Source organism: Aotus nancymaae, unplaced genomic scaffold (genome assembly GCF_030222135.1).
Source record: "Aotus nancymaae isolate 86718 unplaced genomic scaffold, 86718_ANA_hifiasm-v0.15.2.pri h1tg000039l, whole genome shotgun sequence".
Lineage (NCBI taxonomy): Eukaryota > Metazoa > Chordata > Mammalia > Primates > Aotidae > Aotus > Aotus nancymaae.
In genome coordinates this window covers 8,688,688-8,749,635 of record NW_026988453.1, presented here as the reverse complement: position 1 = coordinate 8,749,635, position 60,948 = coordinate 8,688,688, and the positions used below count along the sequence as shown (strand labels likewise).

General features: G+C 54.2%; 1 protein-coding gene across 3 annotated transcripts; it reads right to left on the bottom strand.

Moving 5' to 3' along the window:
* Nucleotides 1-5,405: 5,405 nt before the first annotated feature.
* On the bottom strand, nt 5,406-33,653 carry CDK18 (cyclin dependent kinase 18). 3 transcript variants are annotated; one of them, XM_012459334.3, is made up of 16 exons: nt 33,631-33,653; nt 15,405-15,555; nt 15,075-15,217; nt 13,934-14,059; nt 13,150-13,206; nt 12,187-12,301; nt 11,875-11,969; nt 11,547-11,609; nt 10,481-10,604; nt 10,223-10,343; nt 9,325-9,422; nt 8,992-9,097; nt 8,818-8,860; nt 8,045-8,135; nt 7,636-7,713; nt 5,406-7,001 (listed from the first exon to the last, which is right to left on the bottom strand). In XM_012459334.3, exons 2-16 carry the CDS (start codon nt 15,532-15,534, stop codon nt 6,967-6,969), a joined length of 1,425 nt encoding a protein of 474 aa, XP_012314757.2. In that variant the 5' UTR covers nt 15,535-15,555; nt 33,631-33,653; the 3' UTR covers nt 5,406-6,966. The 3 variants fall into 3 exon arrangements, with proteins under 3 accessions (XP_012314757.2, XP_012314756.3, XP_012314758.2); XM_012459333.3 differs by lacking the exon at nt 33,631-33,653 and adding an exon at nt 25,841-26,101; XM_012459335.3 differs by lacking the exon at nt 33,631-33,653 and adding an exon at nt 25,826-25,841.
* Nucleotides 33,654-60,948: the final 27,295 nt, after the last annotated feature.

The following is a 60,948-nucleotide window of genomic DNA, read 5'->3' as shown; positions in this document are numbered from 1 at the left end:
CTCTTTCCATGTTTACTTCCCCAGCTACATTTAAAGCTGCCATAGAAACAAAACTCTGGGCTGAGGTCATCTTTTTAAAAGTCTCACAAACTCTTTTAAGTAGGATGTTCTTTATACATTCTTGCTGATTGAGATCTTGTCAAGAGTGAAGAATGCCAAAAAAAAAAAAAAAAGCATATGATCTTCCATTTTACTTCCAGGACTGTGATCCCTGGGGAGGGAGGGAGCTGGAATTCCTGCTGATGGAGAAGTGGGTGGGAGTGTGCAGAGTGAGGATGTGAAGCTCCACTAGGCCAGCACTCTGGGTCTTTTTTAAATTTCTTTTTATTTATTTATTTTTTAGATAAGGTCTCATTCTGTCGCCTAGGCTGGCGTGATCTTGCCTCACTGCAACCTCCACCTCCTGGATTCAAATGATTCTCTTGTCTCAGCCTCCCAAGTAGCTGGGATTACAGGCATGCACCACCACGCCTGGATAATTTTTGTATTTTTAGTAAAGACGGGACTTCACCATGTTGGCCAGGCTAGTCTCAAACTCCCGGCCTCAAGTGATCCACCCGCCTCGGCCTCCCAAAGTGCTGGGATTACAGGCATGAACCACGAGGCCTGGACTAAATATTCATTCTTAAATCCTCACAACCTTGTGAAATAGGTGTTATCACTATCTCCATTTTACAGAGAGGAAAACTGAGGCATGGAACAGTTAAGGAACATTCCCGAGCATTCTCTACAGCTTGCAAGCCATAGAGCTGGGATTTGAATCCAAGTGTGTGTGATTTTGGAGCCTCTGTTATTTCCCTGGTTGTGCAAGATTCCTTCTCCCCAGAAACCTAGGACTTCGTCAGTCCCTCCTCCAGGGAAAACACGAGGGCATTAAACATTTTTATTGTTCTTGAAATTAAAAAAAAAAAAAAAACCCTTGGCAAATTTTAATAGAATGACTAATGGACAACTGTCTTTCCCCCAAGTTGCTGAGATCTTAAGAAGCTGAGAGGAAGAAAAGATTACATCCTAGCCGCCTCTGAGACGCTGAGCTCCTGGGAGTGGAGTCTAAGTCAGGGTCAAGTTTGTATCCTGGGTACTGAAAACAGAGCCTGGCACAGAGTCTGAAACCATCTGATGGATAATGAGTAAATTAAGGAGGGAGGAGCTCTGGCGGAGATAGGAAGATGAGGAATTCTAGCCCAGAAAGGGGCAAGCTGGAGTGCTGACCTCATGCAGGAGGGCAGCGGTGATCCTCCCTGCCACGCCCTGTCCATGCCACAGCTCTCTGTGTTTGCATTACATCAATGGGAAGGACCTGGGGGTGCAGGAGCAAGGGTTGATGCTTGGCTTTGAGATCATGCCTCAGGGACTGGAGGCTTGGGTTGATTGAAGGGAGAGGCTGCAACATCTCCTTCTTCCTTAGAAAAGAGGCTGGGTCAGATTATTGTTACTCTGGGCACCCACTGAGTAATACCTAGTGCCCCAAGGGGCACTGAGAGAAGGAAAAAGAAGCAGGAGGAAGGGAGAGGAGAAAACAAGGGAGAAGTGGGAGTGGCCAAGTGGCATCTGCCATCTCATCAGAGCTGCCCTTGGCCCCGCCATCCTGTGTAGGAGAATTGGCACACACTCACCTAGAGTCTGGGCACTGACCATCAGCAATGATGCCAGCCACCCGGCTGCCACAGCTGGGGTGGGAGCAGAGCCCTGGTGCCCAATGATGCCTTTAGTTGGCAAATGGTGGGAAGTTCTGAGGGTCCAGAAGAGGGGCCGAGTGATGGCAGGGGGCACCTGGTGGGGTGGGGGATAGTGACTTTTGCCCAACCCCCAGGTGCTTACTGGCTGCCTGTCAGACAGTGCTTTTAGGTGACCAGAAGGCAAGGATTTCCTAGTCCCTGGAAACCAGACACCCATCCTCCATTCAAACGAGTGAGGTGGAGCGTCCATGTCAGAGGCTACACCTGCCAGGAAGCAGCTGTTCAGGTAGGCAGACCTGGGTTGGAATTCTAAGTCCACCTTACTCCCTGTGCGGCCACGCAGGTTACTTAATGCTAGAGCCTCTGTGGCCCTCCCTGGGGTTAGGGTGACAGTTCCTCTCACAGCAACACAGGAGAGCAGATACTTCCCTTCTCCCTTCCCAGGGCACCTGCTGCTGCTCTACCACTGCCTGGGGGATCCTTCCTCTCCCCGCCCCAGCACCCTCCTCATAGGGGCTGACACCTCCTACTTGACTCTCTGAGCCTTTAAAAACAGAGGCCAGTGGCTTCCCATCTCAGAATAAAATCCAGAACCCCTACCACAGCCCACATGAGTGAGCGGTTCTCAACCCTGGCTACATGTTAGGGGCACCTGGATCAATCTGAGCTGGGGCCGGATGGCAGTGTATCTTAAACACCTCCCCAGTGGATCTAATGGGCAGAGCCACCGTCCCACGTGATCCAGCCATCCTGCCACGCTGCCGGGCTCATTCTCAAGCATGGTCCCCTCAGGGCTTCTGTTGAAACACTCTGTCCCTGGCTGTCCACCTGGCCCCCTTACACAACATAGCTCACTTTTTTTTTTTGATACAGGGTCTCACTCCATTGCCCAGGCTGGATGGTAGTGGCATGATCACTGTTCACTGTGGCCTCGATCTGGGCTTAGGTGATCCTCCTACCTCAGCCTCCTGAGTAGCTGAGACTACAGGCATCAGTCACCACGCCCAGCTATTTTTTTTTTTTTTTTTTGTATTTATTATAGAGACGAGGTCTCACTATGTTGCCCAGGCTGATCTCAAACTCCTGGGCTCAAGCAATCTGCCTTCCTTGGCATCCCAAAGTGCCAGAATTACAGATGTGAGCTGCCACCCCCAGCCCATAGCTTACTTCTGATGGAGAGGTCCATCCCTGACCATTCAGTCCCCCACCCTATGCCATCACATTCCTCTCCCCCGCCACCACCCTGCCCCTGCCTTATTTTGTCTCATCACACTTATGACCCCTTGACATGCCTGTTTATTTGGATAACGTCTTATACCTTCCATTGGAACGTAAGCTCTATGAGAATAGGGGTTGGCCATCTTATTCATGGGTGTATCCTCAGTGCCTGGCACAGCAGCAGGTGGACAGTGGGTTCTCGATAAAACCTGTTGATATCAAGGCCATCTCTGCCAGCAGGTCTGAGCTTCTGGAGGGCAGGGGTGGAATGTCATGCATCTTGGTGTCCTGGTGTCCAGCACAGAGCCAGACATGGAGGAGGCTGTGGCCAATTCATGGGGCTGATGATTTGCTCTAGAGATATGGGGGCTCACGGGGGTTCTGTAAAGTGTCACAGCCAGAAGCAAGGGTCCAAGCAGAGATAGAGGTGGAGAGATGGCCCAAAGGAGGCTGGGATGTTTCAAGGAGGGAGGAAAGGGGCAGGCATGCAACAGCGCCTGACACTTGGCTGGTTCAGGGGGCCTAGCAGGGTAGAGGAGTGGTGGCCTATTATATATCAGCCCTGACCACTGGACCCAGACAGTAGGGCAGGGTGAGTGGGAGCCCACAGGAGGGCGGGCAGAGGAGAGCCAACTCCAGGTCCCACCGGGGTTCAGGATGATGTGGGCAGTGCCAAGCGTGGGAGCTGATATCACCCTCACCCTGTAGAAGTCATCAAATAGGACCTTTTGTCTGAAGCTGCAGGGCTGCTACAAATCTCAAATGCCCCTGCCATGTGGCCATAGTGGAGGGGAAGGCATCTGCACCCTGGATATTCCTGACCTGTCCCAGAAGCAGGCAGATGGCAAAAGTGAGGCCAGAGGGGGAAATGACTTGCAGAAGGCTGCTTTGGGTCAGGGATTCCAGCAGAATGGGGCTGGCTCCTGTTTTTGAGCCACTGCCATAAGGAAATGATTGCAGGGGTGCCCAGGAAACCGAGGGCTCCAGGACGTTGGGTTGCGTTGTAGTTCAGCCTGGTCCCTGGGAGCCCAGTGGCAGCTCATGACCAAAATCACTCAGCCCCTCTTCACACCCAGGTTCCTTCTCTGGAGTCATCACTTTTTGAGTACCAATCATATTCAAGGCCTGGTGTGAGCCTGTCCAGCTGAGTTCCACACCCCCAGGCTGGCCTGCACCCCCAGCCCTGACAGTTTTCTAGGGCAGAGGCTCAGAGGGCCCGATGTCAGAGCCCTAGGTGTGTGCCTCCCAGCAGGGCCAAGCTGCAGCAGCGACAGCTGCCCCCAGAGACTCCTCAAGATGCAGGAGCCCTGCCGGGCACCGCTGCCTGCCACAAGGGTGGCCTTGCAAGGTGCCCCTCAAAGCAGCATCTGCCCATGCCCTTCCTGGTGTGTTTTCCTCCCTCCAGGGCCTCTGCACTGTCTCCACCTCGCCCTCCCCACGCCTCCCACTCCTCGAAGACCACAGGACTTGGGGGCAGACACCTGCGATTCTAATTTGGTATGTGACCCCAGGCAACCCCTGGGAGGATCATGTCCTCATCTGCAAAGTGGGGAGAAAGGGGGTTGCTGTGATTCAGTGAGACAATGCCTGGGCACAGGGCTGCCTGGCATCCAGCACGGAGGTTAATAAATGTCTGGCTTCCAATTCCCACCAATGCATTTCCCAGCCCCTCTCCTCCCTTCAAGCACTAATTGTCTGAGTTACGATCCTGCTTTGGTATCTGGCTGCCTACAGGCAAAGTGAGGAGGTCTTGTTCGGTAGAACTGGTGATGGACTGAGAATGGAGCCCTGGCCCACCCCTTATTTCTAGAGCCGTGGGAGGCAGCATCAGCCTCAGCACTGGTCTCCTCCTCTGGAAGGCAGCCACCCTCTCCAGCAACTGCAAACCATGCCGGCAAACTGCAGAGTGCTTAAGGCCAGGCATGAGAATAGGTCGGGGGCAGGGTTTGGGACCTGGCATTCTCCGAGTGGTCTCGGGAGAAACAAGCCTGGATGCCAAACTGGACAACAGCAGGATTCTGAGCGCTTCGGGAGCTGTGTGTGATGGGGGGTTGTGTCTAGATCCAAGGCAGGGAGGTGGTCAGGGCAGCGGCAGGAGGTGGATTGGAGGTCTGCAGCAATTCTCGCAGGGCCTGAATTACAGCAAGGCCCACACCCTCATCCTGCTGTGCCGGCCTTGGCCATCTCCGTGTCAACCCCACCTTGATCTTGCCTCCCTCCCTCCCCAGAAGCCAGGGGGCCATTTGGTGCCCAGGCATCAGCTGCATGGCCAGACCCCAGACCCCCGCCCACGAGTCCCTCCTTGCTCTTTTGGCTAGCCCCACCCCACAGGCACCAACTTGGGCCAGTCCCAGGCCTGCGGCTCCTCTGCCCACCCACAAACACCATTGATGCTCCTCAGCAAGAGCCAACTTCTGGGTCCAAACATAAGTACCCAGGATACAGCAGGATGAATGTGGATACAGCCTGGGGTGCAAGGGAGGTCAGAGATGCACACAAACCAAACTCTCTTCTCACTAAATATATATATGTATATATACACACACACACATACACTCAAGCACGCCCCACCCACACTCATTAGGCCTGGAGAGGGGCCTTCGCTTCTCCATCTTTGGCATCAATCTATCAAAATCAGCTTTTCTGTACAAGACTGCTCATTCCTTTCTGTACAACATGAATTAAATATATTATCTGTCTCTGCGCTGAGTCACAGGACGTTCACAGTACCATGGGGAGGAGTGGAGGGTGGGGGCCTGAGGTGGGCAGGGTAGGGGGCCTAGATAGAAAGGCAACGCTGGCCTCCCCTTGGCCTGTGCCATTCAAGATCAGCCCAGTGTTGAGGAGACCCGGGGGACACAGAGGGGTGCCTTCTTCAGGAGCCATGGCACTCAGGCTGCCAGCCCCCGGAGGCAAGCCTCTCAGCGTCAGAGCCTGCTCCTGTTCCCTGTTCCTCTACCTCAGAGGGTGGCATCTTCACCTCTCCCTGTCGTGGCCGCCCTCTGGGGTGGCAGGGGATCGGGGAGGCTGGTATTGGGATCAGGTGGATAGAACCACAGGGCCAGGAATGAGGGATGGGGAGGCTGTGCCAGCCTCCGGGAGCTGAGGTCAGACTGGCACCAGCATGAGGGTGACTCTGCATATCTGGGTGCTGTGCCCAGGATCCTGACCAGGCCTGGCTAATCAGCACCCCAGGATGATAAGATAAGCAGGAGCCACCTCGGGAAGGAGTGGACAGGCAGGAGCCAGGTCACAGCTCCAAGGGCAGTGAGAGTGCTACCACCTGCCAATTTAAGGCAACTCCATTCAGACTGGGGAGCTGGGCGGGGGCTGGCTGAGGTGGCAGGCGTGCAACTGGCAGTCCCAAGCCACCTCTGGACACCGCTGGGCATCTAAGCATGCCAGCGCTGTTCAGCCTTGGTCAAGCTGGAGGGTGTCAGGGGAATTAGGGTAGGGTAGGGCTCATGCAAAGAGAGAGAACTACTATTCCTTCTGTCGCCGTGGGACACTTGCCAGGTGGGGCAGGCTCTGGCACACACATAGGCACCCAGGATTCCAGGGTCCCAGAGAGCATGCCATGTCTCTTCTTGCTGTCAGAGGGGAAAAAGATGAAATGCGTGTGGGCTCCAAGGGGCCAGAAAGGGGGACCACCAAACTGGCACTAGGCAGGCCCCTGGGGGAGGAAGGTAGAGCCTGTACCCAGGGCACAGTGCCCATCCTGGCACCTTGCTCTCCCATCCATGTGCATCCCACGCTGGTGCCCAAACACTTCAGGGTGGGAGAGGGTACGAGGTCCTCCCCCACACTCTCACGTCCTCTCAGGGAAGCAGTTCATGCCAGCCCCCAGGTGAGTGATGGAGGGGTTGGTATGCAGGTGAGGGCCACCGGGGAGGCATGTAGGAAGCAGAGAGAAGAAACAGCCATGGCCAGCAGGGCTGCCAAGCGGTCTTCCAGACTGTCTGTCAGCCCTCGTTCTTCAGTCCTCTGAGGGCCACACAGGCTCCGTCCTACCCGAATTTGTGCTCCATGTGACCTCTTGCCCCTCGGGACACAGCAGGGTAGGCGTGGCTCAGAAGATGCTCTGCCGCCTGTTCTTCCCTCGTCCTGGAGAATGGGGAAGAGGTGAGACTGCAGGGGGGAGGCTGGGCTGAGGGCGCCCCAGGTCAGCAGGGATAGTCGCTGTCCTCCAGAGCTGCTCTGACAGAGCAAGCAAGGGCACGCACGCAGGAGCCAGTCCGACCTGGTGTCAGATCCCATTTCTGCTACTTACTAGCTCCATGAACTTGTGACTTACCTCCCAGAGCCTCAGTTTCATTGACTATGAAATGGGGAATATTAATAGTACCAACTTCAAGGGGTGTTTTAACGATTAAAGGAGAGGATGCATGGAAAGCATTTGTCATGTCCAAGGCCATTAACGGTTCTAGGAACAAAGTACCGTTCTCCCTGGGTGGAATCTGATTAGAGAGCTCAGAGTTTGCAGAGAGAATGCACCACAGACAGCATGCCTCTTTGCCAGGGCTACTGTCAGATGCAATGCTCTGTCTGTGGTGGGGGTTGAGGAGGGAAGCACTGGATGCGGAAGCCTAGGCAGGAGAAACTAACCCCTCCTCTGCTCCCCAAAGACTCCAAAGGGAAGCCAGTGGCAGGGGGTCCATAGGAGTCCCCACTGGGGAAGAGTAGCCTGCACTGGCTTCTGCTAACAAAAGGAAGGGGCCAGGAGGGCACAAGCCCCTACCTGGCTGCTGGAAGGCCAAGCTGCGGTAGCCTGGGTCCTTCTGGAGCTGGATCTCCTTCAGGGAGAAGATGGAGGCAGCTGGGGGAGAGAAGGGTATGGTGGAGAGAGGGCTGGGTGGAGCCAGCCCTGCTCCGGGAGCCCGCTGCCCCCAATCCCATCGAGTGCCCAGCCCAGGAGGCCCTCCAGTGAGGACTGGCCCAGAAAGACCACCTGAGCCCTCGAGGCAGCATGTCATTTCCACTGTTGGCCCCTCAGTTTGGAATGAGAACCCAGGCAGGGGAGGCAGGTGCCCAGGGCTGCTCGGCTGGGCCTGGGGCCTCTGGCCTCTTCGTTCCGGTTCTTCTGCCCACACTAACCACCCCCTTTCCTTGGTTCCGGGTGGCCCTGCTCCCTGCCCCCCAGCACTCACTGTCTTCAAGCTGGTGCACACGCTCTCCCAGAGACCGGAAGTAGGGGTGACTCAGGGCAGCCTCTGCTGACATGCGACTCTTGGATTCATACTGAAAAGAACAGGGTGGGGCTGTTGGGCCCTGGCTGGGGGGCTGCAGGGAGCCCTCTGGGCAGCAGGACTCCTGAGCTGCCTTAGCTCACCAAGGTGGGTGGGGCTTGAGGCTCAAAGGAGATGCCCCAGGTCAGCCTCTACATAAACCCAACCCTAGGCCATCTCAAGACCCAGGCTCCCCGTCTCCAGCCACCAGGAAAAAATAGAAAAGAAACTTCAAGAGAGTGACCTTCTCTTGGGATAGAAACACAGATGCAAACCAACCATGATGAGAAGGCGAACGTCAGTAATAGGAAGCGTAGGGCCGATAAAGACCCTTCATCGTGTGGCTTATAAGACAAGCACCACACTCAGTGTGCCCCGCCATCTCAATGCATCCTCGCGGCCAGCTTGTAAAATAGGAATCTTTAATCCCATTTTGCAGCTGAGGAAGCTGAGGGATGGCAGAGCTCTGTAGCTTGCCCAGAGCTGCGCTGCTAGTAATGGGTTTGGGATCGCAGGGCACAGACTCCAGAAGCTGTGTATGGAAGCCAGCACTCCCGTTGGCCTTGGGGGTGGAGAGTACAGGGGAGATGTTGCAAAGACGTGTGAGCACAAGAGCCACAGAAGTTGGGGCGTAGGCCCGGCGTGGGGCATGGGGACTTGGGAGTCTTTGGCAGTCTCTCCGGGAGGACACTCACCAGGAGCAGGCTGCTCAGGAGGTGGATGCCATCCGTATCCAACCTGCAAGGAGAAGGCGGGGACACGGGCTGTGCCTGAGCGGGGGTGGGGGGTCGGGGATGGGGGGTGGGGGTGGGGGTGGGGGTGGGGAACCAGGGCCAGAGCAGGAGGGGCCCCGCGGGCGCCGGGGCTACCTGGGCGCGTGGTTGATGAGCGGCTGCGGGAGGTAGCGGGGGAAGCTGTAGGTGCGGAACTCGGAGAAGGAGGTCACGCCGGGCCACGTCTCTTCTGTGGGGGTCCCTGGGGAGACGAGAGAGGATGGGGAGGGCCTGCGTGAGGGCCAAGGCCAAGGCCGACTTGAAAGGGGTGCAATATAGGAGGCAGGAGCAAAGATGGCCGAGGCCACGGGGGTCCCTGCCCCGGAGGGAACCGGCCGCGCCGCTCTTCCCGGTCCCGCTCGGCGCCTGGGCTGGACGGAGCTCCGGCGCCCCCTGGTGGTGAGAGGGACGGAGCCGCGGGAGACTTACCGAGGAGGCGGAAGATGAGGTGCAGCTCCTCCTTGACTGTGGAGCCGGGAAAGAGGGGCCTCCCTGTGGCCATCTCGTAGTGGATGCAGCCCACGCCCCTGCAGGGAGCAAGGGACAGGGGCAGCGTCAGGCAGGGGCGGCCACCCTTCCTAGGGCTGCTTCACCAGGGCACCGACGACGACCTGCCACAGGCGGCTGCAGGGGTCATGGCTCTGGCAGCGGGTCTGGGGGCCCAGGGCAGTGCAGGCTCCTAAACTGCCCAGCCCCGACTGCAGCCCCTCACTGGGGGCTTCCCTGGACTTGGGAAAGCTGCGACCTCTCTCTGTGAGGTTTGGGTCTGTGCAGCCAGCGCTCATGTGGCAGTCCTTTCAGCAGTGTCGTCTGAAACTCTTTCCATTGTGCGCCCCACTGGAAGAGAGCAGTACATAAATCCATTCTCCTGGGGACCTTGGGGCACAGCCACAGCCATTCATCACCACCGGCAGCCTGGCTTTCAACTTGGGCTGATTCTTCATTTTACGCCAAATCATACCCTTGTTCGTTTTAACATAAAAATAGTATTTCTCTTTCAACATTTTCACTGGGACTGATGCCTGGGGAAGATTCATCCTATTTACTGTGGGGGCCGTCCTGGACCTTCTGGGTCTCTGGTAACCCCCAACAGGCCCCTGGAGGAGGATTTCACATGCACAGCCTTGGAGGATCTGTTTAAGCCAGGGAAACCCTAATCTATTATATTTCAGACTTAATTTTTTAACATCCAGTTCAGCAGGATGTCACATGGCTTTTAGGTGAAGGAAGTTAGGCAGTTCTTCCCGGAGGCGTTGGGGCAGCAGAAGAGAGTCTGGAGGTGCGGCCAGGCCTGTCCCCCACCTCGGTCCCCACAGTGCTCACTCACCACATATCGATGGGGGTGGAGTACTCTGTGGATCCCAGCAGCACATCGGGGGGCCGGTACCACAGGGTCACCACCTCATTGGAGTAGGTCTTTGTGGGCACTGACTTGGCCCTGGCCAGTCCTGGGGGCAGACATGTCACTGGACCTCTGCCCACAGGTGCTGGGGGGTTGACTGCTATGCCCTCCCCCACTGCGCCCACACCCTGAGGCCACTGTGCAGCCGGGGAGCATCAGACCCCACCCTAACCCCAGCCTCACCAAAGTCAGCCAGCTTCAGCTCCCCCTTCTCATTGATGAGCAGGTTCTGGGGCTTCAGGTCCCGGTGCAGGATCTTGCGGTGGTGACAGTAGGCGAGGCCCCGTAGCAGCTGGAACATGAAAATCTGGGGGAGGGGGAAGAGAAGTGTTGGGTGGACGGCGGCCCTGAGCCTCTGCTCCAAGGCTGGGACCGGGATGGGGCAGGGGCTTGGTGGTGAGGTCAGCACAAGCCCCTCGTTCTCCCGCCCACTCTGCAGCCCCCATCCTAGGCCCCACCCACACCAGGGAATCCCATCCAGAGGGGAGGACACCAGGGGTGCAGACAAGGCAGTGAGTATGGGGGAGGCCAGAGAAGTCTCAGGCAGGAGCACGGGGGTCAGGATGCCTGCCTATGTGGAGAAGTATGTGCTTGATCCTTTCATTTTCTTTTAGAGACAGGGTTTTACTGTCATCCACGCTGGAGTACAGTGGCGTGATCATGGCTCACTGCAGCCTCAACCTCCTGGGCTCAAGTGGTCCTCCCGCCTCAGCCTCTCAAGCAGCTGGGACTACGGGCACACACCACTGTGTCCGGCTAATTTTTCAATTTTTAGTAGAGATGAGGTCTTGCCATGTTGCCCAAGCTGGTCTCAAACTCCTGGGCTCAAGCCATTTTCCTGCCTTGGCCTCCCAGTGCTGGCATTACAGGCATGGCCCACCATGCTCAGCCTTGATTCTTTAACAAACACCAGGAGAGGTCATTCATAACCCTGAGCTTCCCCAGAAGCCTCCTTGCATCCTGGCAGGTAGCTTACACTCCCATTTGACAGATGGGGAAACTGATGTTCAGAGTTGGGAGCAGGTTTTACACCAATAGCTAGACAGTGGCAGAGAACATGTGTCTGTTCCCAGGGTGAAGTGCTCAGCCCAGTTCCTGGACGCACTGATGGCAGTGCCCTCTCCCTCCTTCCTATGTGGGAAGGTCTGAGCTTCCTATGTGGGAAGCTCTGGTGGTGAGAGTGGGTCCCCGTGCCGGGCTTCTGGACAGGTGGCTGCTAAGATGGGGGACCCTGCCCAGGAAGCCTCACCTTGACATTGTGCATGCTCATGAGATTCCCGCAGTGGTCCAGATACTGCTTCAGGTCACTGTCCTGGAACACAGAGCCTGGCTCAGGAGAGGAAGCCCTGGCCTGGGAAGGGCCCATGCCCACTAGTGGGACAGGTCCCTGGCTCCAGCCACCCCGAAGCCTGAGCGCTTGGCCCACTCCTGCATGGGAGCATCTGAGAACCTGATTCCAGAACAAGGCCTGGGCTGCCTGCATCCCGCCTCTCCCACTCCCTCAGCTTCCCACTCCCCTACCCATGCCCTGTTTCCACCACAAGAGGGAGGGACTGCAGCCCCAGCCCGACTCTCACCAGGTACTCAAACACCAGGGTGAGGGACCGATCTGTGTGAATGAGGTCGTGCAGGGTCACGATATTGGCATGCTTCAGGTTCTTCAGCAGAGACACTGTGGGGAGACAGGCCCTCCTGGGTCCCGAGGACTAGGGAGACAGGCCCGCCTGGGTCCCGAGGACTCCATGTCCCCATATCCTCTCTTCTTGGCGTCAGCTCCAGGAGTCCCACCCCAGCAATGACCCTCCACCTCCAGCTCCCACCAGGGCACGGGCTGGTGAACCCCTCCTCCAGAAGCCTCGGGGGCAGCATAGGACCCTAGGACGCTGTACCCTCTCGGATGGCAGTGCAGGGCGCTCCCTCCTCATGCTCCAGCCGGATCTCCTTCAGGGCCACGAGGTTCTCCGTCAGTTTGCTGCGGCCTTTGAAGACTGTGGCATAGGTGCCCTGGGATGGAGGGCCGCAGCAGCCCCAGGCACGTTCAGATGCTGCTGGCCTCGGTCCAGTGCCTCCCCGTGTGTGCCTCTGCTTGGGCTATGACTTGGGCCTGAGTGCCCTTCCTCCCTTCACTGACATGCTGTTTCCTCCAAAGCCTGCTTCTCTGGGAAGTGTCCCTAATGACTCCCCAGTCAGAGATAATCAGTCCTCCCTGTAAGTCCCAGCACGCCGTGTCACCCTCTATGGTAACACCGGGTTTTCTCTTTCTTATACGATGCTGTTTACACAGAGATCCCCTCTTTGGGCTCCTGGAGGGAGAGGGCTGTGTGTTCCCCTCTCTGTAAACCTTCACCCACCCCAGACCTCTGCACAGTGACAACAGAAATACCTAAGTGACACAGCACTTCTTATGTGCCAGGCATCGTCTGCGTGCCGTACATAAGCTGATTACAGTGACCTACCTCATCTTCAGGGTAACTCTATGTGGTAGGAGAGTTACTATCTCATTGGACAGAGGAAGAAACTGAGGTACACAGAGAGGTCATGAAACTCACTGAAGGTCACAGAGCTAGTAAATGGCGGAGCTAGGATTAGAACCCAGGCAAGGACTGGCAGAGGAAAAAAAAGACTGGATTCTGCCCAGTTCCACGGTTACTCTGTCCTCACACCCTCCTTCAGGATCTGAGCCCACTTCAACTCCTGCCAGAGGCTGGGCCAGAGTACACCTCCAGGGCTGTGTACCTCGACAGGGCAGGGGCCACGGGAGGGCCAATCAGAGAGGGCTGACCAGGGAGGCCTGCCCCTCCTCCAAGCCATCCTGCCTGGCTATTCAGAGAAGGCCAAACCAAGCATCTTACCTCTCCCAGTTTGTCCAGTTTCACATATGTTTCCAGTTTCCCAAAGCCGATGTCTGACTGAGAGGGAGAGACATAGAATGCCGTGAGCTTGAAGGCTTCGGCAGCCCCACAGACATGACACCTCCCCGAACTCCAGCCTCTGGGAGGGAAGGGATGAAACTCCGTGGTGGAAGGAGTTCCTTTTCCCTTTATCCCTGTGACAAAGGACAGAACTCGTGGAAGTCTGAGCTTCTTCCCAGGACAGCCAAGAGTGTAGAGCCCAGAGCTGTGGCACCTGGGATGGTCGCACACCTTGGCCACCTGTGTCTCCGACTGAGCCCACGAGCTCCTCCAGAGCAGATGTTGCCTCTTCCCCCATTGTACCTTAAGTGTCCAGTTCAGCACCCACCTCCCTGACCGTGTCTCTCATCAGCACAATTCTCGCTCAGGCGTATCCAACCCTTAACGAGACGGCCTAGAGTCTGTGTTTTGTAAGATATCCCAAACAGCTCTGACAGGCAGCTAGGACTAGAAGGCACACGCCAGCTGGCCTATTGATCTTAACCACATGGAGACCACGGGGCCCAGTGTGGGCTTAGAGCCGGTTCCAGCCCACGTGGGGCCCATCTAGGAAATGAATGTTGATTAGGAGGACGATCTAGTTGAATGCACTCAGGCCAGCAGGTGGCACCAGAGGCCCAGGAATCTTCCTGGAAACCCCATACAGGCCTCAGCTGGGACTGATATGCCATGCTAGGGAGGAGGGTGTCCCACCCTCGTGTCCTCTTACCCTCTTGGGACTCACCAGAGAGGCCCGGCGGGACATGCGGCTGAGCGGCTTGGGCAGATCTGGGCTCTCCATCTGTAGCTTCTGTAAGAACTCCTGGGGCAGGCGGATATCCATGGGCAGAGAGAGCCTCTTGCTGACATCCTGCAGTGACGGGGATGAGATGAGGACACCACTGTTGGCTCCAGGGCAGCTAGGGCTGTGGGCCCCAGACTCTCACTCTGGACCTAGCTTTCCTGCAGAGCAACCACGCAGAGCCCAGTCACAGGCTGTGACCCGAGGCTCACAGCTGCTCCAAGTGTGCGCTCAAGATATACACGTGAGCACCCGGGGCTACTGTGCTGACACAGGCAGGTCACTTGCCGCCTCTCTGGCCCACAGTACTGCCATCTGTGCCACATAAATCTCATACCCTTACGGGCACTGATTCTGTATGTGTATTATTATTTTTTTTCGAGACGGATTTTCGCTCTTGTCACCCAGGCTGTAGTGCAGTGGCACAATCTTGGCTCACTGCAACCTCTGCCTCCAAGGTTCAAGGGATTCTCCTGCCTCAGCCTCTTGAGTAGCTGGGATTCCAGGCATACGCCACCACGCCTGGCTAATTTTTGTATTTTTAGTAGAGACAGAGTTTTGTGTTTTTACAAGGTTCAAGGGATTCTCCTGCCTCAGCCTCTTGAGTAGCTGGGATTCCAGGCATACGCCACTACGCCTGGCTAATTTTGTATTTTTAGGAGAGACAGAGTTTCACCAAGATGGTCTCGAACTCCTGACCTCAGGTGATTCACCTGCTTCAGCCTCCCAAATTGCTGAGATTACAGGCGTGAACCACCGGGCCTAGCCTTTTAAAAATATATATATACTTGCACACATGCATATGGATCAAACAACAAATACTCAAGTTGTCTAGCCGTTGCTAAGTTCAGGAACCTTCTAAGCACTTGGCATAGATTAACCCATCTAATCCATGATGACCATTTTAAAGAAGAGGAGTCTATGGTGCACAGAGGTTGAGTAACTTGCTCAAAGTCACAGAGCTAATGAATGGCAGAGCTGGAATTTGAACCTGCAAAGCCTGGCTACAAGGCATGCCCTCCTGTGCACACTCCTGTCCGTGTATCCTGCCACCTTCCCAGGACAGAGCTCCAGAGGCACTCACCTCCATGGAGAAGCGGCGCTGGTTCTGCCGCTGCTGGAACCGCATGCCAGGGGACAGCTGCCTCGGCTCCTCCCCGCTGTCTGCTGGGGAGAAGGCGCTACACTCCTGCGGGGAGTCTCTGCCAAGAGGACCGAGCTGCAGGTCTGAGGGGACAGGCATCAGCTCCCCTCCCTGCCTCTCTGCCCTGAGCGGGAGGAGGGTAGCCCCCCACCCTCAGCCCTGTGCTCCTCCCCTAAGGCAAGTGGGGAAGCGCCGGGCAGGGAGGGGAGGGAGGTGCCTGGGAAACGTCTGAAGGTGAGAGAGGTACTGGGGTGGGCCCAGACCTCTCACCCTCGTTCCGCCGGTTGTGGAGCTGGTTGAATTGCTCCGTGAATTCAGCCAAGGATTCTTCGATGGTCTCGGTGCGGGGCACTGACAGGGAGAAACGGCGCTTAAAGTTCTTCATCTTGTTCATGATCATGAGGGAGCAGGCAGCCGGGCCCTGAGATGGGCGGTGTGGGAAGAGCAGGTGAGAACAAGGCCACCAGCCCGGGTCTCCACCCACTGGGAATTCAGCTGTCTTCCCATCAAGCTCTGTCGCCCTGTATGCCACTACCACCAGGAACCAGGGTTGTGTCTTCTCCAAAGTTTGACCCCACCCCCGGAGAGTGGGTGCTCACCCTCTTCTTCCCAGTCACCCTCTTCCTCCTAGTGAGTCTCAGCACTGCCCACCCCCCACCCCCGTGTGCGGTTCTCTACAGACCACCTAGTCCAGCAAAGTACTGGTCCTAATAGCAGGCACGATGTACATAGAGGATCCTGAAGGCCCCTAGACCTGAGCCCTTAGCTGCTGGAGGCCTACAGAGTTCTGGGCGAAGGGCTGGGGTGGCAGGGAGGGCACCAGAACCAGGCAGTCCCCGGGCCAGCAGAAATTTACTAACTTGTTTGCCAGAGCTTGAATGTATCCACAGCCAGTAAATCTTACTGACCAAGGCCCATAAAGTGAACCTCAGCTTGGCCAACACCCTTGGGACATGATAGGGACCAAACCTCATTTCACCTCCAGTACTGACACCTGCCAGTCTCTGCTCTGGCATGCCCCGGGAGGCAAGGGAGGAAAGGGAGGAGGGAAGGGAAGAGTGCATCAGAGCTGCCCAGCTGCCCCTCCTCTCCAGCTGAAATATGGGAGGTCAGGAGCAGGGACGGTCCCAGGGGAAACACAGAAGCTTGCCAGAAATAGAGTCAAGCCCTAGGGAGGGTGAGGCCTAAGCCCTGCTGGGACCTTCCCATGCCAGAGCCATCCAAGCAGGCAGGGTGTCTTCTACCAAGAACACCATGGAGGAGCGGGGTGAGCTGCTCTGCCCATCGCCCCGCCCCCGCCCCCAGCTGTGAAAGCTTTCCTCCTTGGGCTTCCCAGCTCCTCGTGCCCTGTGAACTAGAGGATGCCCTGCTGGCCACCCGATGACCCCATGCAACTGCTTCTTCCTGCAGACCCTCCCTTCTCCCTCCTGCCCTGAAAACCAGAGCAGCGCTGTCCCACCTCCCCTCCCCTCCCCTGGTTTCTTACACGCTTAGTGCAGCCCCTTCTCATTCTGCTCTGCACACACTGCCCTTGAGGGCTCACAAAAGCTCCCACCCATGCTGGCAAGAAGGCACCAGAGGGATAGCCCTGTGATGGGCCACCCTGCACCCGCTCCCAGATGCTACCCATGCCCCAGACACAGCCCACTCCTGGAAGCAGCCCCGCCACTGGCCAGCACCTAGTTGCCAAGGCGACCAGGCCCTTCGCGAATCCTCCTGGTTTAAGGGATTATGGTTCAGTAACATGTTGGCTTTGCTTAATGATCACATTCTTCTGTCCTCAGCCAGCCTGGAAAGGGCCCTCTGTCTGGCAGCACATGCTCCTGGCTGCTCCCAAACACAGCTCAGTGGTGGCCCTCCAGCCGCCCTGATCCCTGTGGCTAAGTGTGAACAGGCTCTCCACTCCTTCAGTGGGCTGGCACCTCTCAGGGTGGAGGCCTCAGGTCTGCACTGCTAGGCAGGCCCATCTCTGTCAGTGGGCCCTGGTCTCAGTTCCATTCAACAAACTGGCCGGGCACGGTGGCTCACACCTACAATCCCAGCACTTTGGGAGGCCAAGGTGGGTGGATCACCTGAGGTCAGGAGTTTGAGGCCAGCCTAGCCAATATGGTGAAACCCCGTCTCTATTAAATATACAAAAAAATTAGCTGGGTGTGGTGATGCACACCTGTAATCCCAGTTACTTGAGAGGCTGAGGCAGGAAAATCACTTGAAGCCTGGAGGCAGAGGTTGCACTGAGCGGAGATTGTGCCATTGCACTCCAGCCTGGGTGACAGAGCAAGACTCAGTCTCAAAAAACAAACAAACAAACAGATAAAAGCTGAGCACCTATGATGCACCGGCATCGTGCCAGGCATGAGGGCTTCCGAGGCAAGTAAAGGGTGGTCCCTGTTCTCAAGGAACTCAGGGGCTGGTGATGCCTCCTTTGATGAGAAGGTAACAGAGCGCTTCCTCTTCGGCTTCCTTGGCAGAGCCCACCAGCCTTGGACGTTCCTGACTCTCCATCCCAAAACTCCTTCCTGCCAGCCATCCTCAGCTGCTCCTCCATGGCTCTGTGCAATGTCTCAGGCCTGCTGTCTGCAGGACTCTCACAGACAGGAAACTTCCAGAGGGCAGCCACCCTGCCTCACACTTGTGTATAGCATCTAGGCCAGAGAAATCTAATCTGGAGGCTTCATGATGGTGGCAGGAGGTATGGGTCCTAGTGACAGGAGGACCCAGACATGCCTACCTGGTGACTCCCATTTCCCAGCAAGATAGGAGAGTGGAGACGGCCCCTTGTACAGATCAATTATTTTCTTTTCTTCTTTTTTTTGAGACAGTGTTGCCCAGGCTGGAGTGCAGTGGCGTGATCTTGGCTCACTGCAACTTCTACCTCCCATGCTCAAGCAATTCTTGTGCCTCAGCCTCAAGTAGCTGGGACTACAGGCCCGCACCACCACACCAGCTAATTTTTATGTTTTCAGTAGAGACAGGGTTTTGCCACATTGGCGAGGCTGGTCTCGAACTCCTGACCTCAAGTGATCCACCCACCTCAGCCTCCCAAAGTGCTGGGATTACAGGCATGAGCCACCGTACCGAGCCAATTATTTTCAAAGACAGCTGAACATTAGAATCACCAGGGAGCACTGTAAAAAAATTCAGATTCCTAGGTCTCACCCTGAGATTCTAGAACTGAGGTTCTGAGGATGGTGCCTTGGAAAATGCATTTGTAAACATCTTCAATGATGTACATCTGGAGCCGTGACCGGGAAGCATCTGAGGTCCAGGTAAGGGACAACTATCTGCCCAGGCTTCCAGACTACCCTCCCGTGCTGAGACGGGGGACCCTCAGAGCAGGGGAGGGAAGCAGGAGGCCCCCCACAGGACAGGGAATCTCCCTTGCTGGGAGCTGGCGCACCTACACTGCACAAACTGATGTCCCTGTGCTTCGTCATGGTTGTTCTCTGGGGGTGGGAGAGGCAGGCGCTTGGCTCCCTGAGGTCTGAGCTCCACCGAGGGAGACCAGCCACACCCCCTTCTAAAAACAGGGCTTCCCCATAAAACCGTCCTGCAGTCTGGGATTTATGGGATGGCATGTTGGGTTTGTGGCTCAGGAATCTACCAGTAGCAGCCATAAAGCTCACACCCTTGCTCTTGCTTATAGGGTGAGGGGAGGGAAGCTCATTAAAGGCCTCTGGAAAGGAGGTCCCCCATTTCTGCAAGACAAAGGAGATCCAGCCCTGAGTCACACCTGCTCTCCCCACGGTTCAGTGAGGAGCAAGGAGCCACCAGCCTGTGCCTGGGATGGGGTGGACGGTGGGGCAGGGAGCTGGAGGGAGGGTGAGGCCAGGGGCAGCTGACTGGAGCAGGAATGTGGGGCCAAGCAGTGCAGGCGACCAGGACCAGCTATTCTCCACCCTCAGGAGAGGAGCTCGAGAGGAAGTGGCTGCCACAGTAGCAGGAGGGATGGAGGTCGGATGTAGGATGGACTTCCTGATGGAGGGATGGAGGACAGATGTAGGATGGACTTCCTGATGGTAACAGGGGAGCAGGCAGTGGGGGTGGTGACCACAGCAGAGTGGATGTCTCTCTCTGCTGGGGACAATCGGGGCATTGAACCCAGCAGGGTCTTGGGTGTGACAGGGCAGACTGGGCAGTGAATAGTCTGTTGTTCCCTAGGTCAAGACACAAGATGCCTCTGTCATTTTTCCCTTGGGAGAGTCAGCTCCTCCGATTTGGGGGTCGAGGGGGAAGGGAGACAGGAAAAAGGCCTGTCACCTTAGTGCTGTCTGCCCCTCACCCCCAAGTGGGGACAGAAGGGCTCAGTATGACCCAGCCTGAGGCCAGCCCAGGGCCAGGCACAGCACAGCCTTTGTCCCCAGGCCAAGGAGCCATCTGGGGCTGTCCCCGTGCAACTGGTGCCAGGGGAAGAGGGCAATGGGCATCCAGGGATGCTGGCCCAGCAGTGGGAGCTGGGGGAAGTTGAAGGTACAGAGTCCCACTGAGGAGCTGCAGGGTGGGCAGGCAGAGCCCCGGCAGTCTCCCCTCCCACCTCCCTGCCCAGGTAAGTCAAAAAGCTCTCAACCCACTTCGGTCACTTCCTCCCAGGCACATACCAGCCAGCCCAGAACTTCCTGTTGGTGCCAGAGCCACGGGTGGCACAGAAGGAGGAAGGAGGAGCCAGGCTGGGAGGAAACCCAGCACTTGCCAGAGGCCACTGTGCACCCAGTGAGCAGGGCTGGCCTCCCAGAATGTCAGCAGGGAAGACGCTCACACACCCTCCATCCCCATCCCTTGCCCGCTGAAGACGCTGAGCCTCCAAGAGGGGAAATGACGTGCTCAAAATCACACAACCGTTTCCTGTTGTTGCCAAGTGCACAAACGTGGACCATATTCCTCCTTTCTTCTCCTACCTGGAGCCCTCCCAACCCTTGCCCCGTCCCTGTGGCCTCGGCTTGATATGCTGTTTTCTCCTCCAGGTCTCCTCCACTCCTACTCTGAATTGAACACCAAACAAACCCAGTTTCAAACTCTGGTGCTACCACTAGCAGGCTGTGGAATCACAATGAAGTTATAAAACCCCTCTCACCCTTGGCTCCAGTCATTCATTCATTCATTCAACAATTACTGAACACCTGCTGCATGCCAGGCACTGTTGCAGACCCTGATAATCCACAGGTGAATGAAACAGACATGAATTCCTGCCCTAGTACATTCTAACAGGGGTGGGGGGGTGCAGATAATAAACAGAATTAATACACAGGATGATGGATGGTGACAAGTGCAATGATGGGGATTCATGCAGGAAAGGGACGTCATGGGAGGGGCAGTTGCAAGTTTAAGTAGGGTGGTCAGGAAGGCCTCCTGGCGGAGCAGGTGTAAGGTGAGGGGCCAGGCATGCAGGGTCTAGGGGAAGCAGGTCAGCAAGGGAACATCAGGGACAAAGGTCCTGAGGCAGAGTGAGGCTGGTTCGATGCAGGATGATGATGTGGCTGAAGAGGAGGCTGGATGGAAGCGCAGAGCAGCTGTGTTGGGCTTGGAGGGGTAAGGAAGGTTTGAGCAGATGCGTGACATGATTGCACTGAGGCTTTGACATGCTACTGTGTTGAGAACAGACAAGGAGAGCAAGGGAAAAGCAGGGAGCCTGGGCCGAGGCTGCTGCCGAGGCCCAGGGGAGAGAGCTCAGTGGTGGCTGGGACCAGCGAGGGGCAGTGGAGGTGGTGAGAAGTGGCTGGATTCAGGCTATTTTGAAGGTGGAGCAAAAGAGCTTTGCAGATGGATTGTATGTTGTGGGTGAGAAGAGTCAAGCCTGACTGTAGGGTTTTGGCCAAGCAGCCAGAGTGCTGGGATGAACAGTCACTGGATGTCACAAGGCATTCTGGGAGTAGCAGTTTCAGTGGGAAGACCAGGAATTGGATGTTGGGCAGGTGACATCTTCAATGTCCAGTGGTATCTGGGTGGACATGCTGGGGAGCCAACACACAGCACTGGCACAGAGAAGATGTCCAGCAAAGGTTGGCTCTCCTCTCTCAAGTCCCTGCCCAGACAAAAAGAGGCCTTATATATATACACTTCATCAAACATCCCTGCAGACTTCCTTATCACAAGGCACTTTGGGATCCTAGGATGGAAGAGAGCCAGGAGACAGGGAGCAGGATCATCTCTTGGCAGATGTGAGGGGGGTAGGGCCAGGGAGGCAGGAACCCCAGCTCCTGGCAGACAAGTCCCATCTTCTATCTTGGGAGGAAAGAAAGCTCCATAGCACAGGCCAGGCCAGCCCCAGGGCCGCAGTGCCCAGAGAGGGCAGATTCCCAGCCCACTGACTGCTGGGACCACCTGTGCCAGGCCCCAGATCTAACACCTGCCCTAAGGCTGGGGCCCCTGAGAGACCCTGACCCGGAGACCTTGGTGGAGAAGGAAGTTGGCAGAGCATCCCAGGAATCTGGGAAGCAGCCTCCACCTCCCGGAAGTTCTGGCTGTAGACCAGAGGACGGGAAAGTCAGCTTCACTTCTCAAGCTCCTGGGGCCAGGCCTGGAGTTTCCTCTCAGCAAACCTCTTCCGGACACTTCTTTGCCTTCCTCTTGAACAAAGCCCCGGTTCTCCAGCCTGCATCCAAAGACCCTTCAAGATCTGGGGCCCCTTCCTCTCTGGCTTTGCCCCTCTCTGTTGCCCCCTGAATGCTGTCCAAGTCTCTAGAGCCTTGTACAGCATGCAGGGGGCAATGCTGGGGCTGTCCCCGTGCAACTGGTGCCAGGGGAAGAGGGCAATGGGCGTCCAGGGATGCTGACCCGGCAGTGGGGGCTGGGGGAAGTTGAAGGAGCTGAGTCGCACTGAGGAGCTGCAGGGTGGGCAGGAAGACGCCCCGCAGCCTCCCCTCCTACATCCCTGCCCAGGTAGGTCATAAAGCTCTCAGCCACTCCAGCCACTTCCTCCCAGGCACATACCAGCCGGCCAGAACTTCCTGCTGGGGCTCCCCAACGTTGATTGCACATGCTTTCCCAACTCCCACTCAATGCCCCAGGACCACCAGGTGCCCCTCCTTCAGTGGGGCGTGATTTTTCACCTGTCTCCCTCACCTGGAACATGTTGGTTCCTATGCCTGGTGCTGGTGGCACACAGCAGGCGCATGTCTGCTTACAGGCCCATGTGAGCACCTGCTGTGTTCCAGGCACATGGTAGATGCATCCCCAAGTCCCTCTTTTGTTTTGCTTTTCTTTTCAACTTTGGTCTCTGTGGGCCCAGGGGCGGGGCAGGGGTTGGAGGGTATAACTTGCGGCTGCCTACTTTCTGAAGCCCAGAGGATCTGCCCCTCAGTCACAAAGGCTGACCGCCAGCCAGGATCCCTATGACACCCTGTCTCCCACTCCCTGCCCCCACCTCAGTCACTCAGCCACTTGGGGCCTTGGGTGAATTTCAAAGAACTAGAGGCCGAGGCTGACCAAGTTTGCAGATGTCATGAGCTAGGACCTCAGAGATATTCCCTCCCAGGGAGAACGGAGCCTGCAGGGAGCCTGCAGATACCATCTCTTCCTTCATCCTCCAGCTGACCCTGTTCTGCACAGCTGGAGGCCTTAGTCACCAGGAATCTGTGACAAACCTCAGGGGAAGCCAGTCACCCCTTAGCTGCCCAGAGCAGCTTCGGAGGCAGCAGAAGCCTTGGGGCCTCTTCACAACCTCGCCCTGCCCCAGCCTGGCACCTTCGGGGTGGCCAGAAATGAGGATAGCCAGGACTGCAGTCACCCTGCCAACGAACAGATGCTCTGGATGGTCCCAGAGCTCCAAGAGCATTCCCACAGCCTCTGTTTGGAATGCAGGAAGTAGGCGGGGAAGGCCTTCCAGGAGCAATTTGGGCAAACCTGTTGGATGTCTGCTCAGGAGGCAAAGTGGGGCTCAGGGTCACCCCTGCTCCAGACAAATGTGCCATTGTCTCCTAGCGTCTCAGTCCAACCAGAAACGTCCTGCAGTGAAGAACACATGATGTCCAGCCCTGCTCTCCAAAATTCTCTGCAGTTTGGTGTTGTGGAAGAAACCCCATTTAGTGGCTGTGACCTGGGAAGATACTCCATGCTTGTTTCCTTGCTGCTAACTGAGAATAATACTTGGCCTCCAATCCAACTGCCATCAGCCTCCTAGACAACTTTCTCAGCTGCTTTCTGATGATGTCACTTGCCCATTTAAAATCCTTCAAAGCAGCCAGGCACGGGGACTCATGCCTGTAATCCCAGCACTTTGGGAGGCCAAGGCAGGCGGATCACTTGAGGTCAGGAGTTCAAGACCAGCCTGGCCAATATGGTGACACCCTGTCTCTACTAAAAATACAAAAATCAGCTGGGCATGGTAGCACCCACCTGTAATCCCAGCTACTCGGAAGGCTGAGGTAGGAGAATTGCTTGAACCTGGGAGGTAGAGATTGCAGTGAACCGAGATCACGCCATTGCACTCCAGCCCGGGAGTGACAGCAAGACTCCATCTCAAAAAAAAAAGAAAAAGGAAAAGGAAAAAATATAATCCTTCAAAGCTAACACTGCCTTCAGGAAAAAGTCCAAACTCCAGAGCCTGGCAGACCAGGCCTTTTGTATCTGGATCCCTGTCTTCTTGAGTCTCAGCACTCACCCCTCCCCAGAGGGTCTGGTTTTAGCAAATGTACTTGGCATTCCCAGAGCAAACTGCACTCACATCCCATGGCTTTGCAGTCATTTGGCCTGGGATGCCCTTCCTCAATTTTCCCCTCGGCAAAACCACTCCCAAACTCAACTCACGGGTCACTTCCCCTGGGAGGCTGCGCATGACCACACCTCGTTCCTCTAGGTAGAATGAAATGCTTCCTCCTCGTCCCTTCCACAGCAGCCAGCACACACTCATCCCTAGACTGTGAGATCCTTCAGGACAGGAACGGGGCCTTAACAGTTTTGTTTTCCTGGTACCTTACACGGAGTAAGGAGCCCACCAGGTACCCAGCATTTGTGGAATGAATGAGGCCATCAAGCCACTGTATCATAATGACTTATTTAAGTCTCTTTCCTCTACAGATATATAAACGTCAGACCCCTCAGAGACAAAGACCGTGAAGTCCTTCAGTCCTGTCTCAGGGTTTCTCTCCATGATCAACTTTGGCAACAGAACGGCAGGGGCCATTGAGCCTGGCACCCCTGGGGACTTCTAAGTCTCGTGAGGAGGGAGGGGATGGGGAGGATTTCCCAGCATCTCTAAACCATATTCCTATGTCACTTTTAAGATCCAGGACACACTGCCACGTGCAAGACATGTTGGTGCCTTTCTTTCCAGTTTCAGGCAGGCCAGGGACCTGTTTCCAGGGGTTTCTTCTCATTAGGCCAGCTCTTGTCCTAGGCAGGACTTGAGTGTGACTGGGGTAGGCCTGGCCCTGTCCTCTTTCTGTGCACATTAGAACAAGCCTAGACTGTCCAGTCACCCAGCCCCACACTCCCCAGGGCATGCTTCCTCCTCAGTTCTCTTGGGTCTCAGATTGGTACCCAAGCACGTGGGCTGGGCGCTAAGAGGAAACCAACGTGCTACTCATCCTGCTATGGGGACCTCTGTGTGGCTCCACGTCAGTCCTACTAATATCCACTCTGCTGCCCTTGGGCTTCCTGAGGCTCAAGGAAGAGAGGTGTGTATTGCATCTTCTGGTATTTTCCTTTGACCCTTTTTGAGGGCCCAGCTAAAGCCGGTCTGCACTCTCTGAGGAGGCTCAGTCTGGCCAAGTGATCAGATGGGACAAGGTGCCCTTCTGTCAGCTCTGGTCCTGGGCGAACAGAACATCCCAGACCAGAGACCAGAGACTAGAGCAAGGGGCAGGCGCGGCCTCCATCTCCCACATCCTCCTGCCTCCAGTGAAGGCCCGCCTTAACTCTCCCAGCCAGAGAAGGCCCTCTCTGCGCCTTTTAGCAGTCCTCTTTAAAGACCCTCAAGGAAGGTCCTTCCCCAGCCGCCCGGTGTTTCTGAGATCCCACACTCTGGAGCCTTTCCTTAGGTCTTCCTTAAATCTCAGAGGAAACAGCTTCCATCTGTTTCCTTCCACTTGCTCTGGCACAGAAACTGACGCCCACCATCTTTTACACAATAAATCGGAGAAGAAATGAAGAGTGTCAAGTTCCCCCACGCAGCAGCCCTCTCTCGGCCTGATATCCCGTGTCCAGCTCTCCTGCTGGCCTGTCCTGGGACCTCCAGTCCTGTCTCTGGGTTTCTCTCCATGCCCAATTTTGGCAACAGAATGGCAGGGGCCTTTGAGCCTGGCATCCCTGGGGACCTCTCAGTCTCATGAGGAGGGAGGGGACGGGGAGGATTTCCCAGCATCTCTAAACCATATTCCTATTTATACTCCACCCCACCAGGCTGGCCCATGCCGCCCAGTGCCCACATTCTGACAGGAACCTCTGGCAGATCATCTCTGACCTTCCTCGTCCCAATCTGAGAGACGGGCTTAGAAGAGCGGCTTCATGTCACCGCCGAGAACTCCACTGGGCTCCTCTGACCAGCTCCCAGCTTCTGGTACTTGGATTGCCCCGCCCCTCCCTTCTCACACTCCGCATGGCCTCCCTCCCGCCGGGCTGGGCCCAGGAGGCCTTCTTGGCCTGTATGGCCTCCCCCAGGGAGCCTCTAAACATCTCGTAGTTGTTCAACTGTTCTCTAAATGTCCTTTATCAATGTTACTCACTCACCAGGACTCAGCCCCCTCAAAATCACTCACTCATTTCACAGCTACCTGCTCCACGCCAGGCACGGTCCTGGGCCCTGGGTCTCCGATTCCACTCCCTTGGCCTCCTGGGTCTCTTCCTACTTCTTCTTCCCTCCTGGGTCTGGTAGACTCACTTCCTCTACCTGTCCCTTGAATGTCAACACTCCCACAATTCCCTCTTTGGCCCTTTGCTCTTCCCCTCTGGGCATGCTTCCTGGGTGACCTCATCCCCTCCCGAAGGGGAAACCACCACCCATGTGCTGATGACTCCAGATCTGTAGCCCTGGCTCCACCAAGCCCCTGAGCTCTAGATGCTTGGGTCCAGCTGCCTGCTAGGCACCCTGACTGGGTGTCCCCTAAAGGGTTCAGTTTGAGATTGTGTGTGTGTGTGTGTGTGTGTGTGTGTGTGTGTGTGTATTTTTTAAGTATTTTGGAGATGGTGTCTCCCTCTGTCACCCACGCTGGAGTGCAGTGGCGCTATCTTGGCTTACTGCAACCTCTGCCTCCTGGGTTCAAGCAATTCTCCTACCTCAGCCTCCCGAGTAGCTGGGACTACAGGCGCACGATGCCACACCTGGCTAATTTTTTGTATTTTAATAGAGATGGGCTTTCACCATGTTGCCCAAGCTGGTCTTGAACTCCTGAGCTCAGGCAATCTGCTCACCTCAGGCTCCCAAAGTGCTAGGATTACAGGTGTGAGCCACCCCACCCAGCCAAGATGTGTTTTTAAGCAAAGAGGACAGATGGGTACAGTTTGTAAAAAGCTGTAGGTCACCCGGCGCAGTGGCTCACGCCTGTAATCCCAACGCTTTGGGAGACCAAGGCGGAAGGATCACAAGGTCAGGAGATCAAGACCATCCTGACTAACATGGTGAAACCCCATCTCTACTAAAAATACAAAAAATTAGCCGGCTGTGGTGGCACGCGCCTGTAGTCCCAGCTATTCAGAAGGCTGAGGCAGGAGAATTGCTTGAACCCAGGAGGTAGAGGTTGCAGTGAGCCGAGATCACGCCAGTGTACTCCAGCTTGGGGGACAGAGTAAGACTCCGTCTCAAAATAAATAAATAAATAACCTGTACATATGCAGGATATACACACGTGCCATAGGCATGCACATATAAACACAGCATACTGTGAGATAACCCAGAAGGCAGTAAGTCAAAACACCAACAGTAGTTATCCCTGGGTGGTAGAATTATGGGTGATTTTAATGTCTTTTTACTTATCTGCATCTTTTAATATTTCCATAATGAACATCTATTGCTTACATAAGAAGACAAGAGCAACACTTCTTTTTAAATGAAAAGAAAGTACTTTTAGATTGAGATCCTGGAACGTTTAATGCAAGGCCTGGAGAGAACTCTGATGACCTTGAGCAGGGGTCAGCAAGCTTTTTCTGTAAGAGGCCAGACAGCCACTATTTTAGGCTTTGCGGGCCGTCTTTTCTGTTGCAACTCTGCAACTCTGCCTTGGTAGCACAAAAGCACCCACGGGCAAGATGTAAATGAATGAGTCTGGCCTCGCACCAGTAAAACTTTACTATTAACACTAATGTTTGAATTTCATAAAATGTTTACGGGTCACAACATGTTATTTTCCTCTTTTGACTTTTTGCCGACCACTTAAAAATGTAAAAACCATTCTTAGCTCATGGGCCATACAAAAACAAGCAGGACTTGGCCGAGAGCCATGGTTTGCTAACCCCTGGCCTTGAGCATCTAGGGCCCATGTAGTGTTTGAATCCAGCATCCATTTCTTTGCCAGGTACTTATTCTCCTCCTAATTGACAGGAGTGAGGCCTTCCAGGATTTCCTTGCCCATCTGAGCACGGCAGGGACCACGTACCCAGACATCAGCTGAGGGAAGCCCCTGGCTCTGAAGTTTGGAGGAAGAGAAAGCTGAGCCCCTCCTGGGGCACCAGCACACGACTTGCCTCGTTAGCAGGACTGGCAAGTCAGAACCTCAGACCAGCAGCCTCAGAGAGGACTTTGGAAATCTCCTGGTCTGTGCCCTCATGTTTTAGCCAAAGAAGGCAAGACTCAGAAAGGTGAGCGATCTGCCTGAGGCCACTGAGGGTGACAGGGCAGAGCTGGGACTACAACGTGGGCTTCTGACTGTGCAGGGTTGGAAGGGACTGCATGGGCACTCCCTTTATTGGGCACCACAGCCAAGAAAGTTGCAGCCTACCCAAGGGCCACCTTCCTTGGGGAAGGAGCCATGTCAGGTTTGGCACCCACACAGAATGTGGCACCCAGCCCAGCCACTGCAGGGGATTATGCCAGCTGGGCTCCATGGCAGGATCAGGGAGGGTCTCTGTGACCCCTTTCCTGGCCTTATCCCATGCTGCAGGCAGAGTTGGGAGCTGGCACTGCTTCTGTCTAGAGTGATGCCCACCAGCAAAACACCTACCGCCCACCTGCTTCCAGGCAGTGGGTCCTGCCAGGATGTGGGACAGACAGCCTTGTCCCCCGCTGGGCTGGTCACGCTGGGCTCTTCACTGAGAAGAGAAGAAGGTCTGGTTCCTGAGGAGACTCCCCAGGCAGAAAAGGGCAGGCTTCTTTAGGGAAGTGAGGTGTGAGGGCAGGAATTCTTCTGGAGCTCTGTCTTCCCTCAATAATGATAAGATGGAGAACAGTGTTCAGAGTGAGGGAGGGTAAAAAAAAGTTTTATTTTTTTTTGAGACGGAGTCTCATTCTGTCACCCAGTCTGGAGTGTAACGGTGCAATCTTGGTTCACCGCAACCTCTGCCTCCTGGGTTCAAGCAATTCTCCTGCCTCGGCCTCTGGAGTAGCTGGGATTACAGGCGCCTGCCACCATGCCTGGCTAATTTTTGTATTTTTAGTACAGACTGGGTTTCACCATGTTGGCCAGGCTGTCTCAAACTCCTGACCTCAGGTGATCCACCCACCTGGGCCTTCCAAAGTGTGGGGTTACAGGTGTGAGCCTCCATACCTGGCCTGAAACACTTTAAGAATAAAGTTCTCTTCCCAGTTTGGGGCCTGAGCCCTAATGTTTGCAGGGACCCAGACTTCAGAAAAATATCAAGTGGGGCCAAAGGCACTGAGAACCACCAAATGTAGCCCATTAACTCTGCTACCGGCCCTCGATAATGACATCAGGCAAGAAAAGAGCTACTGGGTGGACATTATCTCACTGGAGTCCTCGCAAGCACATGAGATAATAATATTATCCTCCCACCTTATAAATGAGGAACCTGAAACCTGGGTGAGCAAATGAGTTAACCTAAGGCAACCTGTTACTGAGTGGAGGAGGCAGGATTTGAACTAACCCCAAAGTCCACAAACCGCCTCCACCCATGGTAGGCAGGAGACATACACTCAACATATAAATAATCATGAGTGCAGCAGCCAGCCATTATTGGGTCATCTTGTCTTCTCCCACCCTATCATCTCTAGGGAAGACTTTTATTTAATGGTATGGGGTAGGGAGGCTCACAGGCTGGGATCATTATCAAGAAAGAGGATCTCACCATTGTCCTTTCAAAAGTTCTGGCCCATGTCTCCCAGAGCAGGGTGTCTGGTCTCACCAGGGTTACTCACGCTGTCAGGGAACTTCGCTTCAAGACCCCCTTTTTTCTTCACCCACCCAGGCTGAAGTGCAGTGGCGAGACCTCGGCTCACCGCAACCTCCACCTCTAGGGTTCAAGCGATCCTCCTACCTCAGCCTTCTGAGTAGCTGGGATTACAGGTACATACCACCATGCCCAGCTGATTGTATTTTTAGTAGAGATGGGGTTTCATCATGTTGGCCAGGCTGTTCTCCAACTCCTGGCCTCAAGTGATCCACCTACCTTGGCCTCCCAAAGTGCTAGGATTACAGATATGAGCCACCATGCCCAGCCCAAGACCCTTTTCAATTTTTTTTTTTTGCAGGAGACAAGTTCTCATTCTGTTGGCCAGGCTGGAGTGCAGTAACACAATCATGGCTCACTACAGCCTCAACCTCCTAGGCTCACGCGGTCCTCCCCTCTCAGCTTCCCCAGTAGCTGGGACTACAGGCGTATGCCACCACACCTGGCTAATTTTTGTATTTTTTTGTAGAGATGGGGTCTTGCCATGTTGCCCAGTCTGGTTTCGAACTCCTGGGCTCAAGCAATCCGCCCACCTCCCTTTTCAGTTTAAAACCAAACCTCACACTTGCCTCACTACCCCTCCTCCTCTGCAGATGTAGCTGTGGAGATTCTAGGAGCAGATGGGCTCTCTTTCAGACAGGAGGTCTGGCGGAGATGCGCCCACGGCTTTCGCTCTTCCAGACTTGCCACTGAACCACTGGCCAGCTCCAGCCAGGCTCAGCTACCAGCTCTGTAGTGATCCTGGGTCCCAGATCCTTGGCCTGAGCTGTGGTGAACCCAGCCTGTGTGCGGGTGTGCATGCACGTGTGTGTGTGTAAGCAGCTGTGGGAGCCAGGACAAGATTAACCTTGGTCTGCTCCTACCCGCTGGATGTGGGAAAGTGCCCACTCAGCAGGGAACGCCTGGAAGGCAAAGGTGAAAAGTCCAGGAAAGGAGACAGAGGGGTTATGGTGGGACACAGGGCCAAGGAAGAGAAATGTGACTTCTTCCCAAAGGTGGACTAATCAGGTGGGCCTGGAACCAGGCCAGCCACTCACTCTGGACAACAGAGCAGAACATAAGTACCAGGGGAGGGTCCTCCTATCCCAGGGAAAAAAGGCCCTGCCAGAGGCTCCTCAGAGCAGGAGGCTGCTGCCTCTCCAGCTCCAGCCTGACTCACTCATACCTGCTAGAAGGTAGGACGCCCACAGCACAGATTCCTGGCCCCCTTAGGCCAGGTGCAGTGGCTCACACTTATAATCCCAGCAGTTTGAGGGGCCGAGGTAGGCAGATCACGAAGTCAGGAGTTCGAGACCAGCCTGACCAACATGGTGAAACCCCATCTCTACTAAAAATACAAAAATCAGTTGGGCGTGGTGGTAGGCGCCTGTAATCCCAGCACTCAGGAGGCTGAGGCAGGAGAATTGCTCGAAACCAGGAGGCGGAGGTTGCAGTGAGCAGAGATTGTGCCATTGCACTCCAGCCTGGGCAACAGTGCAAGACTTCATCTTAAAAAAAAAAAAAAAAAACCATTCCTGGCTCAAGATTTCCATCCAACCCATCCCTCTATCACCACCACTATTCTCGTACACAGAGCCCTCCTCCCTAACCTGGAAGAGCAGTAAAGATTCTGTCTAACTAAGGGTTTGGCCTGATGGGGCTGGTAAAATCTACCTTGGTCTCTAGATCAGCCACGGTGCAATCACTAGGAAATTTCCTTTCCAAACAAGCACCGCCAGCCACTAGAGCTACCAGTTATTTGGTCTCTGCTGCATACCAGGCACTGTGCATTCTTTCATTTAAATCTTATAACAGCCCTCTCTATTATGATCCTCATTTTACAGATGAGGGAGCTGATGCTAGGAGAAGCTCGCAAGTGTGCTGGTGAGGGGAAGTCACATAGCTACCAAACGCTGGAGCTGGATTCCCCAAGGCCAGAGGTTTGCCCTCGCCTTTAGATCTCAAGCTCAGTTACAGAAGAAAAGAAGGAATCGGAGGACAGATAGATGGAGATGCCGGACAAAAGTCCCAACAGGGTGATCCCAGGAAGTAGAGGCTTGGTTAGGGTAGGCACTGGGGAGAGTCAAGCCAGACTCTGTCTTACAGCGTGGGATGCATTCCCAAGTGTAGGAAGGCCCAGGTAGGCAGAGGACAGAGTCCGAGTCTGTAGTGGAAGCAAATGCAGCCTGAAAGGCATCTCCATCTCCTCGAGACTCGAGCAGGGGTTTGCAGGACTGGTTGCCTGATCCCATGAGATCTCAGACCAAGAACCTATTTGTTCCTCAGATCTGGTGCCCTCTCTTCTGTGCCCAGTGGAGGAGCCTGGCTCTCCCTGCTGCAGGACAGACAGATGGGAGCCTCAACACTTGGAGCACCACCCCATTCTTCCTCCTCCTGAGGACCAATGCAGACCAGAGAACCCCAAAGTGGGGCAGAACATCCCCATAATGGGGCAGGGGTTGAGAGCAGGAGCTTGGGGTCAGAAGGAAGTGGTCTGGGTCCCACTTCTGTGTGACCTTGGGAAAGTTGGTCTCTCAGAGGCTCCGTTTCTTCACCTGTAGAATGGGCATGATAACAATACCTACTTCATAAAGTTGTGACACACTGCTTGGCACACAGTACATATTCAACAAATGGTGCCCACTAAGGCATTTAGAAATCGGATATAACTTATGAAGTGTACTCTGCCTCTGGGACCCCCCAGTAAGTTTGTAAAGAACTTCTGGCACATGTGGAGAGCTGCTTCCATTCTGGCAGGGTATGGGGAGAGTGCTGGGGCCCCAGTGGGGAGAATCCTGGGAACCTAATGGTCAGGTTCACCCCAGATGAAGGGTAGGGGAGGTCAGCCCCACGGGCTCCTCAGCTGCACAGGAGGTGGCTGGGACAGGGTAACCCGAGACAGCAGCTTTGCTGTGGCAAGGTGACCCTCTCTCTGGAACGCCTTCAGGATGCAAACCCAGACCTGGAGCCACCGACCCTCAGCACCATTTTCACAATCCCTTCCCAAGGCCAGGCTAAAGGCAGGGGACCTCTGAGGACGTGCCAGTCCACCAGGCACTCCAGGCATCCTCTCAGGCTAGTGTCCAGGAATGTGCTGCGTGCCCATGCCCGGGTGGGGAATGCCACGCGAACATGAACATGCCGAAGCTCACCGGGTGCTGACACAGGAGGGGCAAGCCGGTGGCGTGAGTGAGTCACAGGGCCCAGGCCACAGTTGGGGAACTGCGGAGGGCTGGGCTGGGGGTGGGGAGGAAGGGGAGACAGCAGCAGGCAGCGCAGAAGAGGTTCCAGGGAGTGGCCCTCCCACCCCACAGCATCAGTCCTCCCACTCCGACTGCCTGCGCGGAGGTGCCCAGAGAGAAGGAAGAGAGGCCGCTGGTGCCTAGGAGGGTGCTGACCCTGCTGCACAGAAAACCCCTCACTGTCTCTGCAACCAACTCCCTCCCAGCACAAGGTCTGCAGACACCTCCAGGGAATCCCCCCCGCCGCCAAAGGGAGAAAACAGAGGCCTCCAGCCCAGACCCGATTTTTGATTTCAGATTCCTGATGGTCTCCCTTGATTACAGCAGAATCCTCAAGGCACATCTCCTTAGGCCAACAGGTCACCGCCCCCCCTTCCCACTGCTGCATTAACCCCCTGTCGCCTGCCGATGAGGGCTGGAGGGGGGCACTGCCCTTTAGTCTTTCGGGGTTGAAAGAGAGAAGAGGCGGCATTCCCCAGACCCCCGCCTGCCCTAGACCTGGGACCTGCAGGGCTTCACGTGTCCTTCCACGTTCTTCCCAGGGCTCCGGCCTCCCACCCCTGCCTGCCGCTCTGGAAAGTTCACCAGAGCCCTAGGAAGCCCTTCAAGGCGGCGATGTGGCCCCACGCTCTCGGGCCCTCTTGTCCCTGAAGACTCCTGACCCTTGCCCATCCCAGAATGAAGGGCGGTTAGAAAGCACCCGGTTCGGAACTGGGTGGAAAACTTTGCTTTGTAGGGTTCAGACGGGAGCCAAGGGGCCAGAGTGATCCCAGCCGGAGACTCCCTGGGGGCGGGGGGTCGCGGGGTCGGAGACTGCAAAATAGCCCTCCCTCTCAAGCACCTGGAACTTAGGAGTGGCCTTTCCAGGGCACCCCTGGCACCCTAACACACAACACAGTACACGCCTCGTGATCTCTGCTCTCCCCTCGCCGCTCCGGTATTTCCCTCCAACCTCTCGCCCCAGGGCAAAAGCAAACTGCGCCTTTAAGAGCCGTTCCGCTTACCTTTGCTCCGTAAACCCGGCGCCGCGGTGCCCCCCTTCGACCTCCCCCTTCCTCCCCGGCGCACCGCCCCGCGGGACTCACCGCGCTTGTCCTGAGGGCCGCGGTGCGCCCGATCCCGCCCGCAACGGCCGGGGTGCCGCGGGGTTGGGCGCCGTGCCCTGCGCCCTGCTGGGGTCCCCGCCCGGGCAAGGGGCAGCTTCCCCTGCTCCGGAAAGGTGAGCGGGTCCCCAGAGAAGCTGCAACCTGAGCTGGCCGAGGAGGAGGTAGAAGGGGAGGGGAAGGGAGGGAGTGGAGGAAGGTGGGGAAGAGGAGGGAGGAGGAGGAGGAGGAGGAGGAGGAAGGAAAATGCCCGGCCCCCGCCAGAGTTTTTCACATGTACAAGTTGACTCCGCCCCCGGCACTCCCGCCCTGCCCACAGCTGCTGCCAATCCCCAGGGCTCCCTCTGCCCGGGTGCCCACCCCTTTCTCCCACTCTGGGAACCAGGGTCCAAGTGCCTCTTCCTGTTTCGTTTCTAAGGCCGGCCCTGAGAGCCTTGGCTAGGGGATGAGGCCTACTGGACTGGATCACCCCAGGACACCAAGGCGCCGGGGGTGGTTCACTGAGAGCGCCTGCCTATAGCTCTAAAAGCAGTGCTCCTACCGCTCCTAGGTACCTCCCAGTACCTAGCGCCCTAGAAACGGGAGTACGTGGACAGAATTTGGTGGTCATTTTTTGACAATAGTAGCCCTCGGCCCCCCCTTCTACCCATCCAGTGGAACTTGTCATTTACCTTTCCAGACAAAGTTCCCACCCCTCCAGGACCTGAATTCAGCCCTTGTTACCAGCCATCATTCCCATTTTCCTCCCCAAAGGATAATTCAACATGTCCTTTTGGAATTAACCCCCACAGGACAATTGAGAATCATCCAAGAAGCGTTACAGAATGGCTAGTTCAGCTAGTTGCACTCTCATTTTACAGAAGGGGAAACTGAGGCCAAGCCAAGCAGTTGAACTGGCCCGAAGTGCCACAAGAGTTAATGGCGAGCCATGATTGGTTAGAACTCAGGCCAATGGCGATTCCACCCACGTCCTCTGACTTCAAGGATCAAGAAAACAAAACAAAAATCGGCGGGGAGTGGGGCTTGGTGCAGGCTGAAGGGCACAGTGGCCCCGGGCCGCTCTCATCTCTGCTTCCTCCTGAAGGCTGTAAGGAGAGGTGTGCCTCAGCTCTGTGGCACCTAATCACGGAGGTCTGGTTTCCCTGCACTCCCAGTGGGCTTGGCTACTACAGTCTGAGGGCCCCAACAGGGAAGGTCTTCTTAGGAGGGGGCGCTCCACAGCGCACATGCGCTTCTACCCAAACCCTTTCCCTGGAGGCCATGAGTGGTCTTCCTCCTGGAAGACAGGGCCTGAGGTCCCGCTCTCAGCTGGGGACAGGAGAGTGAAGGAAGACACTGGGCCCATGCACGAAAGTGACCTGTGGGTAGTTGACCTCTCGCAGAGGGCCTCCTGACTCTTTTTTTACCTCTGTTTTCTCTGCCAGGGCATGCACATTTCCTGGGCATAAGCAATTCCTAAAAGTGAAACTGCCCAAGTGTTGTCGGGTGCGTGGATCCAGAGCCTTTAGTTGTGCAGGAACCGACCTGGCTGCATAGTCCAGTGTGTGGTGGGAAGACTGGGGAGCAGGAGGCCATGAAGAGGTGGGGAAGGGGCAGGGAGGGAGGGGGAGAAGGGCTGTGGCTAAGGAACTGTTTACTAACGATTAGAGAGAATAGGGCCAAAGGGCAGAGTTTAAGGAACTAGGGGGTTAAATTCAAGAGGTCTCAACAAACACTTTCTCAACACCCACCCCCCTTTTTTTTTGAGATGGAGTTTTGCTCTTTCGCCAGGCTGGAGTGCAGTGGCACAATCTCTGCTCACTGCAACCTCCGCCTCCCGGGTTCAAGCGATTCTCCTGCCTCAGCCTCCCAAGTAGCTGGGACTACAGGGGTGTGCCACCACGCCCAGCTAATTTTTGTATTTTTAATAGAAATGGGGTTTCACTATGTTGCCCAGGATGGTCTTGATCTCTTGACCTCGTGATCCTCCCACCTCAGCTTCCCTAAGTACTGGGATTACAGGCGTGAGCCACTGCGTCTGGCTCAATATCTCTTATATGCCAAATGATAGCCAGGGCTCTGGGCACAAAAGAGAAATAAAACCAGTCCCTGGCCTCAAGAAGCTCATGGTGTAATGGGGCAGGGAAGCAAACAGTTAGGATGCTGTAGGAGGGAGCTTAGTGTGATGGATGCCTGGGAGGAGCTGTTCTGCTTGAGCTGAGGGTTACAGGATAAGAGGACAAAGGAGGGGAGGAAGGGTTTTACTGTTTTTCCAGGAGGGGTAATCCCCTGTGCAGAGCACAGGGGTGAGAGAATATGGATCCACAGTTAGATGAGGCCAGAGCTTAAAGTCTGGGGTGGAGGTGACACTGTAGAGGCGGGCAGGTGCTGGGTCCTGAAGACCCTCAGTTTGGAGGCTGATCCTAGTGGCAAATGAGAATGAGCTCAGACCACACAGTGGCAGCAGGGAGGAGAGGAGGGAACTGATTTGAGAGATAGGTAGGAGACAGGGTCATGAAATCTTGTGACTATTGGATTTTAGCAGGTAAGGGAGCTAAGAGTGTCAAGTCTGGAAGCACTGATGGGATAGGCTGAGTGGGGCCTTGGAGCTTCTTCGGCGGGCCTTGATTCCCAGCACCTCCTTATGTTGCTCTGTGACCTTGGGCAAGTGATCTAACCTTTCTGAGGCCCTCTGTAGAACAAAGTTGCTAAAATCAATCTTGTATGGTTGTTGTGCATATTAGGGTAATGTATGCTAAGGGCCTGGCATAGGGCTTGGCTTGTAATGGAGAACTTGATAGCAAATTACCATCATTCGTCCATTCAACAAACATTTATTGAGCACCCGCTATACTGGATCCTTGGACTGGATAGATGAGTTTAAGTCTGAGCACCTATTCTCATGCCACTCACTGTTCAGAGGGAGAAAGATGTGCAGAGCAACAGTCACCTACCAAGGCAATAGGGGCTGAGCAGCGGAAGAAGCCCTTAACTCTACCCAAGAGAATTTGGGACAGATCCACAGAGGAGAGATGATAGCTGAAGTGATGCAGAGCCAGCCACCTGCTCGGAGCCTGACACGTCACCCCCTGCCCCCCACCCACCACACGCGATTGCTTCAGGATCTCTGAAAGCTTCAGTTTTGAAGCATCATCTTGCTTCTTGGGGTTGAGGGAAAGGGGTGAACTGCAGGTGGGCTTCTATATGGAGCCCAGGGAATGGCACGTTGAGCTTTGACCACCCCAGGAATGGGCAAGTGCAGATGGGCAGGTTGGCAGGGGAGGGGGGACCAGGTAAGAGTGACCCTGGGCAGGGTTTAGTAGCTGGATAGGGAGTCCGTGATATGCTGTCATGCACAGCTGTCGCCTGTGTATGTGTGCTCTTTGGGTCATCCTAATTTTTCTGCTTGTCTGTACCTTTCCACAAATTCCCTCTGAACCCTTCGGTGTCCCCTGCCCTCCGATGCCAAGTTTCTTTCTGTGCATCTCGCAGTAAGCCCAACCCAGTAGAAGCAGGTCTTCCACTAAGGTCTTCTACTAAGGAGGGACTCCTTTCCTGCTGCCTTACCGAGCAAGACTTTGAGCTTTAAAGCCACATAGACTGTGTGACCTTGGGCAGTTACTGACATATCTGACTTCCTTTCCTGGCTGTAACATGGAGATGGTAATAGTTCCTCTCTCATGGGGCTGTTGTGAGGTTTCAATAAGATGTAAACGTGGCAACCAATCAATGCTGTTTCTCTTCTCTGCATCCTATTAACTCCCTCCTTGCAGAGGGTCAGACAACAGACTCTTAGCTGGGGGTTTCCCTGGCACCCCAGCCCCTGTGGCCCATCCCCTGTGGGCCCTGCAGCCCTCTTCCCCTCTGCTAGTCTAATGCATCTCTGGCATCCCTGGGAGGCCCTGGTCACCCTAGCTGCAGTGTAATGCTGGCAGGCCTGAGCAGCATGACAATGGTGGCCCCAGCGGCAGCTCGGCCCACTCCCCGCTCTGCTCCTGTCTCTCCTCCCTGCTGCCAGTGACATGCCACTGCTCTGCAGATAGGACAGGCGTCCCTGGGTGCCTGAGGGCTGAGCAGGGAAGCTGGAAACCGCTTTCCCTCACAGACTGTGTGGGCAGTGGATTTGAATAGCTTCTGCGAAACCAAAGTTCAAGCCCGCCCTGCTTTCCCCTGGGAGGCACAGCAGCCAGACAGGGAGAGTTCAGCCAACAGAGAATCTCCTTTCTGTACAATGTCGCAGGCTCCTTTCCCCTCTAGCCTTACATCCAAGCAGGCAGTCTCTGAAAGCACTGCAGGGACATTTGGGAGGCCGGAGACTTGACTCTGCCCGTAAGGTACAGAAATCACTTTGTTTATCTGGGTGTCTGTTTTCCTCAGTAGCAAAATGGGAATAGTGTGAACACCTGCCTTTCAGGATATGAGAATTAAATGCAAAGGTGAACGTGAAAGTGCTTTGCACACTGTAGAACGGTCTGCAAGTGCATGAGATCATTAGTGTTTGGCCAAAGGGCCCTTCTTAGGGTTCCCAGAGTCAAATGAAGACATGAGAAATGAGAAGCTAAGCGAGAACAGAGAAACTCACCTCCACAGCCTGCCTTTGGCAGGCAGGAGGGAGATTGGCAGCAGAGACCTGAAGATGGACTGACCCATTACGGCCTAGGTGGTTAGAGGTCTGTGAGTCAGTGGACAGCAGGTCTTGGCTAGACTGAGCCAACTCTTACTCCTCCTCTGGCTAAACCTAGGCCATTGTTTTCCAGTGATCTATGAGAAGTGGGGATGATTAGGAGAAAAATATCATTTACCTGGTTGCAGTGTGATTCCAGCAGAGAGCCTGGGACTTTCTGCTTTATCACTGCACCAAGTGTCACATCCTTCCTTTGCTATTTGTGGTAAAAATGCAGGCATGTGTGCACTCATGCATATGTTTACACATGTGTGCACGTGCACGCACACACACACACACCATTCCAGACTTCAGATGAAGCAACAGCTGCATCCCCAGAGGGTTCTAGGACAAGGCATGAATAGAGTCAGCCAATCACAGGCCAGTTGACCCTAGCAACTATCAAACCAATTAGAACCCCACCCCTTCATCCAGCAGCACCTTCCAAATTTACACACATACACACCCCGCCCCCTTCAGGTTGATGCATTGCCATGACAACAAAATCACCACACAAAGCTGGTGTAAATGGGAAAGTGGTCCTTAGGAACAAGACTAGAACAGTCTTTGGGGTGAGGATGCAGTCCACACTGGCTGGGGTGGGCCACTGAGAGGACCCCTACGCAGGGTCAGGAAGGAGAGATAGCTGCTTTACCTGAGCTAAGCCCATTCTTTACCCCTGGATCTCCGTTTGCTCACCTAGGAAACAGGGTCAAAGGCTCCTGCTTGGATTATAGTGAAATATAATGAAATTACTTCTTAACTAATGGATAGGGATAGGAACCATAGATTTTCTTTTCAGAAAACCTTAAGAATTTTGAGACTTTTGGACACAAGAGAGTTGATCGCTCCCCAGGAAGACCTAAAACCAAACCTTAAAACCCAGCTCATGAGTTCATTGGACAGTTGGATCTCAGTTCCGTTTGAAAGCATTTAGTCAGTATCCGCCATGGGCCAAGCACAGGTGCTGATTTCAGCAGTAGCCAGGTAGACTTTGAGGAGCCCGGTGAACATCTTGGTGAAGACTTTCAGAAATGCCCCGGAGGCCTGTTGGATGGGCCTGGAGACAAGTGCTAACCTGGTGGCTAACCTGGAAAGACTTCGCTCAGGGCCGAGGAAGAAGGCCGAGCCAAGGACCAAGGCCAAGGTTGGAACCCTGCAGGCCCACTGGCCCGCTAGCCTTTAGCTTCCACGCCCCACACCCCTCCCAGCAGACAGCCTTAACCTTAGTCATTAGCTGGTCTGCCAATGGCTCCTCCTCTGCCCAGTTGCTTCCAATAGCTCCCTAACAGGGGGCCTTTGGGTCCCCAACCGCTCTTTCAGAATCTGATGAACTCTGAAGAATTAAAACACATACGCACAACATTTTCCATTCATTTTCAGGAGCTATGGGGCTCCTCAAGCTCATTCACAGACTCCCTGATGGCATACGAGTCCTTGCCAACCAGCCCTGCCTCCCTGGTCAGCCCATCTTGATTTTCTCCGTCATGTTGTGTCTGGCCATTTCCAACTCTGAGTACTTCTCTTGCACACACCACCACTCACTGCTTCGTACCTTGGCACATGTTCCCAGCTACTGGAGAGGTTCCCTCTTTACCTCTTACCTGGTAAACTCCTGTTTGTTCTTCAAAACCCAGCTCAAGAGTCACTGCCTTCTTGACACACACAGGCTCTATGTTGTCTACACGGGCTCGATCACCCCCCAGTTGGAAGCATATGTGTTCCACATATTTCTCTCATTGCATGCCTCCCAGTGCATGAGGCTCCATGTCTTCCTCCTTTACTGGGTTGAGAGCTTCCTGAGGCCAGAGATCACATCTTTAGCCTTTGTATGCCCAGGACTTGTATATACCAGGTGCTCACTGGGGTCTAGAACAGGGGTCCTCAACTCCTGGTGGCCTGTTAGGAACCGGGCCACACAGCAGGAGGTGAGCAGCGGGCACTCAAGCGAAGCTTCATCTGTATTTCCAGCCACTCCCAGTTACTTGCATTACTGCCTGAGCCCAGCCTCCTGTCAGATCAGCAGTGACATTAGATTCTCATAGGAACACAAATCCTATTGGGAACTGCGCGTGCGAGGGATCTAGGTTGCAGGCTCCTTATCAGAATCTAATGTGCCTGATGGTCTGTCATTGTCTCCCATCACCTCCAGATGGGACCGTCTAGTTGCGGGAAGACAAGCTCAGGGCCCCCACCGATGCTACATTGCGGTGAGTTGTAGAACTATTTCATTATATAGTATGATATAATAATAGTAGAAATAAAGTGCACGTTAAGTGTAATGCACTTTAATCATCCTGAAACCATCTCCCTGCCCGGTCCGTGGAAAAACTGTCTTCCATGAAACTGGTCCCTGGTGTCAAAAAGCTTGGGGACAGCTGGTCTAGAGAACTAACATGGCAGAACTGGATTTGCAGAGGAAGTAAAGCTGACCAAGGAAGAGGTCAACAAGCAGACCAGAAATCAGGACAGGAGCAAGGGGAAGAGAGGTGTCGGGGAGGAAAGGGTAGTCAGGAGGTGTCCGCAGAACAAGACTGAAAGACATCATTGAATTCGGCAACTAGGAAGCCATTGGGAGGGTGGCCACGGGCCCAGTTTGCCCGGGATTCCCTCAGTTCTAGCATTGAAAGTTCTGGGCAAACAAAGATGGTTGGTAACCCTAGATTGGTGACCTTAACAAGGGCAATTCTGGAGGTGGGAGTAGGGCAGAGGCCTGAATGTGGTGGGCTGAGGGGTGAATGGAAGGTGGGAGAGGGAGACCGGGAGAATTGGTGGCTGCTGAGCTGTCTGGGTGACCTGAAAGGAGGCAGGAGCTAAGGACCCTGCCAGTCCCCTGGCCCATCTCTGCTGCCCACCACCAACCCACTCCCTGGAGAGAAAGCAAACACAGTTGCCATCAGGAACACCGTGTACACCTTTAATGACCTCTTTTTGAAAGGCTCCAGCCCTGCCCCTTGGGTCGCCCAACTAGTCCCCCACCACCCCAATCCCCGCTGGACTGGTGGTTCTCTGTTGTCTGATCTGCGGTAAGTATTCAGGGTTTATCCAGTTGGCGCAATGCATCCTGCTTGGACTGGAGACAGCTATTCCCTTCTTTTGAATTGTTATTTACAAGCCTCATTTGTCTTTGCTTATTAATAGATTGTCTAATTTGATTCTGAATTTTTTTTTTTTGAGATGGAGACTCGCTGTGTTGCCCAGGCTGGAGTGCAGTGGTGCAATCTCAGCTCATTGCAACCTCTGTCTCCCAGGTTCAAGCGATTCTCCTGCTTCAGCTTCCTGAGTAGCTGGGATTACAGGCACCTGCCACCACACCTAGCTAACTTTCGTATTTTGAGTAGAGATGGGGTTTCACCATGTTGCCCGAGCTGGTCTTGAACTCTTGACCTCAAGTGATCCACCTGCCTCAGCCTCCCAAAGTGCCGGGATTATAGGCATGAACCACTGCACTGGGTGTCTGAACTTCTTGAAGGCAGGGATCATGCCCGCCCTCATAGCCTCCCTTCTTTCCCTCTCTTTCCCCTTTCCTTCCTTCAGTAAACACTAATTAAGTGGTGTTTGAATTCAGTGGTCATGATGACTGCCACAGTTGCTGCCCTCAGGCACTTCACGGTCTGGATTCCAGCTTTCTAAATGGGAGAGTTTTATGTCCCTGAGCAGCAGAAGAGGGTCCATACAGGGCTTTAGTGAGTCTGAAAACCCGTAGCATTACATGTTAACATTGTGAGTGTGTGTGTGTTAAGTGAGATAGAGAAACAGAGACTGTAGGTTTCTAAAGAGAGAATCTCAGCTGGGCACAGTGGCTTATGCCTGTAATCCCAGCACTTTGGGAGGCAGAGGCAGGTGGATCACTTGAGGTCAGGAGTTCGAGACCAGTCTGGCCAACATGGTGAGGCCCTGTCTCCACAAAAAAATGTAAAAATTAGCCCAGCATGGTGGTATGTGGCAGTAGTCCCAGCTACCCAGGAGGCTGAGTTGGAAGAATCTCTTGAACCTGGGAGGCGGAGGTTGCAGTGAGCCAAGATTGTACCACTGCACTCCAGCCTGGTGACAGAGGGAGACTCCGTCTCAAAAGAGAGAGAGAAGGAGTCTCTACGAATTAACTTGTTCAAGTGGAATCACTCTGCCATATTCAAGTCCTATCTATGTGATATGAGCAAATTATTCAGCACTTTGTACCTCCATTTCCTCGTCTGTAAAATGGGGGTAATATAGCACCCTTCTTACAGGGCCATGATGAGGATTAGATGGGATAGGTCTGTAAATTTAACATAGATCTTGGAACATACTAAGAGGACAATTAACACTAGCTATTGTTCCTTTTGAGACAGAGAGAAGAGCTTTTGTGAGATTCTCGAAAGGTTCCAGGAGCCACTGGTCCAGTAAGTGAGCAGCCTGCATGCTGAGTGTGGCATCCCACTGGGACAGGTGCTACAGGGAGTTAGCTTGAGAGTCTGAGGTGCACTTGAGGCAGCCTGAACTTCCCCTCTGTGTCTCCCAAGCCCCAAGTAGCTTCCAGGACCCTGCTCTAAACAGCCACTCACGAGGAAAGACCATTCGAATGGACCATCCCCAGTGCAACTGAACAGTGTGTCCAGGTTAAAACACATGTTAGGAGAGAAACCAGAACTCCACTTCCCCTAGGGGAATGGATTTTAAAAGAAAAAGAAAAGAAAAGAAGGCCTTTGCTCTTGATCACATTAAAAGCAATAGCCTCCACAGCAATTAGGCACCCGTAAATTACACAGCCTGCCTCTGTCAGCTGGCTCCCCACTATCTCATTAGCCAGGGTGCTGAGAGACACTGCACACCCTGCTGGGAGCCGCCTCATTGCCAAGTTCCTGCTCCGTAATTAAAGACAAAATCCCAACCTCATGGAGACACCCGCCCGCCCCTCCTGTGGGGGACAGGGAGGCAGTTGGGGAGGGACAGAGCCAAGGTGAGGCTTTGCTTCTAGGACTGAGCTGTGAACAGAGAGCCCGGGGCTCTCCCATGAACTTGGGAGGGGATTTGGGAAAGGAAGTGAAAGGGCATGGAATGAGAGCAAGGAGTCTCACCTTCCTCCTATCTAAACGTCTGGGACCAAGAGAGCAAATGGGCCACATTGGCTTCTGCAGGAGATTCTGAGGTTCAACTTTAGGAAATGAGGTCCTAGGGCTGGGCGCAGTGGCTCATGCCTGTAATCCCAGCACTTTGGGAGGCCAAGGCAGGCAGATCTCCTGAGGTCGGGAGTTCAAGACCAGCCTGGCCAGCATGGTAAAACCACGCCTCTACTAAAAATACAAAAATTAGCCAGACGTGGTGGCAGGTGCCTGTAATCCCAGCCACTCAGGAAGCTGATGCAGGAGAATTGCTTGAACCTGGGAGGCGGAGGTTGCAGTGAGCCAAGATCGCACCATTACACTCCAGCCTGGGTAACAGAGCAAGACTCCGTCTCAAAAAAAAAAAAAAAAGAAAGAAAGAAAGAAAGAAAGAAATGAGGTCCTAGAAAGAGGGGGATTGTCTGAGAACATCTACTCACTCCCTCTACCACCCACATCTGAGCACACCCACGTAGACTCCATTGGTTTGGAGCCAGACAAGGGCTGATGAGATGGATGCTGGGGCGCTGTCAGGTTGCTAGACAAGGCGGACCTTGTAGCCATGACTGGAGTAAGGAGTGGCCAACTGGCAGGTGCACAGAATGCCCTTGGAAAGTACCAAGATGTGTGGTAAGATAAATTGTTTGGGGCCAGGTGCAGTGGCTCATGCCTACAATCCCAGCACTTTGCAAGGCTGAGGCAGGAGGACTGCTTGAGTCCAGGAGTTTGTGATCAGCCTGGGCAACCTAGTGAGACATAGTGTCCCTCCCCCACTGCCTCCCTGCCCGCCCTCCAACCCCTATTTCTACCAAAAGTTAAAAAAAATTAGGTCAGGGCAGTGGCTCACACCTGTGATCCTAGCATTTTGGGAGACCGAGGCAGGCAGATCGCTTGAGGCCAGGAGTTCAAGACAAGCCTGGCCAACCCAGGTGGAACCCTGTCTCTTCTAAATATATAAAACTTAGGCATGGTGGCACAAGCCTGTAATCCCAGCTACTGTGGAGGCTGAGGCAGGAGAATTGCTTGAACCTGGCAGTGACAGAGACCCTGTCTCAAGAAAAAAGAAATATATATATATATAGCCAGGCATGGTGGTATGTGCCTGTGGTCCCAACTGCTACAGAGGCTGAGGTCAGAAGATCGCCTGATCCCTGAAGGTCGAGGCGGCAGTGAGCTGTGATCACACCACTGCACTCCAGTCTGGGTGACAGAATAATACCCTGTCTCTAAAAAAAGAAAAGGAAAGGAAAAAAATTGTTTGACAAGTGTGTAAGCTGTCAGTGAGCCCCCTCACTGTGGTGACTTCTCTAATGACAAGCTGGTGAGGCTGGCTGCACAGCAGGACTCTTGCTTTCTAGGGGAGGAACACAGACCAGATTGGGGAAGGGAGAGGGACCAAGGCTGGCCCCGGCAGTTCTTCACTGCCCACTCCACAAAGCCCTTGGCATCTCTTCTAAACCTATTTTGAACAAATATTGAAAAGATGTCAGGCTGGGGTGGTGGCTCATGCCTGTAATCCTAGCAGCTTTGGGAGGCCAAGGTGGGCGGATCATGAGGCCAGGAGATCAAGACCATCCTCTACTAAAAATACAAAAAACATTAGCTGGGCATGGTGACATGCGCCTGTAGTCTCAACTACTCAGGAGGCTGAGGCAGGAGGATAGCCTGAATCTGGGAGGCAGAGGTTGCAGTGAGCCAAGATGGCACCACTGCACTCCAGCCAGGGTGACAGAGTGACACTCCATCTCAAGGAAAAAAAAAAAGATGTCCCCATGAAGAGGTGGAAGTGATTAGCCTGCCCTGCTCACCCACTTGTCTTCCACCACCCGTGACCACCAGGGAGGATGCAGAAGATGCTCCCAGGCTTCTCAATCCCACCCAACTGCTGCTGCCCAGGGAGAGCCAGGATGTGAGCAGGAGGAGAGAAGAAAGGGCAGCTGCCTGGGGAGGGGAGCATCCCCACCTGTGAGTTCTCTGGGTCGCCCAGCCTGGGCAGCTTGAGCTGGGATGATGCCAGGCTCCAGCTCCAGCCCCTGGATCTTGATAGGGAAGGACAGAGCCTGAGAGAAAATCATGCAACGCAGAGAAACAGGCAAGTTAGAGACAGGCGAGCCAGAGGCCAGAGCCTCTGAAACCAGGGCATGGGCAGAAGATGTGGATGCTATTTGTCAGACATTCGCATGCCGTTTCATGTGAAAACGGAGCCGCTGCATTGGTGGCCGGCATCCAGCTAGAGCCCAGGGAACTAACTGTGCTGACAGCTTCAGAAAAGTGCACAGAAATTACCCTGGGCCCTGCCCCTCCCGCCTGGGGCTTCTTCTGCCTCCAAATGGCCCCCGAGCTAACACTGTGATTTTTGGCCCCTGACCTTGCCTCTCTGGCTCACTCCTTGCCTCCCTCCATCTTAGGCACAGCGGTGAGGACAGCCTTGTGGTGGTGACTCACAGTGTTGTCCTCTGAGGTTAGCACAGCCCAGAGAAATGCCCGGGCAGGCTGTGCTCCTCTCACTGCTCACTCAGAATCTCAGTTTGAGAAGCAGCCCTTGGCCAGGCTTGGGGTCTGTACCAGACTGAGGGGAGACAGCTGTCACGCCCCCACCTCAGCCTGGAGGCACCAATTTCCCTTGCTTGTGGGACCAGCCCGGAGTCCTTAGCCCTTCCCTGGGGATGTTGTTTCCTGGAGTTGCAACTACTGTCCCTAATTTCCTCCCAGATCAGCTTCCCCTTTCCCTGCAGCCTAGGAGGGGCTGGAGCCACAGAGCAGCCAGGTGTGGCCCCCGGGATGGGAGTGGGGCCTGGCAGGACAGGGAGGGGTCAGGAACTGGGAGCAGTGTGGACTGGCACAAGGTGGGGACCACATCTGGACCAGTGAGGGAGAGGTGGGGGTTTAGACTCACACTTCCTTTTCCTCTGGGCTAAGCCCTAGGACCAGAATGGTTCAGGTTACCAGGGCCTCCCAGGAATGCAAGCCGAGTGAGGGAGCAGATATCTGGCCTGCTCAGCTCAGACACTCCTGAATGATCAGCCAGGTCCTGGGGCCCCACCCACATGAACAGGTATATCCAATCAAAATGCACTTGAGTGTGTCAGTTACTACCAGGTGTACCTGAGAGGCCAGGCAGTGGTGGTAAGTTTACCTGAGTGAATAGGTAAACTTACCAGGTACAAAACCTGAATTTATCAAGCTGCCTCCAGATCAGACCATTATGCCAAATGTCCTGGCAAGAAAGACATAATCCAGGGGGCCAGCTCCCGCAGGGCCAGCCTAGCTCTGCAGGTTGGTACCTGGCAGTACCTGGTGTAGCCAGGGAAACAAAGGGATTTGTCAGCCGGAATCGGTACTTTCCCAGGCCTGCTGTTTGCTCCACGAGCTCTCCCGTGGGTCCCCCGGGGCACTGATATTTCTCAGCCTGTCTTCCCTAGGATCCCAGCCATTCATGATCACACAGCTGACTTTGCTCTTAGTCGAACAGCTGGTGACTGAACCTGATCCAATATTTGCTCCTGGAAAGAGGGCAAAGGGGCAGGTGTCACTCCAGGCAGCCTGGAGCTGCAGTTGGCTGGGTCTAGGGGAGGGGAAGGGAGGATTTGCTGTTTTCTCTGGTGCCAGAGGCTTTCTCAGACCTTAGATATTCCCCTATCTAACCATCTACCTCCTCTTCCTGAGATGGGCCAGGGAGGGGACTGGAAGGAACTTTGTCCCCAGGAGACTGTCCCTGAGAGGGGTGAAGCCAAGTAGATGAGAAACCTCAGCCAGGAGGTGAGAAACCCACACCACCAGCATGAGACAAGGAGTCTCCCCAGTGGAGGGGCGTCCCGGGAAAGGAGGCCTTCAAGTGGAAGGGGGTGGCCTGCGTTTCCCTGAAAGGAGATGGGGAGGAGGAAAGATGGGGGACTGGAGTGAGACCCTCAGTGAGGAATGGAAGCAGGTGGTTCATGAGTACGAGGGCTGGCGCTGCCACCTCAGAAAGGAGTCAAGCCATGGCCACTCCAGAAACCTGGTGACTCCAGAAACTTGGTGATTTCCCCATCCTTGGCATTGTAATTGAATTCTCCCTGGTGTGATTAGCAATAAATCTTGGAACCCAAAGGGTGATTTCAGGGAGAGGCAGCCAGGAGCTCTCCCTTAACAGTGGGGCCTCAGGGAAGAGCCCCGGGGATAGTGAATTTGGGGTGCTTCAAAAGGAGCTGGAGCAGGTGGGGTGGGGCTTGCTGATGAGAGGGTAGGGGTGGGGAGTGTGAGTCTAAACCCCCACGTCTTCCTCACTGGTCCAGATGTGGTTCCCACCTTGCACCAGTCCACATTGCTCTCAGTTCCTGACCCCTCCCTGTCCTGCCAGGCCCCACTCCCATCCCGGGGGCCACACCTGGCTGCTCTGTGGCTCCAGCCCCTCCCAGGCTGCTGGGAAAGGGGAAGCTGGTCTGGGAGGAAATTAGGGAAATTAGCTGCAACTCCAGGGCAGGGGTGTGCTGTATTGAGGAGAACCGGCTTCACCATGCACCTACCGTGTTTCAGGCACTTTATATACCAGACTACAGTGAATCCTCAGGACAACACGAGCTTGCTGTTGTTAGCCAATTTTACAGATGAGGAAACTGAGGCTCATGGAGGTTACGTGACTTTCCTAGTCACTCAGAGCTCTGTGTCTACCCCAGTCTGCAGCCCTCACCCCAGTGGGTGGGGAGGGGCCCAGCACACTGCTGAGCGCTGAATATACATCCAGGTCTCAGTTGCAAACGTGTGCCTTTTGTAATAGCTCCAGGCCTAGGGAGGCTCCAGGCTCAGGGAAGGACACCAGCAGCCCAGCACGGGGAAGGTCAAACTTGGGAGGGCGTCTCTGCCACACCTCAGCGTGCCCATACTCAGGTGCCATGCATGTTTCCTGGCAGTCCCCTAAGGACTCTGTGAATCAGAGGCAGCGTTGCTCAAGAGAGGACAGAGGCTCTGACCTCGGAAGACTCTGGATTCCAGTGCCACTCATGAGCAGATATGACCTTTGGCAAGCGGTTTAACTTCTCTAAGTTTCCACTTCCATAAAGAAAACCTCACCATGCCTATGTCTAAGGTTATTTGATAATTAAATGATATAATGCATATAAAACACCTGGCTTGGACCATGTGCGGTGGCTCACGCCTGTAATCCCAGCACTTTGGGAAGCTGAGGCGGGAGGATCACTTAAGCCCAGGAGTTCAGGACCAGCCTGGGAAACATGGTGAGACTCTGTCCCTACAAAATATTTAAAAATTAGCCAGACATGGTGGCACGTGCCTATAGTCCCAGCTACTTGGAAGGCTGAGGTGGGAGGATCACTTGAGCCTGGGAGGTCGAGGCTGCAGTCAGCCATGATCGTGCCACTGAACTCCAGCCTGGGTGACAGAGCGAGATTCTTTCTCAAAAATATAAATAAATAAAAAACATGGCACATAGTAGATGCTTAAGAAATGATAGTTCTCTGCAGGGCTGGCTTCAGTGGGCATGCATCATGCAGTCTGTCAGGGTCCATGCTCAGAAAGGCCCCACGTTCAGAGGGCCTCCTGCTTGTTTTAATGCTGTATTGTTGTCTTGTTTAAATTCTTACTATTTTTTGAACAAGGAGCCTTGCATCTTCATTTTGCATTGGATCCTGCAAATTATCTAGCCCATCTGGGTTATTGGTGTGGGTTTATTTCCTTGAATCCAGAAAGGATTACCTGTGACCCACACTCTGAAACAAACCACCATTTCATCACTTCATTATTTTCTCTGCCCAGGAAATGCTTCTCTGCTTATCTTCCATGCATCTTCCTGTTGCTTATGAGAAATCAGAGTGAGCCAGACGGAACCGCATCTCTCCTTCAGCCTCCAGCACCTCCAGGGAGATGCGAGCAGATCATACTCCTGCTCGTTCTGAGGAGAGGGACTTTTGGGGGAGAATCTTGAGCCCTGGTTTCTGGCAATGAAGGGTGGTCTTCCCTGATGCCACCAGCCCAACTGTGAGACATCAAATGCCTCGCAAGGTTGGAGGCCCCCAGTTCCCAGGGACTCACATCTTCCACTGGGGCTCAGCAGGACGCCGGGGCCCCTCCCCACCCACTGGGGTGAGGGCTGCAGGCCGGGGCAGACACAGAGCTCTGAGCAGCAAGGTCAGGAAATGATCACCTGGGCAGGCGTTCCAGAAGCTGGAGCTCAGCCCACCACCTCCCTCCACTGAAGCCGACGTGGAAGCATCTGACTTCCGCACTGCCTGCCCCTTAGCTGTTTTCAGACTCCTGTTCCCAGGGGCCCAGGCGTTTGCTAAATTGGCAGTCTTGACCCATCTACTGACCCCTGAGAAGCATTGCTGTAGGGGAAATGAAAGCCTAGAGGCTGTCTGTCTCTCTTTCTTTCTTTCTCTCTCTCTCTCTCTCAAAAGACAATTTAAGCCATTTCTAGATCTAGCAGCCTTTGCAAGGACACTGGAGTTGGGGGTGGTGATGAGGGAGAAGGCAGTGGAAGAGGAGTCTCAGGTGCAGCTGCATGACTTGGGGAGCAGAATCATAAGCTGACTCAAAGATTATGAAATATCTCAGCTAGAAGGGGCCTTTGAGAAACTGAGGTCAGAGAGGGAAAGTAAGTTGCCCAAAGTCACAGAGCCAGGACTGGAACATGGGTCACCTAATGCCCAGCCCAGAGGTCTTTCCACTTTACCATTTGACTTCAGGATCAGAGACGAACTAGAGTGGTGAGGGAAGAAGAGAGACTTCACCCCTGTCCACCTGCACACACACACATACATACACACACACACACACACATACACACACACACATATACACACACACACACACATTTAGGTTTATTCTAGATCCAGTTCCTCCTGGACACTGGAGAAAGGGAGGAGTTAACCCCTGGTCAGGTAAAAAGAACATGAAGGTAAGGAGGTACATGGCCTCTACCCGACCCTTCCATTGGCTTGGCCTCTGAAGTCTGAGGCTCCTGGAACGGCCTGGTGTGGTACATGTCTGCCAGGACCCTTCTCCCAGCCCCGCAGCTGATCTTACACAACTGCTACCTTTCTGAGTCCCAGACTTAGATCTTGGGGCCTCTTCCTAGGAAAGAGGAACCTGGAGGGTTTCCCATTCAGGGATGATCTTAAAGATAATAACATTAGTTGCTAACATTTATAAACACATATGTGCTGTGCTGTTCTAAAAACTTTTCATGTATCAACTCATCTAATACTCAGACAACCCAATGGAGGGAGATACTATCATTATCACTATTTTATAGTCAAACAAACTGAAACACAGAGAGGTTAGGTAGCTTGCCCAAGGCCACACAACTGGTAAACCGTGGAACTGGGATTTGGACCTAGACACCCTACCCTTCGGGCTCCTAGTTAAGTGCTTCTCACAATGTAACATCTTGATCCCCATTCAGTAAGGTTTTTGTTTTTGCTTTTGTTTGGAGACAGGAGATCTTGTTCTGTTGCCCAGGCTGGAGTGCTTTGGTGTGAGCATGGCTCACTGTAGCCTCACCCTCCTGGGCTCAAGTGGTCCTCCTGCCTCAGCCTCCCAAGTCCCAAGTAGCTGGGACTACAGGTGCACACCACCACACTTGGCTAATTAAAAAAAAAATTGGGCCGGGCATGGTGGCTCACGTCTGTAATCCCAGCACTTTGGGAAGCCAAAGCGGGTGGATCACGTGGTCAGAAGTTCGAAACCAGCCTGGCCAACAGGGTGAAACCCCGTCTCTACTAAAAATACAAAAATTAGCTGGGTGTGGTGGCTCACGCCTGTAATCCCAGCTACTCAGGAGGCTGAGGCAGGAGAATCCCTTGAACCTGGGAGGCGGAGGTTACAGTGAGCTGAGATCACGCCACTACACACCAGCCCGGGCAACAGAGCGAGATTCCGTCTCAAAAAAATATATATATTTGTAGAGACATGGTCTTGCCATGTTGCCCAGGCAGGTCTTGAACTCCTGGACTCAAGCAGACTGCCCAGCTCAGCCTCTCAAATTGCTGGGTTGGCAGGTGTGAGCCACAGCAGCACCTAGCCTCCAGAGAGTTTTAGTTGGAAAAAGCTACACATAATTCTGCTTCCCTCTGATTCATCTCCACCTGCCTCATCCTCCACCCCCAACACTGCCTGGGTGCCAGGCATCACTGCCTAACTAGGAGGTAAAGCTAAAGTCTGGGAGATCTGCTCTCTCTTGAGTGCCCCTTTCCTGCCCTTCAGAACACCCCTTAATGGCATATACTGCCACCTCCTGGCCACCAAGGGTTAAGACTGACCCCGTGTGCGTATTTCAGAACTGTCCTGGTACTCAGCTTCTCTCTGCGTGATGACATCCTTGCCCACAGCTACGTGACTATCTATAGCAAGCTTGTCCAACCTGCAGCCTGTGAGCTGCCTGTGGCCCAGGATGGCTTTGAATATGTCTCAATACAAATTTATAAACTTTCTTAAAGCATTGTGAGATTTTTAAAAGCTCATCAGCTATTGTTAGTGTATTTTATGTGTAGCCCGAGACAGTTCTTCCAGTGTGGCCCAGGGAAACCAAAAGATTGGACACGTCTGATCTATATGCTGTTGACTCCCAAATGTTTACCTCTCCCTTTTTTTTTTTTTTTTTAAGAGTCTCACTCTGTCACTCAGGCTGGAGTGCAATCTTGGCTCACTGCAACCTCCACCTCCCGGGTTCAAGTGATTCTCGTGCCTCAGCCTCCTGAGTAGCTGAGATTACAGGTATGCACCACCATGTCCAGCTAATTTTTGTATTGTTTTAATAGAGACAGGATTTTACCATGTTGGCCAGGCTAGTCTCAAACTCCTGACCTCAAGTGATCCGCCTGCCTCGATCTCCCAACGTGCTGGGATTACAGGCATGAGCCACTGTGCCCAGCCCCAAATGTTGATCTCTTTTGAGATCCAGTTCTATCCTGATGCAAATGGCTCGAGCCCTCCAGCACGCTGTAATTTCCCTCAAGTCACAGGGCTACAAAATGCAGAGCTGGAACCAGACCCTGGGGCACCTGGCTCCTTACTCAGTGCTCACATCACAGCACCAGACAGCTTCCCCAACACTAGCATAAAACATGGACACAATGAGTGCCCAGAGAGGAAAAAGATAAAGATCAGATGCTGACTGGTGGGAGAGGCAGGATTTAGATCCAAGTTAGAGTGTTGGCAAAACCAGTCTGTGCTCTAGCGAGCTATGTCACTCCTGAGGGTTTGGAGAGGGCAAATGGCTCTTTTTACTTTTCTTTTCTTTTTTTCTTTTTTTTTTTTTTGAGATGAAGTCTCACTCTGTCACCCAGGCTAGGGTGCAATGGCACAATCCCGGCTCACTGCAACCTCCACCTCCCGGGTTCAAGCGATTTTCATGCCTCAGCCTCCTGAGTAGCTGGAATTACAGGAGCCCACAACCACACCCAGATAATTTTTTTAATTTTTTTTTTATTTTTAGTAGAGACGGGATTTCACCATGTTGGCTAAGCTGGTCTTGAACTCCTGACCTCAGGTGATCCACCTGCTTTGGCCTCCCAAAGTGTTGGGATTACAGGTGTGAGCCACTGCACCCGGCCAGCAAATGGCTCTTAAAACACACAGATGGTGAGACGAGGTGCGAGGCAAACTGAAGGATGGGTGAGCCGTCAGTGGTCGGAAAAGGCTTTGTGGCTGAGGAGTGAGGGCAAAGGGGCATATGCTGGCACTTCCTGCAGCCAACTGTGACAATGGAATGAAAAGTCCCCTGGAAGGGAGGACAGAGAATTGAGGGCAGGACCTTGGGTACTGGCATCACTGAGGGCACTGGAAGAAGAAATGGAACAAGGGAAAGAGACTTGGAACAGTCACGCGAGAGGAGCTCCCGTATCGCTGCTTTAGAGACGGACCCCTGCATCTTAGGGGAGGGATCGGGAAATCGCGGCCTGCCTCTGTTTTTGTACTACCTGAAAGCTATGAATGCTTTTTACTTTCTCACATGGCTGAAAAAAATCCAAAAAGAAAAACAATATTTCGTGACACATGAAAATTGTGTAAAAATTTGAATCCTAGTGTCTATAAATAAAGTTTTATTGGAACACTGCCGTGCTCATTCACTTATGCATTGTCATGACTGCTTCCTGCTACAACAGAAATCATGGGGCCCACAAAGCTTAAAACGTTTATTATCCAGCCCTTTACAGAAAAGCTTGCTGACCTCACCTTAGAGGATAAGAGTCATGGACCACAGGTTCGGTCCCCATGTTGAAAGGGAAGTTCAAGCTGCAGACAGAGACAGGAGAAGACAGGCAGGAGAAGTGGGGTGGGTTTCAAGAGGCCTTTGCCAGAACACCAGCTCTCCTGATTTTCTTTTCTTTTCCTTCCTTCCTCCCTTCCTCCCTTCTTTCCTCCCTTCCTCACTTCCTTCCTTCTTTCCTTTCTCTCTTTCTTTCTTTTTTTTGAGACAGGGGTCTCACTATGTTGCCCAGGCTGGTCTCAAACTCCTAGACATAAGCGATCCTCCTGCCTCTGTCTCCCAAAGTGCTGGGATTATAGGTATGAGACACCTTGCGTGGCTTTCCTGAAAATGAGCCCACACCCTCCCTGCCCCTGGCTCCATGAGACCTGGCCTAGAGGGACTCAGACCCCCCTCCACATACCCTCTGGTACAGAGAGGAAGCCCAGCCCCACCATTACGGCTTTGAGTGATTCCATACCCTCTAAGCCTTAGGATCTACCTCTGTAAGATGAGAATAATAATGCAGACCTTGAAAGGTTGTTGAGAATTCCAAAAGATAACAAAGTTCATGCCACAGTTGTTGGTGCCAGAATGGCATTCTGGAATCTCTAGATCCTGCTGCTGTTAGGCTAGGCAGCTCGCAGGCAGCTCGGCTTCAGAAGTGGGTGCACCTCCTAACTCTGTCCACTGGAGGGCAGGAAGGCCCTGCTGGCGGCCGGGAGGGTGTCAGATGGAGCTGGTCTGCAGGTTCCCCTGCCTGGGGAGAGGTGCCCTCCCCTGCTGTTTACAACCCTGGCCTTTGATCAGCTCCTGTTCTCCCCGTGGCCTGCTGAGGGCCAGACGGGCGCAGAGCCTCCTGCTGGGGCCAGGCCAGGCTTCCTTGTTGCCCTTTCTCCCCTCCCACTGGTAGGCCAGACTGAGGCCAGGCCACTGGGTAAACACTCCTTGGCCAGTTTATTTGCAGTTTTGCAAAGCCCTTCCCTGCACGTTGCCTCACGTGCTCTTCCAACAGCCCAGGGTTGCAGGCAGAGCAGGTGACGTGACATCCCTTCATCCACGTGAGGAAACCAAAGCTCAGAGAGGCTGCATGACGTCTCCAAGATGCCACAACTGGTGAGCAGGGTGGCTGGGATTGGAACTGTTTTTTCTTTTCTTTTTTTTTGAGATGGAGTTTTGCTCTTGTTGCCTAGACTGGAGTGCAATGGTGCAATCTAGGGTCACCACAACCTCCGCCTCCTGGGTTCAAGCGATTTTCCTGCCTCAGCCTACCAAGTAGCTGGGATTACAAGTGAGCCCCACCATGCCTGGCTAATTTTGTATTTTTAGTAGAGACGGGGTTTAACCATGTTGGCCAGGCTGGTCTCAAACTCCGGACCTCAGGTGATCTGCCCTCCTCGGCCTCCCAAAGTGTTGGGATTGTAGGTGTGAACCACCGGGCCCAGCCGTAGCTGGTGTCTTCTGATGCCAGCTGGTGTCTTCTGTGGCTCTCTCCTGTAAGCATGCTGCCCTTAACAACTGCACCCTCCCTGAGGAGGCTCCAACTTCTGCAGTTTCTTCCAATGGTCCTGCTCCTGGCCTCCTCCCTGGTAAAATGCCAAACCATCCTTTCTGCTCTCTCAGAACTCAGAATGGTGCTCGGTGCTTCCATGCACTAGAGCTCACTTCTACCAAGAACAGGCTTCCCCAGGGGATTTGAGGATGACGACTGTCTCAAGGGGCTTTGGATACAGTTGGGAAGACAAAGGCAGATGGTTTTACACACACAAAAATGGGAGGCTGGGCAGTGGCTCTGAGGGCCAGGCCACCGACCCAGACAGTGACAGAGAGATTGTGGGGCTACAGTGGTCAGGGAAGACTGCCAGGAGCATGGGGGCCTTTGGGAAGCTATAGGGAAGTGAAGAGGCAGGAATACTCAGGGTCTTTTTGGGTATATGGTAAACCAGACAGACATCTGTACCAGATGGCAGAGCAAAGCCTGTCAAGTTAGAGGAGGCTGGTCCTCAAAGACCTTCAAATGCCAGGTGAAGGGAGGTGAATTTGGTCATGTGAGAGATGCAAGTCATTGAAGGTGTTTGAGGGAGGGGGGACAGGAAGCAGCAGTATTTCAGGAAGGCTGACATGCAAGTGAGGAGGAGACTGGGGGCATGTCCAGGACGGAAGCAGGGGAGTATGATTCTGTGTGGCCCAGGCTTAAGGTAACTCTCGATGCAATGGAGAACTGCCAGGGTGTCCTACAGGATGTGATGTCGGGGGTGAAGGAGAAGGACCAGCCTAACATGGGAATAACTGGAGAGCCAAACGTGTGTGTGTGTGTGTGTGTGTGTGTGTCTGTGTGTGTCAGGGGGTGGGTATGTGATGTCAGGGAGAGAATCATTAGTTCTTTTCATATGAGGGTAAATTTGAGGACATGAAGTAGAAATGCTTTGTGACTAGATCAAGATATAGGGCAGGATGTTGGAAGAGAGGTAGGGCTTCAGTGCGGATGAGGAGGGAGTCAGCCACAGGGGCGTGGTCTCGGAGCCGGGAGGGACTCCGGACGCCAGGGGAACCAGTGTGGAGACGGAGGCTGAGGCCGGCAGGCAGAGAACTAGAGGTAGGAGGGGTCAGGGCAAGGGTGTGTGCTGAGGTCTCCCCAGTGGCCAGTTCTCTTCCCCACCTCAGCAGCTCCTACTTTTATTTGGAAGATCCTGGCGACTCTGGGGATTGAAGGCATCTCTGGCTCTGGAGTGGCGCACATGGTATCACGATGGCTTCGAGGGGGACATGCCAGCCAGAGACTTACAGGGCTTTTGAATGACATCCTGAGACAAGAAGCTCTTCCTTTTTTTTTTTTTTTGAGATGAAAGTCTCGCTGTCGCCCAGGCTGGAGTGCAGTGGCGCAATCTCGGCTCACTGCAACCTCCGCCTCCTGGGTTCAAGCAATTCTCCTGCCCCAGCCTTCTGAATAGCTGGGACTACAGGTGCACACTACCATGCCTAACTAATTTATTTTATATTTTTAGTTGAGACAGGGCTTCACCATGCTAGCCAAGCTGGTCTCGAACTCCTGATGTCGTGATCTGCCCACCTTGGCCTCCCAAAGTGTTGGGATTACAGGCATGAGCCCCCACACCCGGCCAAGAAGCTCTTTCTATCCGTGTGTGAAGGAAGAGGCAGGTGGCACCAACAGCAGCCTGAGAGGGAGGCTGAGGCTGAGGCTGAGGAAGACAGGGGCAGGAAGAAAGAACTGGCCCTATGTGACATCCCTGAGTGCTCCATCCAACCTTGCCCGAACCGTTTGTGAATGAATAGATGTCCTGTATTGTTTAGCCTATTAGGTAGAGAGGTTTTCTGTTTCCTGCAAATAGAAGATTCCTAATTCATATGGAAGATGCAGAAGAGCCTGAAGAATGTTGCTTTCAACAATAAAGGAAGAATGTTTCAAAATGGAAGGAGGGGTGAATAGTATCAAATGCTGAGAGTGTCAGATCAGAGACATTTTTCGAGGGGAGCGGTGAGGGAGAACAGGGTCTTGCTCTGTTGCCCCGGCTGGAATGTAGTGGCAGGATTGCGGCTCTGCAGCCTCAACCTCCCAGACTCAAGCAGTCCTCCCACCTCAGCCTCCCAAATAGCTGGGACTACAGACATGCCCTGAAATGCCTAATTTTTTTAAAGAATTTTTTTGTAGAGATGGGGTCTTGTTATACTGCCCAGGCTGGTCTCAAACTCCTGGGTTCAAACAATCCTCCTGCCTCGGCCTCCCAAAGTGCTCCCATCTCAGCCTCCCAAATAGCTGGAACTACAGATGTGCACTGCCGTACCTGACTAATTTTTTAAAGAATTTTTTGTAGAGATGGGATCTTGCTATGTTGCTCAGACTGGTCTCAAACTCCTGAGTTCAAGCAATCCTCCTGCCTTGGCCTCCCAAAGTGTTAGGATTACAAGCGTTAGCAACTGCCCCTGGCCCAGAGATGTTTTATAGTTACTTAAAAACTGTGTGACAGAAAAGGAACCTGGGGCTCAGAGAGGCTTCTAGAATCTGGTAGCCCCTACAGCCAGGACTCAGAACTCACAGTCTGATGGGTTACCTCAAGTGGGAAGGGGAGCTGTGTCTTGGGGAGCTATTTCCAGAGCATATCCTCACCTATGTTTTTGCTGTAGCCCTCCCACCCCCAAACCCAGCCCCACTCAATTCCTTTCCAGGGGCTTGGTGACCATCTCCCAGCCCCGCAGCCCAAACTCACCTGATTGTACCTCAGATAGAAGCCCACGTGTATAGCTAATATTTTTAAAACTGTTTTGTGGCTCACATCTGTAATCCCAGCACTTTGGGAGGCCAAGGCGGGCGGATCACGAGGTCAGGAGATCGAGACCATCCTGGTAACATGGTGAAACCCCATCTGTATTAAAATACAAAAAATTAGCAGGGCTTGGTGGTGGGCACCTGTAGTCCCAGCTACTCGGGAGGCTGAGGCAGGAGAATCGCTTGAACCCAGGAGGCACAGGTTGCAGTGAGCCAAGATCACACCACTGCACTCCAGCCTGGCAACAGAGTGAGACTTGGTCTCAAAAAAAAAACCCCAAAAAAACCAACTGTTTAGGGAAAAAGAGACTACCTTCCTCTTTACTCCCCACCCCAACACTGGGACAGTTCTTCCTTGTGACTAACCTAACTCCCTTCAGCTGGGAGAGACCCATCAGCGCTCTCCCTGACCCTCCCTTGTTGCGGCATCTGAAGGTGACACGCTGGACAAGGGGAGAGAGGGAGGCAGGCAATAGGAGTGGCTGCAGAGGCAGGCGGGCGCCCTGCCCCAAATATGGGCCCGCAGGGCTGCTGCGGGAGGGCGGGGCTCTTCCTGAGCGGATTACCGCTGGGGTCTAAGTGACTGAAGCCGCCGAGAATGCTATTGTAGCAAGAGGCTTACCGAAATGTAGACACCCAGCCCTGGCATGTTCCGACACACAAATGGGAAAATAAGCAGAATAAGCTCCCAGCGCTAAGCTGCTCTATTGTCCTGTTGCTGCTAAAACACCTTGCTGGGTTTTCTGCCAAGCGCTTGCCCCTCCAGCATTGCTCACTGTGGCTCCGTGGCTTCCCCTCTCCTGACTGCAGGACGGTGAGACAGGGAGGTCCAGAGCCCACGTGTATAGCTGCCAACCTATGCAGTTCAGCCTGCATACGACAGAGGAGATGCGTGCAGTTGGGTAACATGACCAAGGTCACACAGCAGCACAACAGCAGGGCCAGGGTCAGCGTCTAGGTTCCTGACCTCTGTTGAGAGGTCTCTCCCAGGGTGTCCCTCCTATCCTATCCCAAGCTCTGTCTGCCTCCCCGTCCCCCTACACACCCAGTGCTTCCGCAACCTGCCCCCCGCCCCCGGCCCTGCCACAGCCCAGGTGGCCGCCCTCTAGGAACCCTGATGTGCGACTTGCAGCAGATCAGTGTGCAGGTCGCCACGGGATCTTCCTCGGTTTGGTGTCGGTTTACTTAACAGGGATGGAGTCACAGGCTGTGGCCACATCACATGGAGGAGATCAAGTCCCCATTGCTACCAGGGGAAAACAGATGGACAAGTCCCATCCCAGCATCTGAGGACATTAGGGGCAGGCAGGAAATGGGGGCGGATCTGCAAGGCCCACTCCACGGGAGGTAAGCTGCTGCTGCAGGGAGGAGGCCCTCGTGCCACACAGGTGCAGGGCCTTGGGAACCCAGAGGAAGCACTGGGGCTTTCAAGAACCTGGTGGCTCCAGGGTGGAGGGAGGAGGGGGCAGGGTGGGTGGGGAGAAGGTGGGTCCCGCGTAGTAGCAGGGCTGTGGGACACTAGTGGCTGCTATGCACCTTCACCTGGGCGTCCCGCAGATACCTCCAAGACAACACGCCCCAATCTCAACTCAGCATCACCCCGACAGCCTTTCTCCTGAGCTCGGTGGCGTGGCCTCTGGCGCACCCTCCCCCAAGCACCCAGCCAGAGATCAGGAAGCCCCTCTTCACACCTCCCTCTTCACAAGCTTTCATTTCCTGACAGTCACACATTTTGCCAAGTTTACCTTCTTGGTTTTTCTCAAATTCATCCTGTCCTCTCCCACGGTTGCCTTGGCCTTCTCCTCACCTGGCTGCCCTCCCGCCTCGCCCCTGAAATCCATCCTCCACGCGGCCTCCAGGCTCATCCCTCCGTATGCCAGTGTGACCAGGGTCTCCCCATCCCCTGGGAGAGCATTTTAGGCTCCTTCACCAAAATGGTGTCTGTGGTTTGACTCCTGCTTGCCACAGCCGTGCGGTATGGCGATTAGAAGCACAGATGTTGGAGCTGCATTTCCTGGATTCAAATCCTATCTGTGGCTGGGTGCAGTGGTTCACACCTGTAATCCCAGCATTTTGGGAGGCCAAGGCGGACAGATCACTTGAGGTCAGGAGTTCGGGACCAGCCTGGCTAACTTGATAAAATTCCACCTCTACTAAAAATACAAAAAATTAGCCGTGTGTGGTGGCACACGCCTGTAATCCTAGGTACTCAGGAGGCTGAGAAAGGAGAATAGCTTGAACCCAGGAGGGAGGTTGCAGTGAGCTGAGATCACACCACTGCACTCCAGCCTGGGCGACAGAGACTTGTTGTGAAGATTAAATGAGTTTTCCTGTGTGGAAGTAGTTAGAACCGGGATTATTACCCCCCTACCCCTGCCAGCCTGGCTTCTTCTCCTGCCCCTCTCTGTCTCACACATTTGTGTCTGTGGCTCAGCTTTTCTTGTAATTCTCTCTCTAGCAATTGTGTCATTTCTCAGCTCTCGACTCTCAACTCAGTCCCTCAAAGGGATAACTTCACCCTACATCTTCAGGCTACACCCAAGAGCCACATGGATCTCCCCCCACGGTGTGGCTCTCCCTAGCGTGTGGCTCCCCGCTTTCCTGTCTGTCTCCCCTGCTGCACTAGAGCTCCTCCAGGGCGGATCTGGGTTCCTGGCGCCCAGAATCCTGCGTGGTGCTCAGTAGCCCTTGATAAGTATGTGTGGAATGAGTGGATGCAACATTGTTGCCAGAGAGTTCTGGGACCTCCCTCTCTGAGAGTGTAGTGGGGCTGCTTATGTAGGAGGATCCCAGTGTCACCATGGTCCTGAGGATACATGTCAACATTTGTGCCCTGGCCAGGTGTTGTGGCTCTTGCCTGTACTCCCGGCACTTTGGGAGGTGGAGGTAGGAGGATTGCTTGAGCCCAGGAGCTCCAGACCAGTCTGGGAAACACAGCAAGTCTCCATCTCTACAGAAATAGTCCTGGCTATGCCAGAGGCTGTGGTGAGAGGATCACTTGAGCCTGGGAGGTCGAGGCTGCAGTGAG

Excerpts from the sequence above, each read along its gene's own strand:
- CDK18 (XM_012459333.3), bottom strand. The coding sequence starts at position 26,041 with ATGAGGTCACCCAGGAAGCATGCCCAGAGGGGAAGAGCAAAGGGCCAA. Across the intron at positions 7,714-8,044 it reads TGTGCACCAGCTTGAAGACA|CTGCCTCCATCTTCTCCCTG; the intron begins GTGAGTGCTGGG and ends TCTCTCCCCCAG. Across the intron at positions 7,002-7,635 it reads CTTGGCCTTCCAGCAGCCAG|GACGAGGGAAGAACAGGCGG; the intron begins GTAGGGGCTTGT and ends CCCATTCTCCAG.